Source organism: Caloenas nicobarica, chromosome 3, assembly GCF_036013445.1.
Source record: "Caloenas nicobarica isolate bCalNic1 chromosome 3, bCalNic1.hap1, whole genome shotgun sequence".
Lineage (NCBI taxonomy): Eukaryota > Metazoa > Chordata > Aves > Columbiformes > Columbidae > Caloenas > Caloenas nicobarica.
The window spans coordinates 90,613,421-90,685,509 of NC_088247.1; the positions used below are offsets into that span (position 1 = coordinate 90,613,421).

The 72,089-nt window shown below is 39.9% G+C and overlaps 1 protein-coding gene across 1 annotated transcript; it reads right to left on the bottom strand.

Annotated features, from left to right (window-relative positions):
• Positions 1-13,831: 13,831 nt before the first annotated feature.
• Positions 13,832-53,319, bottom strand: LRFN2 (leucine rich repeat and fibronectin type III domain containing 2). The gene is made up of 2 exons (XM_065632210.1): positions 51,947-53,319; positions 13,832-14,750 (listed from the first exon to the last, which is right to left on the bottom strand). Exons 1-2 carry the CDS (start codon positions 53,317-53,319, stop codon positions 13,832-13,834), a joined length of 2,292 nt encoding a protein of 763 aa, XP_065488282.1.
• Between the last annotated feature and the right edge of the window lie 18,770 nt (positions 53,320-72,089).

Sequence of the window (72,089 nt, forward strand, 5' to 3'; positions counted from 1 at the left end):
CATGCGCAGAGGCTCGCCAAGGGTCTTGAGGTCACCCAACAGACCAGTGAGAGACCCCTGAACCGAGGCAACGCAGGCGCAGACGGGCTCTGGCAAGCGAAGCGGGGACTTTTTGGGCCTGTGCAGTTAAGCCTGGATTGCGCAATAAAGGCAGAGATTGGCCTCAATCTACAGGAGTGAGGCGGGGTGAAGAAGCATAAAAGACAACTCCTGATGGGACATCATGGAGATCTCCCCACCGGAGGATCCTGAACCACAATGGAGGACCGGAAGGACTCTCATCACGGGGCCCGAGACCAGAGGGACGCCTTTGGAGCTCGTTCGGTGGTAAACCCAGCCTCATTTCTGCCTTTCCTTTTTACCTTTCCCTTTTCCTCTACTCTCTTTCTATCACGTGCTGCCTTACGGGCAAATTAATAAAGCAACACTGCTTGATTGAATTATAACCCCTTGGCATTTTGGTTGCCTTAATTTTGCGCCTTGAGATCAAGGTAAACGAATCATCACGAGTCCATCACCGAATGGACCGTGACACAGGTCCAGCTTTTCAGATAGATCTAAATGTACTGGATTCAGTACTATGGGACCACAAATACAATACAATAACTTGGTCATTAACCCAAGGGATTGGGGACTGTTCTCCAGGTAATTAGTGTTTTGTGATACTCTGGAAAAAGAAATCGTGATATTCTTGTGTGAATGGCTACAGTTGCATTAAATACAAGCTGTAAATGTCACTAGCATGCTGCAGTGCTGGTCATGAGCTATCAGAATGTGTTTGCTCTCTTTCCATAGTTAACGACTCTCATGATGTCATGGACTGAAGCAGGGAAACTGCATCTTCTGTTCCCTCTAGCAGGTTCCCTCCCTGTGGGTTACCCAAATGTCACAGTTTTCAACTGCTATCTCAGTAATGACAGAAGGAGTTTGTGCCTATGGGATTAACAAGAAAACACATTCAAATTCCTGGAGACTCAGCAAATTCACCTTTCTCTACTCTAGGAGTCAACCCCCACTGCTCCCCTGTGAGGTAATTTGCAAGAGATTGTGTTGACAAACCTACTCTGTTTCACTTGATTCGAAGTCGGGAGTTCAGTTCTTTGGTATTTAACACACAAAACCCTCCAGCCTCAGAGGCATCCAGTTAAAAGAATACATTGGCCAAATATATGTATAAGTATATATCAATTTAAGAGATTACGGTTCCCACACAGAAGATGGCATGAAGTGCAGAATACCATGTTAAAAGGTGTATCTGAGAAACAGGTAAACAGATAAACTCAGTAATTAAATATTCAAATTCCAGTGCAGCAGGTGGTGATGAACTTAGAGATCCGACACTGATGCAATGCCTTTACTGCTATTGAGTTTAATTTCACTCCTCTGCCCCACAGTATGTAAACCAACCATGATACACAAGCAGACCTTTACTCGTCCCTCTGTAAAACACTTTCTAAAGCTGAAAACAATGTAACCTGGACAGGTGCTTCATGGCAGCATAACAGGAGAGCTATTAGGGAGCAGCTGTATTAAAAGGCACCCTTCATTCTCAAGTCACTCTAGCTTAGTTGAACATGGCAGAATTCACCATTCCCTCCCTTCAGCATCTTGGATGAGCAGTACAGGGAGATGCAGTGAGGAACCTGTGAGAAGCACTGCCAACTGCAGGTGTGTGATGATATGTGGGAACAGGGATGTATGAGATGTGAAGATGCGGACACTTATGCAAAGTGCCACTGCTGCACTCACAAGTTGATAAGCTTGCCTCTCCTCCCCCACCTTGCTGTATTGTCATTTTCTGGTCTTGCAATAAAACTAGGGTCCTGAACCCTGAAGCTTTTTAGGTACCCAGTCACCACTGAAACCAAAAAGGAAAATATATTTAAAGTGCTGTTAGGGGCAGTGTCTGAAGTTCTTGTCTCTTCTAAAAAGAGGAATGCATTTGGTGGGAATGAAGCAGTGGTGAATGCAGTCCCTGATATTTAGTTAGGAAGGAACAGCACAATCAGCACTGGAGGGACAGAGCTGTTAGTGCAGTGTGTCTGCATTCAGTCTCTTGCATGTGAAGCTCTCCCCTTCTGTGACCTTGGCCATTTTACTTTTCTTTGGTGAAGAAAAGTGAAAATGCCATGGAAATACCTCAGCAGACTGGCATTGGAGTCAGACAGAGTTATTATATGCGTATGTGCACGTATGTATATGCATACATATGAATGCATGCATATTTTAATCAGGGTTGATTTTATTCCAGACATTTCCATATTGCCTGTTTATTTTCATAGGCATGGTGAAAGAAAGCAAAAAAATCTTCCACATTTGTATAGTTTCTTGTTTCACGCCAAACGTACATCCTGAAGGGAAAGGCGTGGTTTGAAATCTCCCTTGGAATTAATAGAACAGTTGCACTGTCAGTATGTGGATCAAGATAAGCCTGTCTGGTCTATATGAAAACTATAGAAGAAACATATTTTCATACAATTTAAAAATCTTGTGCCATGCAGCTGATTGCAAGAAAAACAAGGCCCCTTTTTGCCTGTCTCCTATCCCCTACACATCAATAAATTTCCATGTTTTTCCTGCTAAGCCCACTGCTGCCAGGCAATTGGCACCCTGCTATCATGGTGGCAGGGATCCCCAAGAAACTGGGATAAGTGTAAAAAATGCAGATTATCTCCCAGAAAGCTGGGTGATCTCCTACTTCCGTGGTCAGGGGGAAATCCTAACAAAATCTGTGCAGTTTGAACTCATTCAAAAGGCTCCCATTTAAGTCAGGCTTTTCTAAGTGTACTGGTTCTTAAACACTGTGACTAGACATCTCATGCAGCTTAAGAGAGGACAAAACATTGTGAATAGGAGACCAGGTCAATATACACCTAGTGATTTGGCTTTGTCTGCTTACTCAAGCAAAAGAGGTGTTCTCGGTCACCAGTTTTATTCATAGGCACTCTGGTCCAGATTATTCAGTTGGGATAAATTGGCAGAAATATTCTTGAGATTATACCCATATAGACAAACTGAGAAGTTACTTGATGCCTCTAGGATTCTTCGCTATGTTTTAAGAGAACTCTGCTTCTGAGGGAGATGACATCACAGCCAGAAAAAAAGTGAGAGTGAAGTAGAACTTGAATACAGACTAATTTGGGTGTTTTTATACAGTCTTGCAGACTTCTCTCCACAAACCATTAAGTCCTAATTACCACACTAACGTTATTTTATATCGTAAGTGCAGCTCCCAAGTCTTGATATTATGGCACCCAGTGGAAATAAAGCAGGCATTTAGCTTTACTACTGTCTCTGCTATAACCTTTCTAATCCATGATTATAATTCTGTCAACGCACGCTTATTCATTATTACTTAAAGGTGTCATCCCTTCCACCAGGACAACATGCTGCTGGGTGAATTAGAGCCATAACTAACCAGGTTAGGTGCTGAAGCAAGCACCTTTCTCCTGACAAGCCATGAATTAAGAGCTTCTTTCCTCCCAGTGGAAGAAGCCTCTCTCCTTTGTTCCTAATAAGGGCAATGCTGAGGTGGATTTAAAAGGTTCTTTTCTGTTAAAGGGGTTTGATCTGTGATAATCTCCTGTAATCTGGAGACTAGGAGCAAACTGAGCATTAGGCCTGGATTGCAAATCCACTCTCGGCCTTTTTTAAAAATTTATTTGTTTCAAAACTCTTTTAAATACAGTACTTTCCTTTTCCCTTCCGTTAGGGACATTAAGGAAATGCCTTTCAAATTAGGATTCAAATTTGATTAATTATTATTAGTTATTCCCAGCTGTGGTAATTGCATTCAGCCTTCAGGAATTTCACAGCCCTTTTAAAATCATACAGTGTTGCTTTGCAAACTGCATGCTCTAACTCTGTGTTAGCCTCACAGCTGATTTCCTTGCTTTGACTGTATATAGAGTAGATGCTGTGCAGTTCAGGAAACATCATCATTTCCATTTTAACTCACCATTAAAGCTCTTAGACTTGCATCTTCCAAACAAATCGTCTAATGAATTTGATTTGTTTTGTTCTTCTGTTTTCATTTATGAATTGCTTCTGACCTACCCTAATGTTAGCAAATCCTGGTCTCATTTGCACATAATTTTGGAGAAAGACATTTTATTCTAGGATTTGTGATTATATTGCTAATTTCAGCTTTTGCATTCCCTATATAGCTGTTTGTGATAGATCAAATGTTATTACTTCCAGTCTCTTGCCTGATAAGAATAACTTTTTCTATGGCCAAGTAATGAAGAAGACTGTGGTTTGTCCGTCTCAACCACGACATAAGACATGATGAACAGCAAATAATGAGTGGAGAATACTTGTACTCATGCAGGAGTACTGTATGCTAATACAGGCAGCAGTAGAAGGGCCATTCCCCATGTAGTCAGATGAATGAAAAATAACTGACATAAATATTGATGAGTTGAACATAACATGGGAGAGACAAGCCACACGAGAACCAAACGCATTTTGAGTCTGGCTAGGTTTTCACCCGCAGAGGTGGTAAAGAAAACCTCACTTCCTTATCAGCTGCTTTGTAGAAGGTAAAAAATTACAGGGAACAATATAGCCAAGGGAGACTCTTACCAGTTCAGAAAAAGACTATCCCCTATATGTTTTGGGAAGGGCTGCTAAAGAAATCCTGCTGCGTGTGCTGAGGATGACAGAAAAAGAGAAAAAAATTTAGACCTGTAGAATTGCTATAATTTATACAGGTCTCTAGTACTGGCTAGGTTATACTGGGGGTTATGAGACAGTTTAAGACCAGAAGAATGCAAATCCACCTCTGTTCAGCACATTTGGAGTTGAAGTTTTGTGCAGAAATCGTATGTGAATATTTCTGTAAAGAGTTATTTCACATTTAGCTCTCATCGTCCCACTCTAACTTGTGCTTGGGGTATAAATCCAAAATAAATCAATTCTTGAAAGACTGGAGATGTACCTGGTAGATTTTGGAGGAAATTTGGTCTAATGTACAGGATTTCACTCTGAGCAGCAGTATGTCCCATCTATATCCACCACAAGTATCACGGATAATAGGAATATGCCACACTGCACTCTTTATAGGGATTAAGTTATTGAGATATAGAAAATAAATATATGCAATAATTAGCTTATTAAACACAGCAGATTCTTAAAACTACCAGAGGAGGATGAGATCTCTGAAGGGTATGAGATCCTCTCCTCACTAAAATAAGATCCAGGTCACCTGTCCTAGAGATTAATACTGAAGCTCTTCACCAGGTGTAATCCATATTAATGCCAGACACAATTTAAACATAGTGGCGTTGACAGTAAATCTAAAATACCTGACATAGTAATACCTTTTAGCTATTTGAAAACTGTGTCACCAGTTTGACATTCCTAAAGTCTGTACTTTGCTGCTGGAACAATGACAAACCAGTGGTTCTTAGAGTATTTATGGTCAATTACTTCGTTTGTTTTGTGGTTGTTCTAAAGAAATAATCCTGAAGCAGCCATCCCTAAACTACTAATCAGGAGTGAAAATGTAGCAAGGTCGCCAATAGTGAACTGAGTTCATGCCACCCATTGGGATTACACTGAAGGATGACAGATATCTCTCAGAAAATGCAGGTCCTTAGTTTGTGAGTGATGAAGGACCTCAGTTCATCTGATTGTCTTGTTACACTGAATAATTTGGATAACTGTAATAGTAATCATCAGTCACAGTAGTCAACAGCAAAGTTGCAGCAGAGTAACTGAGTAAGGAGTATGACCAGAGAGCACATCAACCATATTCAGCCTGTGCATTCTCCTGTGGTATGTGGTTACTTCAGAGAACCAGCTGGGCTAAGATGTACGGTAGATTAAAAAAATAGCTGCTTGTCTGAAATCAAATGATAAATCAGTGAAGAAAGAGAACAGAGAAGGTATAAAACTTGGGGCAGGGGCAGCGGGGAGGTAGTGGGTCCTGGAAGGCCAGGGTAGAGATGTACAGTCCTTCTCTCTTAAATAAACTCAAGCTGTCAAAGACTGATCTAGATGGCAGAAGCAAAAGGCCTCCTTCTAGAGTGAGGTCCAGGAGGGATCTGTAACCTGCATTCCCCAAGTAGGAACAAGTTCCTCAACCTCGTTGAAGTTCGTGCTTGGTGGTCTTTGTGGAGGAAGGCCAACCCAGATGGCTCTGACCCTCAGACTCTGGGTGGCCAAGGCCAGCAGGAGCACAGTGATTTGGGCACCCATCAGCATGCAGATAACTGTAGCCCAGAAGCGGGAGCCAAAAGTGGATTGCTCTCATCTGTATTCATGGCTTCTAACTGATGCCATTTGCCAACACTCAGTGTATTACTGGCAGTTACATTTCAATCATTTCAGTCTGTGTAGTCATTTTGGATGTGTTTGCGTAGCAGCCCAATCATACAGCAAGATGAGGCTCTCTGGCAGCTGTTACAAGCATTTGTACTAATGGCCCCAGGACTGTTAGCATTTTAATGCACCTACCAGGTTTTGCACTGGCCTTGCAACCAGTCCAGGTCCACAATGCCACTGAAGTGTCTTGAATAGGAAGACATCATCTTATGGTTTGTATTAAACAGGAAGATGTATTACATCTTCTACTGACCTTAAGTCTACAGACATCAATTTCTTAGGATCAAATTTGTGCTATATTGTTTCCTGTCTCATCTCCAAATATTACTACACAACCTGGTACTGTGCAATGGTCTCTTGGGAGATGGTGTCTTTTTCTATACGATTTTTGTCTTATGGGCATATCCAGAGGTCTATTTGAATGGAGAAGAGAATATCTGGCCTTTTTTTTTTTTGTCAAAGCAATGAGAGAAAGGCATTTTTTGAGGTGATGGTGGTGTTTTGTTTTGTTTTGGTTTTTTGTTTGTTTGTTTGTTTGTTTGGTGGGGGTTTTTTTGCATTACAGCACAGAGTTTCGCATTTGGTAGTTTCTACTGGTTTTGATGTTGTTGCTGTTGCTGTACACATCGGTGTGTTTTTAGTGACAGTGAGGCACACAGGAGGGGTGCTCTGGCCTTCTTGCAAATGAGGAATGTTCTCATCATCTCCGTGAACCCTCACCTGTTCATTTCCAAGCTCCTTGGGCAACCCAGTCTCAGATGACAGGCTTGACAGGCTCAGAGGCAAAAACTCTAAAACAGGAGGAGTCATTCAGACTTCATCCTTGTCCCACTTTTAGCTCTAAGTTGTACTTCAACAGTTGGGGTGTGAATTTTGGAAGAAATTCTTTGCTTCCTTATGGAGAATAGGATAACGACTTCCAGTCCATCAGGCTTTGGGACAGAGCTCTCTAAAGTTTTCCTGAAGGTACTTTTTCTGAAGTAACTAGTATCAAACACTTGCAGGATACTAGGATAGAAACGAATTATTGGACTAACCAAGTCTAACATACTCCTACATCGCCATGCTTCCTGTCCGTGCTGTGACCTGTGCAGTGATCCCACTTCATCAGACCCAGCCCTTGTACATGGCACCAGTGACCAGCACACAATTCTGCTGCAATAACACTTGGATCCCGTAATTGCAATGCGTGCTATTTTTCTGTCTATGGTATACCAGATTTATGAGCCTAATTATTTGAAGTTTCACATTTCTGAGTCCTGTTCAAAGGAAGGAAAATTAACACATCCCCTCTCTGGATTTCTGTTTAAGCCTCATTACCACAGGGTAAAAAGTAGACACTTCACTGCACAGCCCTGCCTATGCCTTCTCTGATCATGTATTTCGTACCAATGTACCAATAAGACTGACAAAGAGGATAAACTTCTCTGAAAAAAACAGTCTCCTTTCTCCTGTGCAGACACCTGTCTTGTGATTTGACTCCTAAATGGTACAAGTGGTAATTAAATGCTCAGTCTTAAAATATTTCTGCATTGTTCACTGCAGGGAAGAGAATAGGCGTATTAATACTTTTAAAATAAACAAGTCCCACAGAAGGAATTTGAAAAGTGTCACAAAAAAACCCATTCTATTTCTCATTATATGACAAATATTATGGGCAAACATGGCTAAGCAATTTTAACAATAAGTTGATGCCCACCTCTGTAGCTGTACAGGTAACTAATGGAGCGTTCTCCTCTCCTATTTCCAAACTAAGATTTACTGATTTTAAAGTCAGGATTTACTTTCTCTTAGTACAGGCCATTGATTTTCAATGTTTCTGTTTCCTACCAGTTTCTCTAGCCCTGTGTCCAGGCTTCTCATATGGCTGAGTATAACATGTGCTACCATCCTCTCTGTAAACCCAAACCAATGAACAAACTAAAGCACAACTTTGTCAGCCTATTTAAGAGCACAAACAGGGGCAGTGAATGCAGAACAGTAGCTCCCTATGGCTGCTTGCCTCCCTGCAAGACATGAGTCCTCTTTGACAGGAGACTTATCTGTAGCATGTGATGGGAGAATCAGGTGAATAAATGCTCTGACGTAGGAGCTGAGCCTTTGCTGGGGTCATATGAAATGAATGAATCCTTTCACTTCCAGTTAATTTGAAGCACTGAACTGTCTCATCTGGGATGAGATGCAGATTATCAACTAATCTGCTGCCTAGAAAGAAAAGATTTATGTTCTCTCTCTTTTTCTCCCATTAGTATTTCATAAAAAAAATGTAAATGTCTTTTTATTACTAAACTAGGAAATCTGTACATCACAGGCAATACAGTTAAAAAGCACAACATGTACATGGGTTCACATGAACATGTATGCATGAATACAAATGTGTGCACTTGCTGGTATATCTATATCTGGATATATATTTATATCTCTGGCATTTGCCATCTGCTGAGAGTGTAATACCAGGAATAAGCATCTGGCACTGTTTTGTATAGTAGTGCCTTTTGTCAGATGATGCTAGGGAATGCTATACCTTTGAGGATTAAGGAGTAATTAATTAGGACAAGCAAAACATGCTGCAGAACATAAAATTCCTATATAGAAAGCAAGAGTTTCAAGGTACTCTTAGTTTTCATCTGGCTTACAGCCTAAGACTAAACTTAATTTAATGTTTTCAGAGGGATCTCCTTGTCATGTTTATAGGAATTAAAGGGTGAAACAAGATGTTAATAGTATCGCTTGTTAATTCCACATCCAGAATATTATTACACATCCAGAATTGCCCAAGTATTGAATTACAAACCCTGAATGCAGAGGGGAGATTCGCTGAGAAAAGGTTCCAGAGAAACAGGCTGCTAGGGGTGCAGGGGGGTGCTGGATGCACCATGTGGTGTGCTGTGGGTTACCCATGGGTTAATGGGTACAAAGAATTGCAAACAGATGTCACCTTCAAGCTATTCAAATACTAAAATGTTTTCTTGGTTATCAGGTGGAATTATTCATTGGCCTCCAGATTAGAAAGTGTTTAAATTGTTGCTGCATTTATTACACCCACATAGACACCTCCAAGGGCTCTTTTTGGTCACCTGTCTTTGCAGCCTTTTGATGGGTGAAGAGTGAGAATGAATCAAGTAGAGTCTTTTGGAATATTGTTTTCATCTGTTTCCAGAGCGAGTCAGTCCCATGGTGTGGGGTATAAACTGGCTTAGCAAAGGAAAAGCTACCATCTTTTCAGTCTTGCCCCATGTAGGGCAGAGGCACCTTTCATTGCTTGGTTGTTATGCATTGCTTTACGAGTGAATGAATCCAAATAGTAACCAACTTCTGGGTGTAGTTTGGAGACATATAAAATGTTATCTTCCTCTAAGGATGAGGGAAAAGCAAATTGGTTGCTGTTCTCTATATCTGGCAAGCTCAGAAAAGACATTTGAAACCAGAAATATATACTGATTCATGAAATCTGTAAGGAGGATAGAAATTGTAAGGAAACAGTATGGTCTGCTTTGCTATGCAGGCATACGAGCACTCACACATTTTTATTTTCATTTCATACAAACATTTGGTTCCAAGCAGACATAAAATGAAATCCACATCATCACTAATTTCAGAAATTTCTATTTTGTCATCCTGTTTAATAGTCTCCAGGATGATATTTTTGGGATTTGGGGTTGGTTGGTTGGGGATTTTTTTTGTTCATTTGTTTGTAGCAGGACAGGACAGAACAGAACTGTGTACAGAATTTCACAGTGGAACCATATCCTGTTCTTTCAAGTAAATGGCATATATTTTTAGAAAAAAAAGGTTATTCTGCTGTTATAAAACATGTCAAAAAATTAACTTACTGGGGTTGCATATGCATAGGCAGTTGTCTTTAATTACTCCCACTGGCTTCGTTTTAAATTCTGTAGCACCTTTAATTTCCCAGGCTCCTCTTTCAGAAGTCTTTTGTTGATCTCTGTTGTACTCCTTACTATCTGTTCTAGTTGACACTGGCATCTAAAGCACAGTTGGTGCAGCTGCATGCCACACGTTAATTTATGAGACAGCACTGGTACTTGCAGCCTGTATAAATTTATCAGTGTAGGGTTGTGAGACCAGGGGACCAAGCCATTGGAGCTAGCTCAGCTCCTCAATGATGTATGAAAGTATTTATTACACCCAGGTAAGTGGATATCTATATATCATTTCACCAGCCACTGATGTGCAGTTGTGCTCAGAAGTGGAGCGAGGAAGAATCCTTACCATGCAGCAGCACTACAGAAAAATAATCAAATCCAGAGATGCTGAGTGAGGTGCACACATGAAAATGAAGGAAAAACAAAGGCAAGGCAGAGTTTGGTCAGATTATTCATGGAGCAGCCTGAGGTCACACTTGCGCTTTAGCAAATAGGGCACGGATGTAACCTGAAAGACAGACCTGTCTTCGGCAGCTCTCAAAGTGGTAAAGCAGAAGCCACAGGGTAATTTCAGAGGTCTGCTTGGCCAGCTATGTAAGCAAGGCAGAGGCTGGTGGCATGTGAAGCATGATCACAATCCAGCAGGTGCTCAGGCATGGGCACCACCATGCTGGGCTGGCTCCATCCCTCTCTCAGGGCTGGTGACTTGCTGCTGCCCCATGGGGCTCCTGCCTCAGCTATGAGTCTGAGTCCTCTTCCTCTCAAATGTGGTGAGCACTACAGGGAATCACTGGCACTCATTTCAGTTTGCTCAGTATTTGCAAATCCGCTGATGTGGGTTGAGCTTCATTCATTAAAGCCTAATGAATTAAAATGATGATTAACATTAATAAATGCAGCTGTTAGATCATGGATTTTATTACCTGGATTCTTTGGCATCTAGCCATTATTTTAGAACACCTGTTGACTTATTTCCTCTAATGCTGAGAAAGTGAAAGAGATGCTTTCCATTTTCATAAAGAAAATAGCATAGGATATTGCTTTTGAAAATTCATGCCTGCATATCCTACTAATATTGATGATGAACTCAACCGTTAAATAAAAACAACCCAGTTGTCATGTTCAAAGCAAAGCAGCAGCTTAATAAAAAGTCCAACCGGACCACAGTGTAACAAGGAAAAGAATACAATTACATGAATGTATTCAAGAGTCTTCAGTACAACATAGATGTAAATGTCATTAATGGTTAATATGAAGGTGCCATCTGGACAGCTGGATGATGTAGATTCTGGAACTAGAGGTGTCATTCCTCTTGGAAAGCATGAGAAAACCAGAGACTTTGAAAGATGTTGCAAACAAAGTTTGACTGGATCTCTTTTGAATATATTAATGTTGGTGGTGAGCAATAATGTGAGGAAAAACCTACAAAGTCAGGTCCTCTGCATAAAAAAGGCTTCCTCTTATTTCTGCAGAGTTTCAATCAGGGTTTAAGAACACGAGTGACATAGAACAGTACAAACATAACCACAGAACAAGAGGTGAAATGCCTTTTTGACAAGATTTTTTCTCGTGCATTCCAAAAAAGCCTGTATTTCTTGATTCCTACTTTATACCTGAAATCCTGAAGTCAAAGATAGTTTGAGGGAAAGAGAAAGCAAACACCTAAATTTTCAAGATAATGTAAGAAATAATTACTGCTCCTTACTTAGGTGTCAAAGCAGACCACAGAGCACCAAATAAATGAAAATCAGGTACTTTTCTTTTCCCCAAGAATGTTTTTTACTGTACATTTTGTAGCAAAAAAAAAAAAAAAAAAGAAAAAAAAAGAAAATAAAGGAAAAGTATTCTGATCACAGGGATGTCATTTTCTAAAACTCCAAGTAGGAAACATGACAAATACAAGATCGAGTACACAGCCATGTCACAATATATCTCTGCACCTTTAAAAAAAATATACATAGAATTTTTTCATGTCTTATTTTCTCTGTGCCTTGCACCCCTTCTCCACGTATCTTCTACAAAATTATAGTAACAATGTGCAATTTCAGAATGGTTCCCAGCAGCTGATCATTGGGACCCAACAAATAAATAAACAAACAAATGAAAGGACAGTTGCAGTAGCCACCAGAATGCTGGAAATCACAGTAAAGTCATCAAGGACAATGAAGTCAGCTGGGTGAGCCATATGCATTTCCACAACCACAGCAATGCTCCCCAAAAACTAATTTGAGAATCAGTTTACAAGCCCCAAACAGCTCCTGTTCTTAGTTAGAAAGTACCTTAGTGAGGGTGTGAGATGGGGGAGCGGAGTACGCAGGGGACTGGGGAAGGGCTATCTGTAATGCAGGGCACACATGGGAGACCCCTGCTCTGAGACATCCAAATTTAATTTGATTTCTGTGGCTAATTGAGAACATACCAAATCCCCTGAAATACGCTAAAACTTACATTTCATGTGATGCTACTGATACAGTCAAGCTGCATCATGGTGACTGTACAAAGAGCTTTTGTCATAACAGAGTGGAAGTCTGTGTTTTCTTTGCCAGTTGAACGGAGTCACAGTGTGACCTTTGCCAGAAGCAACTGGTGTTCTTACTGTGGAGATTTCATGAGAGTAATTTTTGTTTCCTTTTCTTTATCCTTTAATAGGAATTCTTTATCGCTGTTTTTCCCATCTTTGATAGCAACATGCCTACAAGATATCGATAGCTGGTGCAATCTGCTTTCAGCATTAGCAAGCAGACTATGAAGAAGGTGGAAGAAAGATAATGGGTTTTTAAAAATTTATTAGCCCCTAGATTTAATTTTTCCTAGGATATAAATAGTTGGTATTGGAGGTGGGTTATACAGTACATCAGAAATTTGACCTTTGTACACATCATCCTTTCGTCTGGGGGATTTCATGAGACTGAAAACAAAAAATGTATGGAAACATACTTTCTGCTGTAGAAAGAAAAACAACTCAAAAGTAATAACAAGGCAAAACAGAACAAAAATCATTAAATTCCAACCAAAACTCCACTCAACGAGAAATATATTTTTTTCCAAATGCCACAGTTAACACCATGAAATTATGCTGAACAATTTGCTCTGATCTGTCCCTGTGGGTGCCCTGCCTGCACTTTTGAGAAAGTCACTTGCAATGACAACCAGATATATCCTAGCACCAGTCTTATATCCACAGAAGTGTATTTCTGTGGTTAAAAGAAAAGAAAGACGTCTCCTTCAAAAAAAAAAAAAAAAAAAGAGAGAAAAAACCTGTAAAACTCAATTTGTGCTGTTAAACCTCTTTTCACCCTCCTTTTTTAATCTTGCGTGACAGTCCACCAAGAGTCTGAATAACTTTTGGAAAGTAATGCTAAATACAACTAGCAAATTCCTTGAAACATTCACGCATGGTTTAGTTGGGGCCAGACAAGAATGGTGCCATACGTGCCTATTCACATTTCATGACCTTCTTTCTCTTTTAGTATTCCTGTTACTTACTTGCTTACCTATCTTTTTGGCCAGTACAGCTGAAAACTTTTCTTTCCCTCTCTTTCCAAATGCATGGCCCTGTAGCAAACCATGCTTTACAACACAGGAGGGGAGAAGAGGAGCAGGGGAGACACTGATATTTACACTGTGCTTTCCATTACCCATTCTGAACTCCCAAAAGTCCCTTTCGCCCCTCTTAAGTCATTGTCATCATACTGCAAAAGCATGCCATTCACCGAGAGGCTCCTCTTTGTCCAAATGTTTGTTATCTTTTTTGGGTAGGTGCAACACTGAGATGTGGCGAAGTCCCCCATGTCAAAAGAATGGCTACGTTTAGTTTTGCCCTCCAGAGGCAACGTGAGGAGGCTGCGAAACTTGGACTCCGGCTGGCCCAGCAATGGCTCTTTGTCCGAGTGGTGGGCCACTGTGGAAGTTCTGGAGTCTGTCATCTCCTCCTTTTTCTGACATTTCAGTTCCAGGGAGGCAAAAGCTCCCATTAGCCGGTCAATATTGTGTTTTGACCTGGAAGGGGGCCTCCACTTACTGGACAATGTGCCCTGTTCACTTTGGAGGCTATAGTCATCACAGTCACGGCTATTTGCAGAGCTGGAGGAAGAGGAGATGCTGCTCCGTGCAGACTGACAGTTAAACTCCATAAGTTCATTTCTCACCACCACTTTGGGGTTGACTTGGGGCAAGACACCGTTCTGAACTGGTTGTGCTCCATTTGTCTGTGAGTAGACATTGCTGACATTAGACATCTTCCCCTGGGAATTGTTGCAGACCTTATAGCGGACCATGAGTATTACAATGAATACCAACAGAGTTGCCACAATGATGCCTCCAATGATCAGAATCATGGTCCCACCCAGGAACTGACTGTGCATTGACTGGCACTGAGGGTAGTCCTCTTTGGTGAAGAATTGGGCGCAACCCACAATATTGGTGGCAGTGAGGGTCGTGGCCGTGTCATCCCACATTGCCAGGACACAGAGATCATAGCCTGTTCCAGAAACAAGGTTGTTTACAACAAAGGCTTTGTTTGTAGCTGGAATCATCCTTTAAAAAAAAAAGAAAAAAAAAGAGAGAGAAAAAAAATTAGTTACTCTTGACACTAAGGGAAAAGAGAGGAGAACAAACATAACACTGTGTGTTTACTGCACTGGCTGCTGGCAGAGAGGAGTCAGAGCCATAAAGGTCAAACAAGCATTCATGCTTCCCACCTTCTGTGAGTCCAACATGCCAGCATTCAGTAATGCACAAGTTTTGAGGGCCATCTCTCAAATATGCAATAAAGGGAATAAGAAAATCAAGCTAGCCTGTTTGTTTGGGTTTTTTTTTCCTCACTTGCGTCTGTCCTAATGTTAAATACATTCAAACTTGAACAAGTAACTCAGGATAAAAATATGTGCCTACAAAGAGAAGTCCTTTCTGGGTGTGCAAATGACCCTTCCACTTGCTGAGTCTGAACCTGGTCACATCACAGGTGCCTTAACATTTCTTCTGTAACTTCAGCAGGTTGCTTACCTTGTGGAGACAAGGGGCTAGATTTAGCTCTCTGATGCCCTGAGAATGTAAAGCAGGCAGCCACTCCCCTCTCTTTCTCCACTCCCTCACCTACTTTCTCCATCCTCCTACTCCCTACTGTGGAAAATATCTCCTAGAAATGCAACTATCATCTTCTTTGCCAGAAATTTCTTGCTGCACCACCCTCCTCTGTGTGAGTGAAAAAGAAATACTGGAATTTGAATTATGGGCCGTGGAAGTGTGAGGAGAGGTAGGATGGTGCAGGGATGGAAGCAAGGAGGTTTCTTTAAAACAAAAAATTCTACTCAAATACAAATCCATTTTCAAATACCAAAGAGTTAGGCCCAAGCTGTGCTCCAAGTTTGGTCATTTATGGATGTTATTCTTTGCTGCCACAAAACTTAAGCCGTCATTTGAACTCATGCAACGTTAGAGCATTTACAGCATTCAAAATTAGCAGATGGGAATGAACAAGGTCTATAACCACTACAAACTGTTGAAAATTGCAGCACATTAGTGGAATACAGTGGAGAATTCCAGATTCAGTGCCTAGTGGGCAGCCAAGAATAACACCAAAGAGACTTCACATACATATTTCTCTTTACTACCACATGACAGGCTTGAGTGAGAGAAAAAAGCTGAAATTAAAACCAACCCATTCTGACTCAGAGCTGCAGATCTTTAGCACCAGCAACAAGGGAGCCCTACAGGCACTTACACCACGCAGCGAGCTGGCGTGACTGTAATTGCGATGGTAAGGCCCGGCCAGAGGAAAAAGTCATACTGCTTTTGGGAGTGCCAGGCTTTCTTAGCCTCAAATTGTCATCACGGCTGACATAAATTGCAGCTCTGCAGAGGTTCTTCTGTGCAGTGGGGGGCAACTGGCCTGCACGGAGAAGCAGCAATATCAAGGCACTGCAAAGATGAGCTTGCAAGCATCTTTGCATTTATGCATTCACGCCGCTTACATAATACATCTCTTCAGTCAGGCCACAGGCAAGGATGTGGCTCCTTTTTAAAAAGCAAACACACAAAAATTTCTATAGGGAAAAGAAATATTTGTGAGAGACATCTAGAATCTAAACATCACTTGGCACATTTACTCAGTGTTCTATTTGAGACATTTGCCATCCTAATGGAGATGTTCTACACAGACATAGAAGAGCTATTCAGAATAGCAACCCTCCTGGATAACTGCAGATGCACTTGATAAAATGGTTTCTAATATTTTCTAATGGTTTGTAATAGTCAAAATGGTTGGTCGCAAGTTATTTCTAATTGTTCTCCTCTCCCTGTGGCTCTGAGATCATGCCATGGATCACAACAGCCCAGACAATGCCTGAACTCTGTTGAATATTTCAAGGAATTTCATATGCACACACCAAGCATGATATATGGAATAACAGAATAGTATCGATCTTCAAATATATGATCTTGAAACTCTCAGTTTCACCAATTGCTTCATATCTCCTTCTGTATCACCTAGTGCTATACTTCACTTTCCACCATCACTCCCAGCCATGTGCTTAAAAAATTCTGCAGTACGTAAGTCCTTCAGAAATCATTTCACTGTGAAACCTCATTACAAACAAGTAGCACTGTTAGCAGAAAGAATAGTCAGCCCTATAAACTGTGTCTTGGAGTTGGGTCATAACTATGAAAAACAGAGCTATAGCAGCATCAGTTAGAGTGGTTCCTTTTGCTCTGCACTGATGAAACACAGAGAGACCTCTATATTCTCTCCAAGTAAACAGCAAACAACTGGGTTTGCATAGTATATGGCTTTGGACACATCTTACACATATAGAAATACAGTCTTTCAGCCTAACACACTGTGCCAGTTTATATAGAGTTAACACTGATAACTTCAATCATTTACAACTTGTTTTCTTCAAATACAATTACACACAATCTTCCAAGGAAATGTAACTGCCTGGAATATTTCAAGGACTAGCAGGTAGTGATAATGGCATGAAATGTAAAGCTGTTCCATTTTTAAATGTACAGAAGTGAGGCCACAAACAGTCCTAAAGACAGGTTAACTATATTGAAACTTGCCATAAAATCTTATCTTAGCCTTTAGAAGAAACTGAGTCATTTCTAAACTCAATCAGCCCTGGAAGCTACAGCTGTGATAATATTGGGACTAATAATAGCTATATAAAAGATCACAGTTGCAATCCAAATTGTGGAAAAAGCAATCAACTCTCCATATACATCTAAAATGAAGAATTTCAGATGTTTCCATAAATAAACTTCAAATATTCTTGTAAAATATTCAAATTAATGTTACTGTAAAAGAACAGGTGAGCATAGCATAGGAATAAGCACCAAGTTCAGGAGTATTAGGAGTTAAATAAATAATCTCAGACTCAGGTTTCTAGCTTGCAGAGAAGACGATCTTGTTTTCATGAAGTTGCCAAATTGTAAGAGTATTTTGGCATTCCTCCATGCTTTAGCCCATCTTCCCCAAACATACTGCCAGTCAGCTATGATGGATGACCTCTCCTAACGTTCCCCACACCTGAAATTGATGCAGACACATTTTCACTATGGGATATTGATGACTCTTTGATTGTCCCCAACATAAATAGCTGCAAGATGCCACTTCAATCTTTGCTTTGCTGCCTAACAGGGGGAGTCTCTTCATGGCTGTTCTATACTTATAGCACCATTCGTCATGGACCACCGTGCCCTGCCATTGGAACTTAATAGCAAGGAGCTGCCACAAAACTCGAAGAGGTCATTAAAACTGTGTCTCAACACAGATCCTGCAAGGCTTTGTTCAACATCTCATCAGCTAAACGCAGAAAGCTGGTTTCAGGTAGCAAGAATCTATAGCCTGGTTCAGTGGCGATCAACAAAAGCTTTTGAAAGTTGTTGGCTTTTGAAACTTCGAAGATCCTAGCGCTTACTTGTCACCCCTCAGATAGCAAACATACTGAATTGCAGAAGCATCTTGAGGCAAGGAGCCTGATATTGTCCAGGGCAGTGTGATCTTGTAGAGATGCTTCTTAGCATAGAAAATGGACAAAGATTTAAATTCGATACTAACCTTTCCTTAGGAAAAACGAGTAACAGTTCACTAACTGCAAATGGAGATTGACTGTCAAAACATTTACTTAATTTTAAGATGATTATAGCTTGTGATAGTGTGTACAGTATAAGGACCCCAGCAGCAGTGAGGACTGGGAAAGCAAAAAAATACTCAAATATGTTAACAGTGCAAGTGTAAATGTAGTCCTAGTTAGGACAACAGGAAATTTGGAGATCTCCTTATAGAAGCCAGACACATACACCACAGTAATTTCTATCTTTCTCTTCTAGTTTATTTTCCTTGGGGTAAGGGGAGCAGACAGTCTCCTCCACACTGGTGCCAGGACTTTGTTACCTGATTCTTAAGGTAGTTTCTGAGTCCTATCTGAAGATCAAAATACCCCAAGGAAAACTATTCATCTAAGAACACGTTTTTGACCTCTCTGAAAATCTTGCCTCTAAGGAATGAAGTAAGCATGGGGATCTTACAAATGATCTTCCTAATTTACAAATAAGCTCTCTTCTCTCACCCTTTGGCACAATAGCATCACTTATTGGAAGAGGAGACCTATGGCCAGGATTGGGGCATGGCATAAGAGTCTGAAATAGAACCACAATAAACAATTGCTCCAATGAACATATGTTTATGTGTGATGAAGAGCTATGAGGCTGAGATTAAAGTTTGCAGGGCTTTTGCAAACAATACATTCCCTTCAGTCCATGAAGATTTACACCCCATTTTGTGAAAGCACCAAAATGAGACCATGAGAGTCTTTCTTTTAACAAAAGGAAGAACAGTGCTAGCACTTTTCTATGAATTCAACCTTATTTTCTACCACCACTGCTAAAAAGTCCTTGTTGTGTCCTTGTAGACACAACATAGGGAAATCAAGAAATTTTGTAATTACTCACTTCAGTGTGTGGTGATACTAAGAAAATTAGAAAATAAATTACTTGGAAATGCAGGAGAAAAAGGTTTGCTACAGACTTCACTCATAATCCCAGATGCAAGTGAGAACTGAAGCTTTCAGGGAGTGAACTGTGCTGAGAATTTAGGAGACTTGAGTTTTATTCTCTACTTTATCAGTTACACTGATATCAGACTCTACTTTATCAGCAACTCTCAGTTCCTGAGAAATCATTTTGCTCTACTGTAAGTCTCCTCATTTTTAAAATGTGGATAATGCCAACAATCTCCTTTCAAAAGAGGCCTGTAGTGTATGGAAGGAAATTAGCAGATGTTATGATTACACTGTAATATACAAATGGGTTTTTTTCTTCTTTGTAGCACTGGGGATTAGCAGGAGTGAACTGCTGTTTAATACTGTGGTTATGCAAAACAGACAAATTAGAGAGAAGGCAGATTAGGCTAATTGGCTAGGCAATTATTTTCCTTTTCTCCATCAAAAGAGGGGTACGATACCATCGAGTTTTAACCTGAAACTGCTTTAATCACAGAACTTGCAGAGAGCCATCAAGGCAGTTCCTTTGGGAAGGTACTTGCAACTCCCGAGACTCAGTTTTATAATGACTTGCTAGATTATGTTGCTTTTCTCATGGTCATTATTACTATTATTATTATTATTGTTGTTGTTGTTGTTGTTGTTGTTGTTACTATTATTATTGTTATTGTTATTGTTATCCAGGGCTATATACTATCTATATTGCAATACGATTTCTCTTTTGGAAGTCAATGCCAGGAGTTCGAAATGGAAAATCATGCTAATTTATTAAATACTTGTATCAGAAAAGAAAAAAAACCTACCAAAATCCTAATTGCTTGAGTGTGAATTTTCAGCACCTATGCTGTTCAACCCACACTCTTCCTTGGAGAGTCCATATCTACATGCTGTGTCCTAGGGCAGACACCTCACAAGAAATTGTCCATGTCTCTGCTGGTAAGTTCTCTTTTCCTTGACTTGAGAAACCTGTATATCAGAAATAGTCCTTGTAAAATTAACTGCTGAACTATGCTTGAAAAATCATGCCAAGACATTAGTAGTGTAGATGATGGGGTTCTGGTGCATTGGAACGTTTCTGGGCCCTCATTAATTTACCTGCAGAGCTGTGAGCACTGATTATGAGGAAACTGATAAACAGTAGTGTTAAATATTGTCACTAAGCAACATCAGTTTGTAATGAAGAGGGGAAAAAGAAGAGGAAGAGGGGTGACAGGCTGAAATAGCTGGGGTTCGGTAAAATTGTATTCCAGATAGTTAGTGCACTAATTTTCCTGTGTAGTGTGAAAATATCAATCTCACTGTACTTTCCTGTCCTTAAACTTCCTCTTACACAAAGCTGAACTAACATTAAGTAAAAAATATTAGCCTGATTGCTCTCAGAACTAGAAATTGATCCAGAAAAGATTCATGATGGAATTTGATAAATTCTATTTTTGCAGTGAAGATCTCAAGCCAAAAATGTTCGTTTATTTCATCAACAGGTTTGTCCCCTATTTTAAAATCTTTGGATTTTTTCTTCATTCCATCTTAAAAGTTAATTCTGAAAAAATAATGATTCCAGCTAATCCTCTTTTTAAATATTGTAGAGGGTCTGGTATAGTTTCTATTTTTCAGGTGGAGTGTCCACCTTCAGTCCCAGTGGTATTAAAGTAGGATGGTAGAGAAAGGGGAGAGGAAAAGTATCAGTGATGACATACTGGAGAAAGACTGGCTAAAGAGCACATAAAAAGAGTGGGTAACCAGCAGGAGTTCACTGCCTGAAGAAGGACCACATGAAGGAAACTTTAAAAGCTGGTGGATGCAGCCCAGTGGCACATAGACCTTGCTTCTTAGCAGACAGAGATAGTAATGAGGTGTTATTTCATTGAAGACAGGTAAGGAAAGAAGGAGGAAGAGAAGGTTGAAGTGAGGGAAGATTCAAGAAGAAAAGCAGATAATGAAAGTTGGTGTCTCTGGCAGTGTCTTGAGCAGCAGATGACAAACAGGCTCAAAGCAGCCATTGGCAGGGCACTAGCAGGCATGTGGCTGCCATCAAAATGATGGAAGAAGTCCACAACTGACCACTGGATGGGCAGCAAGGTCACAAAAACAACTCAATATATGTTGAGTGCAATCAAATGTAGGTGAAGATCTTTTAGCAAAGACAATTAGAAAGATAATAAAGCGAATCAGGGCAGTGGAAAGAATTCTGATGGTGGACAGATATTAAAAAGTCTGGAGAAAAGGGCAATAAAAGATCAGAGGAAAACTAGAAGGGTCTGAATTGCAGTCAAAATGTCACATGTGATGTATTGCCTAGGAGCAAGAACAAGTAATCGACAAATCTGGACTGCAGAGTTGGCATTCTTCTTTGCTGCCAACTTTAGTAATTTCCAATAAAGTTTTATGGTGCATACTGTTGTCATTTTTGCTATGTTTTCATTCCAGAAATCCCAATTTCTCAATCACGGAATGAAAAAAAGAATCTAAAATGTTATTAAAAATAAGTAACAATGAAGTAAAAATAACTAACAATGAAGATTAATTTCTGACCCTCCAAATTGCCAAGAAAACCCTCAAATATATATCTTCAGATCATCACAAAGGCTCAGGAATCAAAAAACAAATACAATGTACCGAGTATATTACTGTGCAAAATTTCAGAGTCTTTTGGCATCTAACTCAAGATTTTTTAATCTGAGAATGAGAAAGACAGAGGCCTACTGTGACCTGCATCTCAAAAAAATGACAGTTGCATTTCTGGTGTCCTGGGAAAAAGATAATTGTTAGTATTAGCAACATGGCTTAATTCCTCTGTCAGTCATGTCAACATAAAGAAATGCCAGATAATATCAAGAGGTAGTCAGACTTGTTCAGTAAACACTAACTCAACCCAGCATGAATAATTTTCTGTATTTTTTATTTTATTAGTTTTGGAGGGTTTTATGACATACAATCACAATTCTGCCTTCAGATGGAACATTTATTATTAAACACAAATCCCTTCCTGCTTTTCTGATTCTTGTCTTCTCATCACTCATGCATCCACCTGCCCTTCAGAGAATCTGTCTTGTCAAAGGAAACAGATAGAATATATCATTTCATTATTATTTCCTAATTTGCTTATATTCTCTTTTGCTCATTTGGAAAAGTGGTGTGGGAAGTGGGGAAGAGATGACAGAGCCAAAAGCAATTGATATGTCTGTCACAAGATGGTGAGCCAGGGAGATACTGATAATGAATATATACCCTATGCTGCAGGGGAAAAACAAAACAAAACAAACCACATTAAACTACTAGCTCAGAGAATAAAAGTTTCTGGTGCTATGTGATAAACTGCTAAATGGTGTCCCCTGGGGATGCACTGAAGACATTCAACAGGTGACAGAACAAAGTATAGGCTTCTAAGGCACATAATTGCACAAGGCTGAGAAAGGGGAACCGTGGCACAAGGTATTCTGCTCCCCATCATTAGCCATTGCTCTAAGTGAGAGGAAATGCCCCTCTCTCTATTATTCCCAACGAGAATCGTGCAAATAACAGGGAGCTGCAGGCAGGCAGAACTGGTGAGATACTTCTGGATGAATGAAAACCACCAGAACCATCCCATAATGCCCTGAATCAAAGAAATTGCTCAGTGTAGTTGTCCAGGTACAAGATACTGCACTGGGACTACCTCATTTTGGTTAATGATATGGCAACACAAAATTAGACTTTCAAGCTCCCTGACTAAGCTATCATTTCTTTCACATGGGCATGACAACAGCAGACATTTAGTGCCTCGATCACTAAATTTTACCTTTAAAGTAAATGCGGGTATAGCCTAGGAACATTTAACAGCACAGAAGATACATCCAGTCACACCCAAGCTATTAAGCTACACATGGAACACCTTTCACCTCAATATATCTGAGATACTAACTGCTTCACACAAAAAAAAAATTCTCACATTAATTCAAATCCAACTAAAACATATTTAAGCTCATTAGCAGAGTAATTGAAAGCCCACACAATATTTCTGTTAGTAAATATGAAATGGAAGTATTTATGGCAACTATGCATAGCCACACTAATAAATTCATTCTGTATCATGCTAATGTAGTGTTAGAAAGCTATCATAATTCACAGCAATGTTTCAAAAAGCCAGACAGTAAATTTGGGATTAATCAAAAAATATCTGAAGTCAAGAATTTATTCTATTGATAGTCACAACATGTTACGACTGCCCGATTTCTAAAGATAGGAAGAAATAAAAGTTTTCCATGAAAGGTGTGTTCAAGTCATCATGCAGAGTGTGGGACCTGAGACACTCTTTTCCCAGGTTTTTATAGACAAATGGTCCATCCGCTTGACTGAAGTATTGGACAGTTACACCAGAAAAGGTCATCCTTACCATACCAACAGAGGTTCTCATGAGAGAAGCAACATTAGAAGTAATGAGCACATTTAGAAGCTCAGAGGAAATTATTTTGCAAAAGGGATTCTGCCATTTTCCTGTCAGAACATGGCTGTGAGATTCAGCTATATGCTGTCCTTCCTTGAGAGTTGTAAGTGGGGCTTTCCACTTATTTCCAGGCAGTGAAATCTGTTCAAATTATGATAGGATCAAAGAGACCTGACTGGGATCCTATAGTGGTTAACAGTTGCCTGTATCATTTTTCTGTAAGAGCTCATTTGAGCTGAGGTGAAGAGGAGGATCTTCAGTGACTTACTAGCAATTTCGTTCATGCTTACCATGCAGAGCACTTATGCAAAGTTGCAACTTATATGTCCTGCAGAAACTCTATGTCCTATCACACAGGCTAATTTTATCTCCAGAAGGTCATACTGGAATGACAAAAACTCCAGGCACTGCTTGAAGTGACGTTTGTGTTTTGTAATTGACTGGTCAAAGCAAACTCCAGCCTGCTGTTTCAGGCTCTTCTGTCACAAAATCTTTGTGCACTGTTGGGAGAAGCGTGGTGCCAGCTAACAGCTGACAGGACTACTCAAGCTGTTCCAACCAAAAGAGTCTTATCTAGTGAATTAAAGGTCTCACTACCCATAGATTGTGTATACCTTGATATATCAGTCTGCATTAAAAAAGTGTTTTGACACAATTTATGCATTTATAAAAAGTTTAATCACATATCATGTAAGTTTTCCCCCACCTCAGTGACTGAACTTGTGGATAGTCTCAAGAAATTGGAAATGGTTATCTACCAGAATCTTGACCATGTCTTTCATCATGAAGTTGAAAAAGTGAGTTTAAATCCCAGTTGAAAGGAAGGGAGAGCTGCATTTGCCAATTTTCCAAAAACAAACTAAAGAAATATAAGCTTACCAAAGATACATCCAGAGTATAACTATATTCAGAGAAGAACACAGCCACAGTTTAGAAACATGAAAATGTGTTTGGAGAGATTTTTACCATCACAGGCAATTTGAAAAGCAAGCAGGAAAACTGTAAAATGGAGGATCCAACCCTCTAGCCTTTCAGCAAACATTGGAAATACCATTTACTACCTAAAATGGATACAGTAGAATTGCTTGCTTCTGTTCAATTAAGAAAACCTTTTGAAAAACAATAAGCAAAAGTTTGAATAACAAACTTTTAGTATCGACCATCAAGATTTTAGTTTTTGTGTTATAAGAGGGAGAAAATATTTTGCAACAAAAATCTCTATGAAACATGCACAGCAATGCACAAGGTAGAGACCCAGAATGATTCAGGCTGACTTTTTCAATAACATTGGGGATTTTTTTTTTTTTTCAATCGCAGAATGAGAACACAGGGTGCAAAAATCACTAATGGTCAAAAGCATTGTCTCCTAGGGAAAAAAACAAACCAAACAAAACAAAACAAAAAAACCCCCACTACCAGCGTATATTTGTAATAAAGGCATTTCCTAAAGCAGAGATTTGACATTTTGCCACTTTTTGGGTATTGCACATAAAGCAAAGGAAAAGGAAGGCTAGGAGGATCAAATAGGCTAGAAAGACATAGAAATGTTGAATTTCGGAATGCTTTACAAAAGGCCAGAATACAGTTACGTGCTTTCAGTTTGTGATACCAAAATTAGCTAAAAGCATTTCTCAGCAACCAGAGATACCCTGCTTCTTTCAAAGCTGAGCCTGGACTGAAATCATGCTGTGTGAAGAGTGACAAATACGCTATTGAAAAGGAAAGTAAAATCCATCCAGTAAGAAAACAGGTTTTAAATTATAATGACTCCAGGAAGAAGAAAAGCAGAAGTCAGTGATAGATTCCAATGGTAACATATTATCACCTAGAAATATGTTTTCTGCTAAAGGATCTTACGCAAGTGCCACAGATTTCTAGTACTTGAACAAAGAACACCAAAAAGTAAACTACTAGTTCCTTACATGTTAAAAATGAGACCCAGAGAACTAAAGGAAGCTGACACAGGAGTTGTCTGATAGGCTAATGACATGACCTCAAATCTGAATGTAAGCAGCCCAGAATCCCGGGCTCTGCATCCCAGTAGTGAACCCAGTGCAAAGAAGAAAGCACGAACAATATTTATTGTATTTTCTTCTTCCAGGTATTAGCCATATACTTTGCAAATACTTATTTGGCCCTCCTCATGTTACTTCTCAGTCACAGAAAGTACACAGAAGATTTGGAAGTACTTGGGCACAATTAAATCCTACTTTAAAGCAAGGTTACCTATTAAATGAGTTTACAAATACAACACTGCTCAAATTTGGTGTCTCCTTTTTATTTCAGAGAGCCACAACTGGTCTGTTTAGGGTTGACAGTGGAACATTGAGAATAAACTAGAATTTCTTCTGATGTTTCAACTTCTCCAACTGATTAAAGTTTTACCTGGCTCCTGAGATTTACCCACTTACAACTTAAGTTATGCAGTTATGCTGAATATGCTCTCAGGATCAAAAAGGGTCAGAGAATGAGTAGCTGATCATCAAGTTAATAAGCTTTCACATGAAAACCAGCTACAACAAATGTTAGGTAGGCCATCAGTCTGTTACAGCTACGTGCAGATCTGCCAGGTTTATTACTTCTTTACCAATCATCTTCTTTACCAATTGTTACTTCTTTACTTCATCATCATACCTGAAGGCTGTTGCAGTCATTGATTTTTCATTGTCCACCAGTAGAACAAAAGCTTCTACATGGTATAGGCATCCATATAAGGTCATTACAGATAACAGAAAACAGCTTGTGAACAGTTTCATTGAAAAGATCTATAAATACTGTGGAGTCATATGTGTAAGAGTGCCCTGTACTGTTGAAAGTGAAATGAAAGAATGTTTTTTTTTCTTTATCTTTCCTTGAAAAGCTTTCAAAGCAGTGAGTAATGAAGGAAGAGACTGGCAGATTGCTCTGGTCTGCAGAGTTTCAAGTTTTAAGCCTGCAAAACTCTCTTCTTCACTCTGTAAAATCTTTGAGCTCTCCTGCTGTAACTCCGATAACGTAAGTGAGTAGGACATGCAAAATTGACCCTGAGAGCTAAAAAAGGAGAGCATGGAACAAAATGCAAATCAAATACACAATGATACTAAACCCACAGTTTTAGCCCACTTGGAGAATACAGAATAATTTGTCAGCTCTACTATCAGATAAGGGAATGCTGTCCTCATCCTGTCAAAATGATCAGTAGTAGAAATTTACCAAAAGCTCATTGATCTTTAGGAGCAAGAAGATGATCTGAGCATTGATTCATAACATTAAGCAGCATCAAAACCTCAGCGTGGACCCTCTGAAAAGACTAAGGAGGAAAAAGTCAAACTCTATAACTCCTTGAAAGGAGGCTAAAAAAAATAATGACATGGAAACGTAAAATTCCAGGCTTCTTGGAGAGCACAGCCAGCACTGCATTCTAGGGTACAGTAGTTCTATGACACTATTTTCCCATACATATATTTATCATGAGTATTATCAATAAGGGCATTTGACTCAACATTTCTAATAGTCAATATAGCCCTCAGAGGAAACTTAAGCATGCCCCTCCTTAACCACTACATGGGCTGGGAGAGCTCCTTACATCTGCAGTCAAGAAAGAACAAAAGCATTTTTCCTTCTTTTCTCAATAAATGATCACCGCAGAAGTACTGGAGTGCAGCTCAGGGTATATGAGTGAGGGAATGAACTAGACAAGAATTTTATTTCCTTATGAAGTCCTGCAAAGCTGTGGTCCACTAGACAAACTGCTGATTTTGGCTTCTCTGCAGTGGGCTGGGTTGGGAGGCATCCTAAACTTGCCTCTGCACCCCTTGATACACAGCTGCTGGGCTCCAAGTTCCCTTCTCTAAATGATTGAGTTCCCTTTCTAGGTCATGCCAAGACAGCGCTGTCCACACGACATGTGGAATTTGAGTAGGCATTACCATCAGTCTGTGGCAGGACTTCAACAAGGCACAGCATCTGTCTTTTTTGCTTCAGAAGAGAATGAGAGCTAGACTTGAGCATCTTGGCTGATGAGATGGCCATTCTTTCTTTCTGGAAAAGTCAGCCAGTTTTGGAGAGAGGTGATTTATTTATATATATATATATTTTAAACTCTTATTTCCTTCCTTATTTCTCTGCCTCACCAAAATGACAGAAGGAGGGAGATTCACCAGCAGAAGTAGTGAAGCTGCAAAGCTGTTGAACAGCAACTCTGACTAAACAAGAGGGGAGGATGTGGCCTGTACCCAGGTGTCTGAAAGAGGAATGTCCACATTTTCCCCAAAAAATAATTCAAAGGAAGCAAAATGGGAACAGTCTAACAAGAGTTGTCTTTTGCCCTTAAAGTCTGCTTGGAAGCTGCCTTTTTTTCCACAGTCTCTGGAGACATCTCAAGCAGAACACATCCCTATTTCGTTTCTTATGCCTTTACCAATAGATCACAAAGGTGGGAAAAATCCTGTGTCAAAGAACCTCAAGACCTTTTTATCCACTGTAGGATTCAGGATTACTTTCAGAAGAGACATTTAGGGTATAGTCCTTTCCTGGCCATGTGCACACTGTCTTTGCAGATGTGTATTTGTACAAACCCCTCACATTCAGTGCGAAACATTTTCTTAGACCTGAGCTGGGAAATATTTGTCCTACTGTCACAATGTCACAAATCATTATTTGGTGCTTGGAAAGTGCTGCATTTGGGGATGAAGTGAAGATAGCTGTGGCACTGCAGGAAACTTATGAGCCTTTTACATAACTGGGAGAAGTTAGTATCTAATGTGCCTTGTAGGCAGATTATAATTAACTTATCTCAGCCAACAGAAACTACAGACAGAGCCAAATGATTCCCCACAATGCATGTGTTTCTCTCTTCCACATTAGGCTGACTAAAGACACAAGTCAAAGATGAGTCTGGTCCTAAATTCATGTGGCTATGCACCTAATGAAGGTAAAACTCTGACTCATGGTGATTAAATTTCAGTGAAATATTGACGAATGCTTAATTGGTTTTAACACCTCAGCAGTGGAAAAGACTGTCATGACTAAACTTTATAACTATGTTTCAGAATATTAGTTGTTTTTTAATGACCTTGATAGTAACTTTTTGCAGTCCTATAGAAAAGATGGATGGAGAGAAGTATATTTGCAACCACCAGTGCAATTTCTCACTCCATATTGCGAATACAGAGTAGTCTGCCACAGGTTTTACCTAGGTCTTTTTTTCTCACTTGCACTCTGGGTTTATCTGCAGATACTGGCCTCTTTATTCTCTAAAGTGTCCCAGAACTTTCATAGACGCATTTCTGAATCCACTTCTATGTGGATTTTATTTTTGTTTTACCTTGCTGTGGAATGAATCACTCCACATTCCCTCCATGACGATGACAAATATGATTGCTGCTCCTGAACATATGGTACAGCCTAAAAAAAGGCTTATCTTGTAGGAGTGTGTCTGTATGGATCACTTATCACATAGTCCCCGACAGAGGATTTAGGAAATAGCATTGCTTTTTCTTTCTCAAACTGCTCATGTTCAGCATTATTTGCCCACTGCTTCCCAATGTGCTCGTGATTCCTCAAAAGAGGAAACTCCACTCCCATTACAACTGGCCTTTTACATATTCCTCACCAAACTTGGATTCATTCTACTGCCAAAGGATAGTTGTATAAGATGCAAAAGCAAAGATACAAAAGTTATCCCCCCTTCTCTGTTCATCATCCTAGATTTGCCTAGATTCATTCCCTGTAACAAAGAAACTCAGATTCTGAAATACTTGGTAGCATGCCACAATTTTTTGTCTCTGAAAAGAGCAACCTGTAAACACATAAAAAGATACATTTACAGAGTTACAAATTTCTATGCTGTTCTCAGTTTGAGAGAGAAGATGTTAGCATAATATTTTATCCTGAAGTTTGCAAGATTTGTCTCCCTCAAGAACCTATAAGCACCTTTAGAGAGACCCATATGATGAAAGCAAAGGGTCAATATTTCACGTGAATTCACTAGAGGCAAATATTTTAAGGTCTTCAGAATGATTTAACCAATATCCAAAAATATCTAACTAGAATAGCCTCTAACGGAAATCCTTTATAAAACTCAAGAGACAGCTACCCTGAGTTGAAGGGATATCTGGCACGTCGCTCTATTCTTGGTTATAAGACAAGCCTATACAGTTGGAGCTGGCTCCTCCAATGTTCCTATGCATTGGCTAAAATAGGTTTAAGGCTTGGTAGAGCAATGCCTGCTGCAGTTGCCCACACAAAAGTTTACTAAAGCATGACAAAAGTGGACATAGCTAGGAAACTTGACTGAAACACAAATCTCTTACCTAAGCAGAAATTGCAAGTTTAATGATGGCTGGTGTCAGGAGTGTACACCTTTTAGGATGGGAGGAAGAGAAGTTTACTGTGGATGCAAGATGACTCAGATAAAGGTGAATTGGAAGTGTATGAGTCAATATGGCCATAAAAGATGATGCAGCAAAAATGCCAATGCATCAGCTGGTTTCATCTTGGTTTAAATCAGAGTAGAGTCACAGAGATGAACACAATGGTCCTAGGGAACCTTTTGGTAATGAGACTGTTCACCTAGCCACTGGCACGCTATGCCTTAACACTTCATCCAGTGAGTATTTTCAGTGTTTTAAGGCTGTGTTTGTGCTGACTAAACCTGGCCAAATTGGCACCACTACATTGAGTTTGTGATTATTTTATGAGACATGATACTGCCATCTCTTAACTGCAGCCCTGCTGGCACTGAGTTACCTGACACCTTGACACAGGCATGTCAACAACACCAGCAGAAGTAACAAAGAGGAAGGCACTGATTAATTACTCCAGTGACACTAACCATCCCAGACAACGATACACCCCAAAAGACAGATCTAGACCAAACCTATTCCACAATGACTAACAGCACAGAAGGCAGGCTGAAAGGCAGAAAGATGTGTCTGGAGTGCTTAAAAGATCCTTGAATGTCCAACAGACCGGCTAGCAAAGAGCATCCCTACAGTCAAGCAAGAAAGAAGCATACTTTTTCATATTTTTCCCTCTCAGCTGTATCTCAGTTCAAAGTGCCTTCTCGGTTTACTTATAAGTACAAATGTTTCTTGCAAGCTGGATCTTGCTGAGATAAAATCCATTGACAAGATTCCAGAGGAACAGGTTAGGACAGACTTAATGGATTTTAGCTTAATAGCTTATCCAGGGAATAAACAGTGATAGAGACTTTGATCCTGACATGTACTTTCTGTACCTGTGGACATTGTTTAGGTTTTGGTAGGATGTTTCCTACCAGAGCTCTAGACCAGGAGTCTCTGAAATTATCAGTATCCTTGGTTTCCATCAGCTTTGCTTTCAGGACTGTAAGGTAAGAGTTGGTACTTGGAGACAAGCACTGACTGAAAGCTTGACAGTCTTCTACCATATGAGTTAAAAAGGCTCTTCTTAGTTCTCAGTGAAGCTGAGGCCATGTAATACCCATTTTTGATAAAGCCTAAGAAGTTCCATTCAGCATATGACTGCTATGACGTGACTGCCAGTTAAAGTAATGAATATTCATATTCACGAAAGTTAAGGCAATTGAAATCTTAATGCACACAATTGTAGCATTAGTGTATGCAGAAATGTTCAGCTTTATGGAACCTGCTGAATTTACCAGAAGACTTGGATTGACAGTTTGCCTGCTTTTACATTCTTGCCTTTCTAGGTGGCTAGTTCCTAAATGTTAAGAGGAGTACAAGTAGTCATGCATGTCTAGTATGACCTTCTGGACAGTAGATTCCAGCACAGGTTGTGGAGTTTATCAGGGGATGCTTTCACTGAGCCCCAGCACAGAGATTTACTGGACATATGTTCTTGAGGATTTCCCAGGGACGAGGAGTTGGTGACTCCACCTCCTCCTACTGGTTCATACCACAAGGTTAAATGTCACGTTTTTTTTTCAATTTGAATGTATAAGTCTTCACTTCAGCCTGAGAAATTTGAAGAGTGGTTTGTACATTTGCATATAAAGCCAAACTGATAAGCAAGTAATAGACTTTGAGGCAGGATGGAGAAAAAGTCAGCCTATTTAAAGCTGTTGTGAATCATTAAAGTTGTGAATTTTGCTTTTGGAAGAGTCAAAGGATCATATGATCTTCTATATTTGGCAGAGGAGGGCAAGGGTTGCTGAGATTTCGAATATAAAGAATAATGTCAGGGGTGATGGATGGTCTGTTATTGGCCAAGATGACTGGCTAAATTGTCAATGGCTTCTCATAAAATGGTTGAGAGTCAGGCTTGAGAAAGCCCAGGTGGCCACAGGCAATCTGCTCAAGGCCATGATAAACTTGAATACAAGTATCCAAAGTTTATTTATGTGAAAAGACCTAGGACAACTTGTTGAAATTGAAGGGGATGCAAAGCCACCATGGAAAAAGGGAGACCTGATATTTCATGTGTAAAAGGAAAAAGAAGGTAGTCCTAGATATTTAAATCCAGTTCTAGAATGTTCAGAGATAGGTCACTTGTTTTATAAGCAGCCACTTCCACTTGAAAAGTGCCTGTGACAGTGAGATACTTCTATGTGTTATTAACACTATTAAGAGACATAGAAAAAAACCTCAAACATTTAGAAGCTTTCTCTGAAGGTTACAGGACCACATAAACACAGAAGAATGTAAACTCAGTGTCTTTTCAGCTTAGCATGTTCATTACAGTTTCTACAGTACTAGTCAGTTCTAAGGTGCCTCTGCTATCACTTTAATAATCAGAAAGTGTGTGGGGGAAGCCGGCATCATTCAGCCCAAGGGTTTCGTGCAGCAGATCTTTCATGCTTTCATGACAAGCTATTTTCAAAACTTCCGTTATGTAGATGAAATAAAGATGACCTTTATCTTTCACTTTTCTCCATTCAAGGTCAACAGCAGTTCTGTGATCTATTGACAATGGCACATGATGCCCATGGAGGATTTCCCATTGGTGCCAATGATTAATGGTTGTATTTCACCCTCCTCAAGGCCATAACTCACTCAAAGCTTCAGCATTTGAGAATGATGGAATATCTCTGGAATAGATAAATCCATAAATCCTTCCAAGTCAACAAAAAATAGCCAGCTCTCTAGGGGTTTCTTCACAAGTCAGGCTGTAGTTTTCAGAGTTATGTGCACATATAACACAAGATGGGGGAAACCAGATCACAGATAGGAAAAATCAGAGAAGTAATTTAAGACTGGTTATAGTCACTTTCTGTACTCTATTCACTGTTGTTCACTTTGCAGGAAGAAAATGTCAGGCAGGCAGACATCACTTATTGTCCACAGTATCTGCATCTGCGACAGTCATTTCGTTTGCAGTTGTGCTGGGAAGCACATTCTGAAGCACACGACTTATCCCAAAAGCGGCTGTATAACAACATCACGAACCAGCCTTCAAAATGCCTGTCTGTGGGAGTAGTGTATCAGTCACGTCATTTGAAGATATATCTGCTGATTTTAACTATCGAAAGTTTTCATTTCTGATAGCTCTGCAGAACAAATTCGTGTATCAGAGAGACCTGGACTATGTTTAGGCTAGTGTATCATCTACAAGCGGCTCAGCCACTAAAAGCTTCAGCTTCCTGGCTGGCCAGAGCTCAAGATCTGTCACTACAGAGAGACAGTCTTGCCCCCAAGCTGGCAACACGAAGGGCCAGCCGTGTTGCCTGGGACTGTGGTGAGTCCAGCTCACAGGTCCACCTGAGACATGAGCCCCAGAGAAAGGGAGAGTGGCTGTCACTCCTCTCTGTGTGCTGGAACTGGTAGGAGAAGGAAGGGCAGCCCTCCTTGACCTGCCTCTGCAATCACCTCCTGAACTAGATGCTGGAGCTCTGTGGTGCAGAAACCTCTCCTGGGGACCCAGGCAGTCTCTTTGTGTAGGTTGTCAACTACACTCAACTTTTTTGGTAAACAAAACAGAAGGCATGTGAGATTGCCATGTAGGAGCTCTCAGCTACACACCATAAAGTTGTGTTTTGAAGTTTAACAGAGCTTTTTTTGACTCTTAACAGAAAAGTCTCCCACAGTTCTAAGAAGCTGTGGTTTATTTTAAAAAAATATTAAAATGAAGTAATTTTATTTGCATCTTTTGTTTTTAATAAGAGTGTTCACAGGTTCAAGAAAAAAATATTTGCCTTTTCAGCTATCCCTTTTCAAAAGCAGAGCTTAGGAATCTTTTTCCTCTTGCTTCTTTTTCAGTGAAAACCTTTAAAATTTTAATGGAATAGAATATTATTTCCTACATTTTTTTGTTACATGCGGCATAATTTCACTTTGGGGTGAAAAAGATTTGCAGTTGATTGAGTTGTTCTACCTATAGATATTTAGAATTACAAATGGCCTGATTAAGAAAAGCTTGAATATTTCTTTGAATAGTCATTCTCTGCAAAGTTTTGGTGCTTATCCAAATCTGACTGAACAGCAAAGAATGGATTTCCATAGCTTCTGAGGATGCAAAATAGGAGTGGAACCCACAGAAAAGGCTGTTCTTCTGTTTGCATTCCTGGTCTGCTCTACAGCAAAAGAACACACCTAATGTTACCTCTGTGGTGGAGCAGACAAAATACTGAGTTTTTAGAGAACTGTGTTAACCCATCATTGGAAGCAATATTGCATTTCTTATCTCTGAGTCCTCATGGCAGGTTGCTTCCAGCTCTGATTATCTCAAGTGTAGCTGCCATTATGCATATGATAGATACATGGATCAGGAATATCTCATGTTAACTGAAAAAACCATGTCCTAAGTGTATGTTCATCTACCTATGCTCAGTAAAATAATGGTTATCATAAAAGGTATCTCAAAATAGTGGGGTGAGAAGAGAGAGCATAAGGATAAGCAGGCAGGTTGTAAAACACAGTCCCAAATGATTTATCTAACACAAACATTCAAACAAAAAAATCTCTGCACATCAAAGTCAGAAGTCATAGCTCTCATAATTACACTATTTAACAACAAGTCTCACAAAATCTCCAGCTTGGTAATTCTGAATAGAAAATAAAGCTAAAGAAATCTCAGTTTGATCATGCATTAAATCACAAGTGGAAAAAGAGGATCCAGTCCTGACAAGTAGTCTATTAAGACTTACTAGCTTAGCTCTAGTCAGATCTTGATTTTTAACAAAATCCATAGGGGAACGAAATCAAAAGAAGCAGGGATTGCATTAAGCAAAGTTACATTTAATTCACATTTGGGAAGGGGCAGGGGGAGGAAAAGTAAATATTTTTTTTCCCCAAATTGATCCCTCTGCCTTCATGTACCTTCTTATGTGTTCACATGTCACGCTTTTCATATTGTATCTTCCATCTTCATTCCTCTGCCTTTTGATAAATGTTGTGCAGCTCTCTGCCTTTTTGAGCTGTCATTAAAACGACATGTAAGGGACAGCACTGCAGATAAACAGCAATGCCTGTCACCTGGTCGGTTATGCTGTCACCGAGAAGGAAAAAGACAAAACATTGTGCACTCAAAATTGAGCAAAACATCAGAAAATCTAAGAGGCTTATTGTTTCACTGAACTGCAAGCCTTAGTAGGGAGGGTGCAGCTGGAATGGGACAAGTGACAGAGAACAACTGAAAAATATGATGGCTCCCAGGACACAAATTGCAGCTGGAGGTTTTTGGCTCCTGCAGCTGCGGCTACATAAGGCAGAGACTTTCGGTTTCTGTCCATTAGAGGGATTCATTTCTCAGCCAAATCATCTCCCTCCTGAAGGAGCTTGTGTAGCCTGCACAAGTATTTTGCATTAGTTGCATGTCTTGTGTTCAAAGCTCCTACAGGCACTAATACTACATGCATCTAGCAAAACCTTGGTATTCTGACAGAAAAGCTGGTCACATACCTCAAATGAAACAAGTTTGTAGTGTTAAAATAGGGCTTTCTGCTAGATTGTGAGGGGTGTTCTGCTTCTAGCCCTCACTCTGCTACCCCACCACACCCTCTGTTCCTTTCCTGCAGACATCTGCTCCTTCTCCTTGTACACCCCGACTATCCCTGTCCTGGTTTTGTTTAAAACAAGACCAGTTCTCTTTCAGTGAATTTTCCTTTCAGCTAAGTTCTTGTAAGTAACTGCACTTTTCTGAATTTGGCTGCACATTTTTTCGGACACTGTTCGCTCTGGAGCTGATAACAGTAGCAATGGTATACAGAAGAGCACCAGGTTTAGACTCATTGCTATGGCAGCCAAGGTTACTGATAAATCTTGCACATCCCGTAAGTGAGAGGGGCGTGTTTGCAAGGAGGGGTGGACAGAACAGGTGATCAAAATTGACCAACTAAGTATTCCATCCCATACACGTCAGGCACCATATAAAAGTGGGAGATCAAGAGGGTCTCGCTCTCTTTGACTGTGGCCGGCATCTGAAGAGCACCCTGCTGGTTCTGCTTGTGATCCTAGGCCTAGTTCCAGACCCTGCAACCCTGAATTCAGTTCTGGTTTACTGTGGAGTCCAGCCCAGGACTATTGGGTACCTGACCTGCAGCCACTGGAGCAACGCCAGCTCCGTCACGGCCCAGGAAATTCAAGATTGGTTTTGTGTATTTTGTATTATTTTCTATACTTATTAGTAGCATTAATAAAGCATTTTTAACTTTTCAATTTTGTCTCTCTCCCTTTTCCTTCTATTACCTTTCCTTAGTGGGGAGGGTGGGGGTTTAGCAGAGAGCATCTGCCATGGTTTATTGTCACCCTGCATTAAACAGTGACAGTCCCTTAGCCCTGCAGGGGCTGAAAGTGGGGACAATATACAGGGAAGGAAGACTTCTGTGGTGAGAGGAGAGAAGGCAGAGTGAATGTGATGAATTTAGGCAGCTTTGCTTCCAGAAGAAGAATAAATCCCCAAGGGACATGATGTATGGTGGGGATGGGGCTGTCACTCCCAAAACTGTAATACCACAAAGAGATTGATAGCAATGTTTCCACATTTCCAAATCAAATACTTTAAAAGTTTTCTTTCCATATGCAAACAAAGCAACTGTTATGGCGAATTTTCAGCCTGATTCTTGACAGAAACAGATGTTGCAATATTGGAATTTCCCATGAGACAGATATTCCAGGGTCTTCACCATTTTAAACAGGGCTAGAAAACAAACCTGAGTTGATATACAGTTTTCTTCATAGCCATTGCAGAGGCAGGTGGTTGGAGGGTGTGCTAGACAGATGTTGCACACGACTGCAATGACTGTGAGACCAACTAGTGCGGATTTTTTTTTTTTTTCTTCTTAAATTAGTTTTCAAATCTGTTTCTTGTTCCAAGTAAGGAGCTATCAATCACTTTGTGGTTCTGTCCCATTATACAGCAGGTTAAGGTTTGCTTTGGGTGAACTGAGGCACAAGCATCAAAATTTCCCCAAGATAATATCTCATGTTTGGGAGCTAGTAAATGTGACCTGATTTGAAAAGGAGCTTGCAGTTCTTTTGAGTAAATGCTCCCTTGTCCTCAACAAGCTTAACCAGAGTCAAGTAGAACAGAGGAAAATGGCAGAAGCCAGCAAAACACTTGCAGATCATGTCCTCAGGGACTTCCGTGAATTAGGAAGAAGTACTCTGCTTCAACGACTTCTCCTGGACTCAGTTTGCTACCCTAAACATGTGGAAAGCTTCTGGACTGAAATCACATAAAGAGGGGTAGAAAACAGGTTTTAACCCAGTGCAGACATATCCAGTTTCACTAACTGAGGGACATGAATCTTGGCAAGCATGTTAATCCAGTCTTGTCTGGGGAAGCATGGGGACCAGCAAGCTGTCAGGAGGTGGGTCCCCTAGCAAAGCTGGAAACTTCTCAGCACCAAGCAGCTCTGAGGTCACAACATGTCCACCTTGAAACAGAGCACGATCCTGACTGAATTCATAGTAAATGCAGGTTCCTAAATGTTTCATCAAATCCCTGGTCTTTTTACTGTGACTAGCCACATCTAAGGCATGCCAAGAAAGAAGAAAATTTTCTACAGCAAAATCCCACATACACACTGAAAACAGTGAGCACAAATTCTTACTGAGACTGCCCAATACCGTCTTTGACAGCTGAACAACGTCTAGTGATGCTAAACTGACAGCTATGAAATAGTAAGGAATGGAGAAGTGTGATAGGCCATTGCCACTACACATTTACATGGATTTGTATAGGACATTGTAGGCCTTTGCTGGGGTTAGGCACCGCTGGAAAAAACACACGTTACAATTCCACATTGCAACAACATAAATCTTGCCACTGTGTGTTAATCAGGGAAAGGAGCAGCTCTCCTTGCCCTCCTCTCTGTGCTACTCCTTGTCTTCTTTGGGTTTTTCAAGTAAGACCAGATATCTAAACATAACTTTGGTTCCATTCACCTGTAACCTCTAGTTCAGCACCTCAGTGAGCACCTAAATCTTGCTGACAGTACAGCCAGCAACAGGAGAAGGATTTTTATACTGACAAATTAACCCTGCTAAGGAAAAGGGAATATTTCGTTTGGAGATGCAAAGGCCAAATTCAAAAAGCCTTACACTTACTAGATAAAATGTGTCCTTTAAAGATGTTAATATGAAGGTTAAATTTTTTTTTTTTAAATAAAACTATATTATTGTTGTTGTGTTCTACACAAAAGGCAAAATATCAACTAAACTTTGCAGGATTTTTTTTCTGTCAATATGCTGTTCCCAGGAGTATGCCACCTCTTTAGAGTGTTATTCCTTTCACTTTACTTGGAAAATCAGCATATTCATATACCTCAATGAAACCAGTCATAAACACTTGTGTTGTCACACAATTAAATACCAACAAAGAAAAAGAAAGAAAGCCTGAATGGGGAAAACAAAGAGACAAGGTGAAACAAACAACAGTACTATGTTTTAGTGGGGAAAAAAAAAAAAAAAAAAAAAGAAAAAGAAAAAGAAAAAGAAAAAGAAAAACGAAAAGAAAAAGAAAAAGAAAAATGAAAAGAAGAAGAAAAAGAAAAAGAAAAAGAAAAACGAAAAGAAAAAGAAAAACAAAAAGAAAAAGAAAAAGAAAAAGAAAAATGAAAAGAAAAAGAAAAAGAAAAACGAAAAAAAAAGAAAAAGAAAAACGAAAAGAAAAAGAAAAAGAAAAACGAAAAGAAGAAGAAAAAGAAAAAGAAAAAGAAAAAGAAAAACGAAAAGAAAAAGAAAAAGAAAAACAAAAAGAAAAAGAAAAAGAAAAAGAAAAACAAAAAGAAAGAAGAAAAAAGAAAAAACAAACATCAAACTGCAGATTCTTCCATTAAGAAGAGTTTGTATAGCACAAGGTCTCACCACCTCCTCCTCCTGCTCCAGCCTGGTGTTGTACAAAAATGCCATACTGACCCCTGAAATGGGGCTGTTACTGTCCTTCAGGCTTTTTTTAACACTCTTCACAGGCATGAATCCTGCTCCTAGTGTTTATTTCACCCTTTCCCTTGCAAATGATCCATTACCTCGTAACGCATTAGTGTGCTTGGAGAAAGAAAATAGAGTTTAAACTCCTAGCCATACATACAGCCTTGTGTCCTCAATGTGGCTCACATCCCCAAGCAAATCATACAAGTCCCAAGTGTCTGTCAGAGGTACTTCTGCACTGTTATTCCAGCAGACAAATTGCAGCTTCACTAGTGCCCCTGAGGGTGCAGGAGGTTTGTCTGACCCTACCCAGAAAAGATGGGGCTGTCACTGCCCTCTGCTCAGCCAGCAGCCTGTGACAGCAGCCACAGGGACCTGGATGGGAGCAGCCAGGATCTGAAGGTGACTCCTTCCATGGTGGCTATTCCTTCTGCCTGCTCAGAGAGCAAGGCACAGTCGTGTCATTGCCTGAAACAGCAACCAGAGGAAGCTGCAGGGACCAAGGGGTGGAGGAGAGAAGCAGAGGTCCTCTTGGCTCTATTGCCTGCTCAGCTTACATGAACATCTGTCTCCCTCTTAGGGATGAAAGGGAAAAGACACAGAGAGACAGGATAGTTTCAAGGCAATTGTCTTCATTCCTTCTCCCCTCTCCCATTGCCCAACCTTGGTAGTGCCGTCAAATTCCTCCTTATGGCACTCCCAGGCCATGAACCTCTGTATGTAAGCAGAGAGAAGAACGGGCACCAGAATAGTGACCCATCCTTGTCCCAGAGTAACCAAGCTGAAATTCTGGCTCTCCATACTCAAATTAGCAAGACTTAAGTTCACTTGGACATTGCCATCCCAACTCTGCAGTCCAACATGTGGGGATGCTCAGGAATCACTGCCATGAACCTCCCTAATTCTGCAGCAGCTTTCTGGAGAAGAGGCACAGGCATCCTCCTCCATCCCAGCAGCAGCAGAAGGACTGACTGATCTAGCCTGACTCTCTGAGGCAATCTGCCAGACGACAGAGTTGCCTGGTGGGGTGCTATGATGCTGTCAGATGCCCATATGTCTATTGGGCAGCTACTACCTGTGCAATCCCCACTCTGAGAATAATTCAGAACATAATTTGGGATACCTACATAAGAACTGATTGCACAATACAAGCTGATAAAATAAACAGATAATAATAATAATAATAATAATAATAATAATAAAGGGTTAGGCAAACAGCTCTTTTATTTGTTTTCTTGTCAAAATGAAAAAAATATGAGGTAATAAATATATTACAAAATTTAAACCTGGACAAATTCAAAATTATTCAAGGAGAAGGAGAGGGAGAACAGATGGGGAAATTCAGCACAAATTCACACCTAGTACTGGCTGTCTCAAACTGTTCATCTCTGCAAATAAACTAATCCATAAACCAGAAGCAGCTGAACAGAAGGGGGTTATGATATATCCTTACCTTGCTGTCTACAGGGATTTTTCGGCCACTCTAAAGCAGACCTATAGTCCCAAGTGGATTAAGCCCTTTCCCATGTGAGGATACCAAGACTGGTATCTCTCTTGCCCAGCACGACTGCAGCCCACTATTGCTGTGGCACACAGCTGGTTTTGCTTCCACTCTGCAATGCCCTCTGACAAAGGCTGAAGCCAATTCCCATTCCCTTTCCAAGCAGCGTCACTTTGTGAGATTCTTGTCAAATGCTCTGGGACCTGATATCATCACACTATGTCTTTAAGACATCAGCAGGGCTGCAGCAATAGGACAGATCAGCCTGCTGGGTGGGCTGCTTTTTGTCTGCTGTGAATAGCAGAGTAGTTCTTTTTAAGCATAGAAATTCCTCAGTTGGTTATATTTTCAAGGTTTCTTTAGTTTGCAGGAGCCTGTTATCCTCAGCTAGGACTGGATTACCTTTGTGCTTGGTTTACATATTATTATGGATTACAGGGTACACATCTGTACTACCCTCATATCAGACTGTAAAACAAGACACATATGGGGGAAAAGGGGAACGTGACAATGAAATAACCCATATCATATTTTTGAAGACATCGATTACCTCACATTTTCTTTCTTTACCATTGAAAATTCGAACTATATTTCTCTTGTGCCCTTTTAAGAACAACAAAAAAAGATAAATTGCTTTCTTGTAGTACAAGCTGTCATTAAAAACCTGTAAGTACAACACTCAAAAAATTACAGAGTCTGAATCTGATTTCTGCCTCAAGTTTTAAGTTCCTCAGCCTGAAATCCTCCTCTTTCATCCTTCCCTTCATAGAACATTAACACAAATACTACTCACCATCAACATTTCAATTAAAGCCTCAAAATAGATTTTAACGAGAAACAAATGTTGCATTCACCTTGAATATGATAATCTGAAAAGAATTATTTTTCCTCACTTTGAGTGCGTATATTTTGCTCAGAAAATTTGGCTATTACAGGCAAGTCCAAAAATATCCAGACTTGTAAAAGCTAAAGCTAATGAAGATTTGCTACATAACGTATTTAGTCTTGTGTATTCTTTTTTATTTTTTGCAGTGCAGTGTCTTTTTCAGTTCTATATTTTTCAAAAGATGAGTCTTAAGTCGCTTCTTTAAGGAAACAAGCTGGATCATTGTTTTCATATGTTAGGGTTAACCAGTGCAACCACTGTTCAAAAAAAGTAGTTTTTCTGAAAACAACCTGATCATACAAGCAGAAAGCCTGGTATGAGAGAGAGAGGGTATAATAGGAAATTCAGAACAAGCAATTAGATAGGCGAGTCCGCGGCTACGACAGTGAAATAAGGCACTGGATTTTGACGTGTTTGTAACTGTGAGTTATTCTGCCCCTGCCAACATCCTTGTCCTGTCTCATGGATTTGATAGGCAAAATAGTCCTAAAAAAAAATTAAACATAATTTCTTGCATGAACCCTTAAACAGTGCATGCAGTCAGAACTCAACTGGTCAGCACTGGAGAGACAAGGAGTATCAGGAACCTGCTGCAGGAAGAGCAGGTGCCCTCCTCCAAGTCCCTCTTACCAAAAGTCTAAAACAAAAGACAGCTTTGAAATGGGTAAAAAGGCTTCCTGTGGCTTCCGAGGGGAGCGGTATGGGGTAGGGTGTCAGATAGTTGGGGAGGCAGGAGCTGTCAAAGTGCCCTGTATCACCTACGCATGGCCTACGGCCTGCAGCCTGCATGTGAGCAAGAGGGAGTTAAGTTAAGCAGAATGATCTCAAACCGACAAGGCAGATTTTAGGAACTCAATATGTTTTAGGAATTCAATATGCTTTTAAGTTTTTCTTTTGTATTTATAACCCTCCTGCAGAACACCTGTGGATAAAAATAAATCACCCTCTTCTTCAAGCAGGTAGTTTTCAGCCATTATTTTTACTATAGGGTCACAACTCTTCAATGAGGTTTCTTAGTAGTCTGGAGACCACCTAGATTGCTGGTGTCCCAGTTAAAATGAAGGATGAAGTGACAGGAGGGAGGAAGTTCTCAGATACAGATTTAGAAAGGCTAGGAGTAGTTGTCATGCTCTGTGGTCACTGATACTTTCTCCATGTCTCCTAAAAGGACCCAGATGTCAGCAGCTGTGATCCAAAATGAGGAAGGGATTCAAGTGGATCTCTGATGCCTCCTTGAACTCAATGAATCAGCACTGGAGAGACAAGGAGTATTCGGAACCTGCTGCAGGTACCACCTGAAGAAGTGAAAACTCGGACATCAAATGGAGCATCTTGGGTGCTTAAATGTACATTAATTATACAAAGTATAGAGGAAATCAAGCCCCATTGTTTTCACTACTGCTTTAAGCAGAAGACACACCTCTGTTGTGTAGGCACATGCTTACAGTGAAGCCCTGATCCAAGCTTGACACTGTTGAAGATGCCTTTCCCAAGACAAATGGGTTTATAATCTATATTTAACAACAGTAACAACACCAAGAATGCTATATTTTCTCCAAAAATCATGACATTATGAGGGGAAATTATGAGATTTGAAATGTGAGGAAGGACTTTATTAGGAGTACATTGAAACGTAAATCAAGACTAGTCCCAGCTGTGATTCTATAGGCATGTTGTTTTTTCCACTGCCTTAACAAATTACCTTGAGCAAACTATTTAACATTCTTCTTCCTTCATACACCTCTCTAGAAAATAGTGGTAATCCCTAAAATGCAAGATTTTCAGTCTGAACCAAAACCCATCAGAGTCAGTTGTGGCTACTCAGTTCTGAGGGCTTTGAGTCAAGCCTTCAGTCAAGCATTTGATCAGTTAACATTTGTAACTACTAGTGCTACCTATTACTGCATGACCACAAATGACATGGGAGGTTGTTACTGTTCAGCAGTGAGCATGTGGCAGCAGAATTTTTTTTGCACAGAGAAGAACATGAGCTACTCTAAGTCTGCCCTAGAATTAAAATAGGAAAGATAGTGGTAACTGTGCAGCTATTTGCTGGCTTCTGAATATTTAGGAATGGTATGAATTTGAATTTGTTAAAACTTCTCATTTAGAAATCAAATTGTTGAGTCACCTAAAGCTTAATAGAAATCTTTTTTCAATAGACTATTTTAGCATCAGATGTGTAGCTGGTTATTCCAATGATGGGTAGGGACAGCTCCTGGCACTGGGGTTCAGAGCAGCAAAGAGAGGGGATAAGGCAGATGTTACAGGCAAGCATTAGCTCATCCCAAATTCCCCTCAAGTAAAAATGCTGAGCCTTTGATGAGCTATATAAATAATTAGCAGCAGAGATAAAATGGGTGTACTGCTGTCTTATGCTGAAAACCTATTCTGATTTCCTTTCCACCCCATGCAGCACGCCTGGCTGTGGTAGGATTACTTCCCAGCAGTGCAACAGGGGCTGAGATGAGAATCAGTCTCTTTGTATTCAGCTCCTGAGGCAGAGCTTGGGGGCAGAGTTTCAGCATACAAACTCTCCACATTTCTCACTAAATGTTATTTGACTTTGAAGGAAATGGGAATGCCTCCAAGCCAGTGAAAGGTGCTGTCCTGCCCTTCTCTGCTCTGCTGGCACACTGCAGGGTGGGCAGCAGTAAGGCAAGTGCCCTCTCACATGCCCTAACGTACATCTCACATACTCATGTAAAGAGGTGTATCTCCTGGAGGGATAAGTGGCCATTTAATATTTTGCCTTTCTGTGGCAGTCATCAAGCAAGAAAATACAGGTTTGGGTAGCATCTGCATGGTCTTCCTCTGCTCACCATGAACCAGACTGGCTCTGACCAATAGATTTCCCATTAGTTCCCGTACAAGCATGAGGCGAGTGATAGTTTGTTACAACAATCTAGGATGACTGTAGTGACAATACTGAGATTTACATCTACTTTAATTCTTGCTTATTTTCATATTTGTATTATATTCATGTTTATTTCATATTATATTTCTATTTTCCACTTCATTATCTAGCAATACATGTAACTTTTCTCATTTTCACTACATTTTCTTTCTTATTCAAAGTTTTCTCATATTGCAAGGGGAGGAAGAAAAAAAACAAAGTTGAAAAACAAACAAACAATCAAATAAAAACAACACTTAAAACCCCTTGTCCATGTACTTCCCCCCAGCAAGAGATATAAAATAAAAAGGCTAGATGAAATATTTTTCAGCAGATGCAATTAAAACCCAACAATCACAGAATACATACTTCTGTGAAGTATCTTCTTCATTACGTCTGACACCTTTCAGCAAGCCTGCACTTGCTGAGGGTCCTCTAGATGTCAATGCACACCACAGCTGCAAACCACTCTCAAATGACCCGAAGCACCAAATGTCTATGTCAAACTTTCCTCTGCTCTGCTTGTATAAATTTTACTTTCCTTTAGAACTGTGACTTGACGTTTTTATTTTTGAACAGTTGCTGTCTCAACCTGTCAAACACAAATGATCAATACACCATGATTCATGTGATGTCCTTCCTCTCAATGGCTGTTTTATTCAGTGTTTAAATATATAAATGCTTTGACCAAATCAAGGTTTGTATCCTGGATATGATGCAACTGGAATAGCTCAGCTCACGTGTCAAGGTTGAGGAAGAGTTTTTGCACCAGTTGTGGGCCATGGAGGAAGGTCAGTGCCAGCAAGGTTGGAGACAGGTGAAACAGAAGAAGGTGTAGAAGAGTGGCAGGCATTTACCTGTAAGTCTTCATTTGTATGAACCCACTATCCAAACCACAAGTAAGGGTAGACATTTTGACCTTTCAGAATAAATTTACCCTTTGTCTTTTCTAAAATTACTGCAACTATGTATTTCTTTCGTCAGAGAGAAAATGACATAACCACACTTTATTATAGCATCAGGCTGTTAAGATTATTTGCCCTAACAGCAACAGGGCAGGGCTTCCTCTGTTAAGTGGAAATGCTGAAATTATTTTTTGTTCATAAAAGGGAGTTGCATTATCACCTGACTGCAAAACTGCAGCTAATATTTAACTGAGAAGTGACAGGATAGCAGTGGTTTGTGGAGTGATCTCCATTCAGCCAGTCTGCAAAACACTTGCAGTAAAAGGAGCTATGTAAATGTAAATCATTACTATATTGTTTAAGTAATCAAATCCATGGCACCATTGTTTAAATAGACTGGAGACATGGAGCCATTTATTCATATTTTAATGCTTAGCTTGCCTGCTACATAAAATATATACGGAAAAAGTAAGCTTTCAGAAATATATAAAATAATTTTTTTTTCAAGTGCTGAATTTACAAGCTAGAGAGACTATAGTGCTACAGTAATTCTTAATTTGTATGGTTGTTTTTATCACTCTTAGTATGAAATACCACAAAATAAACCAAACCTAAATCTCTCATAAATCTAATGGCAGTGTCACATTTCAGATGCACATTTTTAAGTGGCTGCATCATTGCTTTAATTCAAAACACAGCCAGCAGGCTCAGTGTGACCTGGGAAGTTTTACAAAACACTTGCAGATTTATTCATCTTTTGAAATAGTGGTGAATTTATATATTACACCAATGCCTGATGGGCAAAACTGAGATTTTTTCCCACATCAGGTAAGGTGCTCTACACAGAAAAAAAGACACAATCTCTGTCCCCAGGTGCCTTACTTGAATTCAGGTGTTGCAGTTATAATGCTCCATCTTAATCATTCACAACTTTCTGTGTTGCTGCAGACCACACAATGACTTCAAAGTAACAGTCTCTCTATTAATTCATGTGGGCTCCCGCTTCCACAGTATATTCTAATGTGTTTATGCTTATGAGGCAAGGTAGTGTTATCACCTCAGGTTACAGGTTGGAAACGGAGGCCCAAAGATACTATTTTCCAAAATTTATATTTCAGTTCAATCCCTTTTTCAAAATGAATTAACTATGTGAGTTCCAAAGTTGCACTGACTATAAGTCTGATGCTCTTAAATGTACAAAACACATCTGAAAGGAGAATCTAGACCAAGAAAAATATACTCTTAATTTTCCCCGGATAGGTAAAATTTCTATGATAGAGCAGGTCTCTTAATGTTTATTTCTTTAACCCTGAGTCTAAGGACAGACATTGCTTTGCAGACCTCTAGCACTGGGCACCACTGAAAAAAAGCCTGACTCTGTCTTTTTACTCCCTCCTTTCAGGTATTTGTACACATTGATGAGTTCCCCCATGAACTTTCTCTTCTCCAGGCTGAACAGTCACAGCTCTCTCAGCCTTTCCTCATATGTGGGGTCCTCCAGTTCCTTAATCATCTAAGTGGCTCTTTGCTGGAGTCTCTCCAGTATGCTCATGTCTCTCTTGTACTGAGGAGCCAGAACTGGACTCAGTACTTCAGGTGTGGCCTCACCAGTGCTGAGTAGAGGAGAAGGATCACCTTCCTTGACCTTCTGGTGACACCCCTTCTAATGCAGCCCAGGATACAATTAGTCTTCTCTGTGGCAAGAACACATTGTTGCCTCATGTTCAATCTCAGGTCCACCAGGACCTCCAGGTCCTTTTCTGCAAAGCTTCTTTCTAGCCAGGTGGCCCCAGCATTTCTGGTGCATGGGGTTACTCCTCCTCAGGGGCTGGATTTTGGGTTTCTTTTGTTCAATGTCATTGGGCTCCTCTCAGCCCATTTCTCCAGCCTGTGGGTGACAGCATTACACTGGTCTATCAACCACTCCTCACAGTTTTTTTTCATCACCAAAATTGTTGAGGGTACACTCTGCACCATCAAACAGGTTGTTAATGAAGATATTAAATAGGATTGGATGTTAAATAGGTTGTGGCCCAGTATTAACTCTTGATGCATACTGCTGGTTACTGGTCTCCAACTAGACTTTACACCACTGATCACAATGCTCCTGGCTCAGCCCTTTGGCTAGTTTTAAATCCACCTCACTGCTCATTCAGCCCATACTTCATCAGCTTCTCTACGAGAATCTTATGAGACAACGTCAAAAGCCCTAGTGAAGTCAACATAGACACCTACTGCTCTTGCCTTGTCTACCAGCCTAGTTATTTCTTTGTAGAAGGTTGTCAGGTCTGTCAAGCATGACTTTGTGAATCCATGCTGATGACTCCAAATCATCTTCTTGTCCATCATGTTCCTGGAAATAGTTCCCAGGATTAGTTTCTCTACCACCTTCCCAGGGACTGAGGTGAGGCTGACTGACCTGTAGTTCCCCGGGTCCTCCTTCTTGCTCGTTTTGAAGATAGGAGTGATATTTGGTTTCCTCAAGTATCTTTCCGAAATGCCATGATTATTCAAAGTTAATGGCCTTGCACTGACATCAAGTCAGATCCCTCAGCACTCATGAGTGCATCCCATCAATGCCCATGTATATCCAGTTTGCTGGATTGGAGCAGCATGCATCAAGGCTACATACTTCAGCCAAGGGACCTTATTATGTGACAGTAGTTTAAAAAAAAAATCACTTGAAGTTCTCTGAGAAATTATAAGCTTCCCCTTTAAAAGGGGCTGCTCTTATACCCTGTGTATATGAACAGAATATATAAATAGCAATCTATTATCGTCTCTCTGTGGCTGGCCATGATGTGGTTTCATAATGTTACCAACAATTTATATTTTCTCCATCCAGGGTACCATGGGTCTGAATGGCACAAAGATGAATAGGACAGTTAAAGAGAATGAAGACAAAGAAAAATTAGATTGAATAAGTGGCATAAATCACAAGAGGAAAAAAATACAAATACACACATACACACACAGAAAGGCAAACAACATGAAAAAAAAAAAAAGAAAAAAAAGAAATAGGCAAAACAAGCTTTCCTCTCACGCTACCTAGAAAGAGAGGAATCCTGGTTCTGTTCCAGGTGAAACAATATCATTACCTTGACGGCAGTATTACTAAAAAGAGCACATGAACAAGTCAGAGTGAAAGAAAGAGCACACATAGATGAGTAAAGCAATGATATTCGCCTGTGTGTTACACACTACCCCAGCACAGGCCCCTGTAGCGGGATCTTTTTCAATATGAGCACAGATCAAGGCTCAAAAAGGAAGCCCTGAGGTACAACTAGGAGTTAAGTGCATGCTCCATTAAAGAGGGAACATTTTCTTCTACTAATGATGTGGAAAAGACAATATAGTGTGTCACCTCTGAGCAGCCTCGAGTTATTGATTTGGTGCCAGTGTTAGGGGTAGTCATTGTCTTTGCAAGTTTATATTGACCAAGCTGCCTCTTTGAGACGTTTGCACAGGCTATCACTCCATTCTCTCCAGCTTCTCCTTCTCACTCTGGGAAGCTGTGTGGAGCCGAGTGCTGATCCAGGACCAAGCTCATTAGATCAGTATCAGAAACATGCATCCTGAATCCACTAAAAGAGATAAAAACCTGCTGCTAGCTTCAGCAATGGCCCTGAGATGGCAAATACAAGGAAAGGTCAGATGGGGAAAGCAGACAAACAGCACTCCTCCCGCTAATCCTCATTATGATGACACCGGTGTATCCAGAGCCAAACTTCTGATACCATTTCACCTCAGTGAAATCAGGAGGCCCAACAGACAAAACTTGCCAATATCTCCGACACCTTTGAATTTTCATGGGGCCATTGCACCATATTACGGTCCCCTTTGCACCATCTGCAGCTCTTGCAAATGGAAGACCGCAGCTGGAATGGAAGTGAGAATGGGACTGGTGCTCTGGGTAATGATCAGGAGAGATGTTAATACTAATGGGGATGGAAGAAATTCTGCTTTCACTCTTTTACTATGAGTACAATGTTCATGAAAAATTCTTAACAGAGAAAACAGCAATTTTTTGTCTTTTGTGCATACAACATTTCTTACTAGTGAGGCAGGATTCCTTCAAGCTGAGCACAGCCAGTGTGCCTCAGTCCTGGCCTACCAATGTATCTTTACATATATTAAGTGACCATAATTTTAGCAGCTAGGCAGTATCACATCTCATTTAACACATACACAGCATTTTATAGAGCAGAGCATTGTAGAAATCCTTTTCCCTTAGGTTTTTCTACATGCTCATTGCAGTGACGTGCATCTGACCAATTAAAGCAAAACAGCTTTGGTTAATTAACTCTAAAGGACTGAGTGGTTCCCTGGCTGAAAGTCATAAGAGCTGGTTTTGATATTATGAATGTCACTGATTAACTGTCAGATGCTGGACAATTCAGTTCATCTTCCTATGCTTCATTTTTCCCAGGTGCAAAATGTAGAGAAATAAAATTTGTTTTCTTTGGTGAAGTGTTTTTGGGAGCTGTGAATGAAAAGAGCTATGCATCATCAATGAATTCTCAAAAAGTCCCAATGGGAGATTTAGGAAATAGCACTGTCCTACTGTGCTTCTGGAAAACTGAGTAAAGCAACAAAGGGCCAGAACCTCATTGAGTGTCAGAAGTGGTGACAGGATAAGAATTTAGGGTGCCTTACACCTTGACAGCCACTTGTTCCTCCAGGCCAGGCTGGCAAGATGGCATATTTCTCTCAGTTCTGCCCACGTCAACCAGTTCTCATCTCTGCAGCTACTAGATTGCATGTCTTCATTCTGCATTGTTTATTTTATCTACCCTGGCCATCCTCCTCCTCAGCAAATTGCCACATTCAATCACTCCCAATACCTGACAACATCCACTAACTATCTTCCTGATTGCAAAGACATTCCTGTTCACTGGGCCAAATTCACTATATGGTGTCGTGTGACTATACACATCCTTCAGACTATTTTTTCAGGCTTCCACTGGACTCAAGATCTTAAATACTATTGAGTTTTTTGCCTCAGGAAAAACCGACACTAGCATATTTTCTTTCATTCTATTATTACGCTATCATTACTTAGTTTTATCTTATCCTTTCATTCTACTTAACTCCACATAGTTGCAAGTTCCAAAGCTAACGCAGCTTTTCCACAGTACATTAGCTAGAGCAAGGTAAATAATTTGCAGCTGTTAGCTGATTTGATTATTTCAACTTTTTTTTTTTTTTTTATTTTTTTATAATTGAGGAATAGAAGTGAACAGAACTGAATTTCTGCAGAGCTTTTCAGTATCTGAATAAATAACTTTTGGAAAGAAAATGTTCTTTGGACTTCTTTGTCAATATTTCTTTTTTTTGGCAAAGAGTGGTTAAGTTTGGGGAAGTTAAACAAATCACTTTATTATTTCTGTTCTACAACTAATTGAGATAAAAGTATTTATGACATAAAATTTTGTTCATGTCAACTAAACATGAAGTTCTGAAAACAACTTTGAAATTAGACCTCATCGAAAAACATCACATGAGTATTTACTACCTCTTGTTTTGACTTTCTCAGGTTAAAGAAAACTATGCTATGGTAAAGAAAAAACCAGCAAGATCTGTTCTGGGATCCAGAGACTGAGGTACTCTGACTTGACTGCTGCCGCAGCTCTCACTACAGGCAGTAGGAGAAGAACGGAGTAGTTTGCAAGCCAGCAGATAATAACCCCAAGCCTTTCAAGGAAATCAATGGCTTTGACTATATTTTAGCCAGAGATATCTCTCAAATTATAGTCAAAACCCAAATCTCATTATTCCTCTACCAGATCAAATTTTTCTTCACTGGCTTCAGGAAGCTTGTAAAGCTATAGGAGTTTACGTGTTTGGTTCTACTTTACCCTGAGATTCTAAATTTACTGGTAGCTCACATATATCCAGACTTCAGCTCAATGCAACTGATACCACTGCCTCTGCGATAAAAAGGCAGGAAAGGATGGTTTCTAGAGATTCATCATTAGCATGAACATACTACATCAATCATTCTTCCAAGATAGAGGGAAAAAACAGTAATACTGTTTTCCTGTTCTGTTAAGCAGTTTCCTATCCATTTTTAATCCCTAAAATGTATTGCTTCTTTCTTTTTCATGGATAGGATCACTGCAAGAGTGACTCTTTTTTTACATCATTAAAAGCTGGAGGAGTCGTGGAATTGTGGGAAAATAATAAGCATTCAGGGCTTGCTTTTGAAATTATCTCTATCTCTTCTTGCATTTAATATGGCATAAAGCATTAAATGCTCCAAAGTTGTCAGCCGTTACAGTTGTGTAAAACTGATGTTAGTGAAGTAAGAAACAAGCTCTTTTATATAGGTGAAAAATCTCTTGCTAACAACCCTGAATCTTGAATCACAGAATAATTAAAGCCTGTGTTATGGGTAGACAGCACAAACTTCCTCCCACGTTGCTTCCTCTCTCTGTAGTATCTTTCAGTCCCACCTACAGGAGGTGGAAAAGGAAACTTCTGACTTCTAGCCTGTCAAGTTTTTCTTTCTTTGTTAAGCCTAGTAAGGAGGCTACCAGCTGTGGTACTATTTTTTTCTTAAATTTGAAATTTTACTGAAAACAGCTGTTGTTAGATAATGAATACTATAGAGATTAGTAATGTATGACTTAGACAGGAAGGCGATGAACAGACCCACAGATAAACTGACAGAAACAATGCAAATTTATCAGACACCACTAATGCTACTGGTGAGAGTGGCAGTGCTACCTCAGTTAAAAGTCAGATCAGTGACCTAAAAATAAAAGACTTCATACCCTGCTTTCCTCCCTCTGCCAGTATCAGAAGACAAAACAGCAATTGCATTTACCTGTAGATCAGGACTTCATCATCCGAGCAATTATACTGTAGCTGATACATTTTTACCCGAGGGGCCGACTTGCTCACTGTCCATTTGACCAGAGCTGAGGTAGTGGTCACATCTGATACCAAGACGGCCCTTTCAGGTGGGCCTTTTGCTTCCCCTCGGTTAGATTTGCTGGAGCTGGTGATGTCCGAGAGCCTGGATTTTGGTGGGGCTGCTCGGCCTGTACCATTGCTGAGATGGGGGAGCTGAACAATTGAGAGCTCAATCGTTGCAGTGGACTCTCCGGCAGCATTGGCTGCTATGCATGTGAAAGTCCCGTAATCCTTGGAGGTGGTAATAAGGATATCTAAGGTGCCATTGTCATAGACTGCTGTCCTCGAAGAGTTCCCGATGAGACGGTCATCAGGGGCCACCCAGTGAATGATGGGTGTGGGATCCCCAATGGCTTTACATTTCAGAGTGGCAGTTTGCCCTTCTAAAACCAGCAACTTATGAGTATGTTGTGTAATAAGAGGAGGCTCACAAACAAATTCTTCCTCCCGCACATACCAGAAGTACCTTCCCTTCAGACCTGGAGGAGAAGCACAAGTTTCCATATCATCATCTCTGTCAAGCCGCCTTAACCAGAGTAGCTCGCAGTTGCAATGCAGTGGGTTGCCCCCAAAGCTCAGAGACAAAGGTGGAGAAAATGGAGTGACAGCTAATGGAATTACTTGAGATCTCGCAAATATAGGGTCAGGAGGGAGCTTCTGAAGTCTATTGGATGTTAGATCCAATCTGGCCAATTTCTGAAGATCTGCAAATGTCCCCTCTGTAATATAATCTATCAGGTTATGATCCAAACTGAGCTGGTGCAAGTTTATCATCTTCCTTATAGATTCCCAGGGAATGCTTCGGAGGTTGTTGTAGGAAAGGTCTAAGTCTTCCAGTGTCAGCAAAAAATCCTCAAAGGCTTCATCAGAGATGCTGCTTAGCTGGTTGTTGTTTAAAATCAAATGCTGAAGGTTAATTAAGCCTCTCAAAATATCCTCTCCAATGTCAGGCAGCCTGTTGCTGTCCAGATGTAAAGACCGAAGGCTCTCCAAGTCAGTGAAGGAATAAGGCTGTATGTAACTGATGGTGTTTCTGGACAAAGTAAGGTCAACAAGTCCAGACATATTAGCAAAATCCTGTCGGCTGATATTAATAATAAAGTTGCCCCCAAGTCGGAGTTCAACAGTCCTTCGATCTATGTCTAGTGGTACAAAAAGGAGACCCTTGGAAGGACACAAAGTCCCCAGTGACTCAGACAGGTTCTGACAGACACAGTATTTGGGACAAGCGTTGACCGTGACAGCCATTCCAAAGACCAGGATGCTGCAGAGCAATTTTTCCATGGTAAATCACGCAACAGTACCTGCAAGAAATGAAGAGTGTTACAAGGAACATCAGCAGCTATGACACAGTTATGTTTCCTCTTATGTTTTAGGTACCATCTACCTCCAGAGAGACTTTGCAGTGCTTCCTTTCAGGAATCACACCTAAAGCAACCAGCATTCTGGGATGGGAATGTTAAGTGCTATTGCAACATTTTTCCCCACATAATGCATTATTTTCTTAAAAAAGATTGTGGTTTTCATTCCAAATATGAATGGGATAGGAATTCTTAGTGCTTATGCCTTGTAACAGGATCTTGTGACTGACTACCTGTTTTCTCATTACAGTTTTATAATTTTTGTTAGGTAGCTGGTAGAGGACAAATCTTGCCATCAGGTGGCATGGCTTACTTAAAACCTTGAAAGATTTCATTTGGAACAGTGCCTGCTTCTTTGAGGGTAGAAGCTGTCCTATAGTAATTACATACTGCTGCATAATAATGTGGAATTAGTCTTAGGGTTGAAAGAGCTAATTTTATGGATAAAAATAACTGCATATTTACGCTTCAGTAATGTGGTTAGTAATGACCATGTAATTATCTGGCCAGTCCTGTGGCAAGTCAGTTCACTTGCCCACTCATAACAAAATATGTGATAAGCAGCATAGGAAGCAGAAATCACTTGCATAATTGTCACCTGGATTCACCCTGTGTTCAGCCAACCTGTGGGAAGGACAACATCATCTAGCTCCAAAGAAAAGACATGCAAATGAAACCTATGCTACCTTGGGCTCCTGGCAAGCTTTCTGATGTCCCCATGCTCATACACTGCCATTCTTTCTGTTGTAGTGATAGCAGTGTTCTCCCATGCATCCATGGTCCTCCCATGCATCCTGCCTCTTTCTCTTGACGCCATTATTTCTCTCTCTCTCCTTTTTTTTTTTTTTTTTTTTTTTTCAGCTATCACATGTTTTTCCAGCTTCAGCTGTAAGGTGTGTGTCTTTGAAGAATAAAAAAAATGTTTTACAGGCTGACTTGGAGTGCTGCTTCAGGTTTAAGAATATCTTACATACATTCACTGACCTTCTTCCCACACGTGTAGGATGTAGGTAAAATTGTTTTCTTTCTGTTTCTTCCCTGCCTAGGCCCTGTCATCAATGAGACCCAAGGAATGGGCAGTTCATTCACTTCTAACCCTCATTCACCCTTTGAGCAAAAGTGCATGTTGAGCTATATTTTTGTGAAGGGTCTCCCAGGCTTTCTGGCCAAGATGGTGTGCCCTAGGCTCCAAGTTCCTCACTTGCAACAGTAGCTACAGGCACAATTCAAGCTATGACTTCCCATGGACAAATTTTCCCTCACTTTAACCTACATCACCCCCACCATGTAACTTTGCATCACTGTCCTCAGTCCTTGGCATACACCATATGCCCTCTGCTCATCCGCCTAGTAGTTTTTGGCCCCTGTGTTTCAAGAGACGTCATGGCACAGTAAGACATGAAAAACCCTCATGTTTTATCAATTGCCCCCTTAGTGCCTACACAGTAGATGGCAGACAGTCACCAGTGCCGAAGCTGGCTCCTTACTGGTGTGCACATCATGGGATAAGACCTAGTATCTCTTAATGACTCCAGTAAATAGCACCATGAGGTCACTCAAACTTTAGCAAACATATGACACAAGAAACGTATTTCACAAAAAAGTCACATTGCAATTATTTACACTTCATCACACAGCTGAAATGACAGTTACATAGATGTTTTACAATAATTGAAAGAAATCATAAATGTTAGTTATTAACCTCCCAGTAACACATACCAAACACAACCCAAAATCTATCACTTCAGTAATTTTTTTAAACTCTTTAAATGCGTCTTGATCCACCTCCCTGTGAAAGGAACAACAACAAGTGCCTTATGTTCAGGGCTCTGCCCAAAGCTGACTGGTTCACCTCCCGAAACTTGGTTTGGTTTCCCCTCTATAGAATATGTATGATGACTCAGAAAGAAGGAGTTGTAGAAATACAAAATGTTATGAGTGCTGACCTATGCATAATATGTTCTTTATGGCAAGGTTTTCTGCATGGTGAGATGTTAATAATTATATGCTGTTATTGCTATTTCATAGGAGAGGAAAGGATTGACGCATCTGTGTTTGCTGAACTCTGCAAACAAGATAAAAGCTAGATACTTTTAGAAAGGGTGGCTTGAGACGAGTAATTTTACCTTCAATAGTAAATAAAAGGCTACTGAATAAAATGTTTGGAGATAGCAAATATGTTATTGATGCAAATCTGCAGCATACTTAGCAAAGAGCTATAAATATCCCTTACATTATTATCAATTGGTAGTTTACTAACAGGCAATTGGCTTTTTGAATCTTAATTATAATTGTGTTCTGCAGCTTTAATTTAGTGTATTACCCTACCAGCTGAAATGATAAACAAAAAGCAGTTTAAAAGGGGAGAAATAGATACAGTTAATTAGTAATAAGCCCTTTCATAGCTTCTCGCTCATCTACATTCCCACCCTCTGAATATCTATTCAAAAATGTGAATGCACACTTACGAGAGCAGTGTCTCCTTTAAGTGTCCCAATTCTCTAACCACATTTTTTCCGGATGCTGTTAAATATCACAGTGCTTTGGGGAGATGGTTGACGCTAAGCATCAGAGTGAAAAGCGTTTGTGAAAAAAAATGGGGGAGGAACAGAAGTTAATTACAGAAAATAGGGACTGCAACACTGAGAGGAGGCTGTGAAACAGGAGATCTAAATGGCAAAGTAAACCCTGATGGGGAAACCATCTGTGGATGGCTTGAAAGTGCATCATCTGCCTGTGTGTGCTTGCATGTATACATGAAAAAGACATAGTGAGTGCAATTTGTGATTTTAACAGCAGGAGGACAAATCAGTAAAACCATACTAGGATGGAAATATGATGGCTGCTCTCATTCCAGTTACTAATGCATTTGAAAGTATTAATGTAAATATTCATTGTCTGCAGAGGAAATTTCTAGCCTTTGTGATTTTTGCCAGCATTGGTATTTCAAGCTTCTGAGCCTTGGGTTTCTCTACATGGTGGTCCTGAAGTGACCAGTTCATGACAGAGCAAATACGGTACAAACCCAAAGGGCTCCTTATAGAACATTGGAGAGAACAGAGGTGGGCAGAGCTCCTTAACGTCTGGGGTTTTCATAGGTCAGCTGGTTTTCCTTTTCCTCTCCAGACAAACAAGGCACCTGTGCCACTGATGAGGTTAGAATTTATGAGTCTGCACAATTATAATAGTATCTTCTAAAATCTAGATTCTCCTACAAAGTCATGGTAATTGCTAGGTGTCAAGAGGATGATGTAAAATAAAAACTATTTTGATTTCAGTTCTCACAGCTTTCTTATAAGACAGAAAATAAAATGTCAAGTTTAGGGTCTATTTTTGCTGACCATTTTGCTCACCTTGTTCCCAAAATCTCTTGTGACCTGCAACACCATGCATTTTATGGGCTACTAATGGTAGTCTTGCGATAAACTCACCATTCTGATTTACATTTTAAAGGTATCTATCAGTCAGATAAAGTAGATTTCACATAGCAAGTCAGTAAATCTGGCAGAGATCCTGTCTCAGCCCAAGATGAAAAATTGCCCCTTTAGTCCTCTTATAACATGGATCGGCATGAATTAATACGTGCAAGAGCCATAAACTTTGGTGTTTTGTATTCAAATTTTCCTCATAAAAATACAACTTCTGAGATTTGGCATCTCATTTCAGGAATGTCTCTGAGGCATTTTTTAATTATATATTCATTGAGCTTTGCATATAAATTCCAATAATCTTTGTGTACTACAGCACCAAGTACAAGGTAACTGCCAGACAAATAAACTATAGCTGCAGCATACAGGCTGGGGAAAAAAAGAATAAGAATAATAATAATTTAAAAAATTCTACTGTCTTCAAGTGCCCTGGGACTCACCTTCCAGAGACTGTATGGGTGACTTCATATACTTTTCTTCAGCTTTGTAGGTGCTGTGGAGGAATTGTTTTTTCTTTTCTGGGAGCTACCCTTTTCATTTTTCTTTACCTTCTCTTACCTCTGTGTTCAGTAAACCTCTGTGACTAGGAAGTCTACTCCCCAGCTACCAGGCTTGAAGGGCTGCAGTAATGGGTGAAGTTGCATGCATATTCTCTGAAGCAGTCTAATCTACAATAAGCAAAAGGGGACGGGACCCTGTCAGGATGAAAACTACTCCTTAATCCCTTGCATTGATGAAAATCATGTGGGAAAGATTAGTCTCAGGTACTCCCTGGTCCACACCCCTGGTCCATATTTATGCCTAACTCAGCAAGGGATGGCTATAGCAGTAAGAAATATAAATGTCTCTGCACCTGACTCTGTCCTCAGGACTACATACATTGAAGCAGGGGTTCAGTGTTAAGCCACTGCTAGCTTTGTGAGCAGCCAGGAGACCATTCAGATGTTTAAAGTCAGTTATGCACCTCTGGGCTCCCAGGCTCAAACTCGGGATAACTATCACTACTTTTGTTTAGCTTTTGTCTTTTGTGTTTGCCCTAGTTGCTGCGGGTAAAGTGTCTTATCATCAGGTGTGCATATGTACAGTGCAACTTAGATTTTGGCTAGACCCTCTTAGGAGCTAGTTTTATTGAAAAGAATTAATAGCTTTAACATGTGAATTGCTTGCTTTCTGCAGCCACCTTTCAAATTATAAATCACAGAGGGAGAATATTTACAAGCACACACTTCTCCAGGTGTTTGTGGCTTCCTTTTTAAATTCCACCCGCATTAATTTGACTGATAATGCCTCCAGAGTAACAGGAAAAAAAAGGATGAACTATAACATATTTATTGCCCTTTGTACAACTTTGTCTTGAATACTGTGGCCATAGCAATGTTACAACCAAAAGTATTTTACTACCCTAGCACCACCATCAGGTTCATTTATGCAGTTTGCTGTGAGTGCTGTTCCCTTGTTTTCACCTTTCCAGGCATAGTGGGGGTCCATCCTACCTGCTCTGTGCTCCCCAGCCCTGGAGGCAGTCCTGGTTTGGTAGTGTTTAGGAAGAGCTCTGCTGAAGAGGTATGTGACTACAAATGAAGCCTACTCATAGGAAAGTCTTAAATGTCAGAACAATTCTGTTATGCTTACAGTCTTTTAAGAACTGATTATAACTGGATCCACAGCAGAGGTAAGGATAACCCATAAAATGCAATTTTCAAGAGGGTTCATTCTGTGAAGGCTGATTTAATCCATCCAACAGATCCCCAAGGAAATAACCCAATATTTTCTTAGGCAGGGCTATCACACACAGGAAGATATTGCTCTCTTTCAGTCTTTCATTGGCAAAAACTTCTGTCTAGTTGTGTACATTTTTGGGAACTTTTCTCTATTTTTCATCATTCTTTCCTGATCTTTCCCTGATGCTTTTTTAAAGTACTTTGGGTTTTTTTAAGTACTAACTTTACCCAATTTCTTTGTCATTCCCAAGACTGAAGTGATGCCTTTACCAAAATCCCAAATTGCCAATGTAGCTGCTCAGATGCAGAGCCAGGTCAGATGTAATTCACTTACAACCTGAACATCTTCACGTCAGCAGGCTATAAGTGTGGTGGAACATACATCACTTTATGCACCACAAACCTCTGTTCACCGTGAGATTTGTGTAGGGGAAGCTCTGACCTCACAGCAGCTTTTCTGCTGAAGTACAGGGCTATAACACTGATGGTGTCTGGCGCAGGAGCCTCACAGCTATAATGGAGATATATGTTTTCATCCTTTCATGTCTCCTAGTTTACTAAGGCATCTCATTTTTTCCGTTAAAAGCAGGACTTTTCATACACTCTAAAAGAACAAATCCATATGCTAATGTTCCAGCAGAGTTACCCCCTGTGATTAGTCACATTTGACGTTACTTAGGCTGAAGAAAAGAACCTTGAACACTTCTATGAAGGTTTAAAATCTGTAATACTTGGAAGACAATCGTAAGCCCAAATCTCACCAGACAAATTTCCAAGTCAGTCAAAAATATCAGCACCTTGTTTCTGTTTGACATAGTTAAACTACTAGCAAGTGCTGCTTAATCGAGCTCTTGAAATACATGGTATAAATTCCCTTCCTAGACTCACTTCCTTGTACTATATAGATATCACCTGGAAAAGGCATTTTGAGCACTAATGGAAAAATGTGTGTGCTCACATATGTGTGTACATGAGGATTTTCATTTTTCACAGTGGTTTTGATCTGCTTGTATCTTCTCTGCCAAAGATATGCTGGGCAGTATGTGTGTCTAATAGCCTTAGTGACCATAAAGCACTTACATTCTAGGATGTACTTACATCCCAGTTCCTAGGAAAAGAAACAAGAGATCTTAAGTCAAGAGGAAACCAGGTGTATGTTTGTTATTATAGATCCCACCTCACTTTTACTAGTGCTTTGCTGTAATGAAGACATCATTATAAGCCACTGGGTTTTAAGAAATGTGCAAAATTAGTCAAGCTTTTGAGATTCATTTTGTGAGAAAATAAAACTTAGTGAACACATTCTGTGTACTTCTGAGCATCTGCTTGTCTGGCACTTCCCCACAAGACATTTGGGACATTTTCATAATTTCAGATAAAATCTGAAATGCAGAAGCCTCAGAAATATTTACTACTCACACATTTCAAGAATATAGGGTAAATTTCATCAAAGCAAAGCAGAGAGACTTCATTAGCTTTATTAGATTTCTGCAGAGGAAATAATGCATCCTGAGTTCACCTCTTGTTTGGTATCAGAGAATCCACATGGAAGAGTGACATAACTTATATCCTGGCTGCTGAAAAGGCTTTAACCTGGGTTCAGCATTTTTAGACAAGAGGCAGTCTGCTCTGCTTCTAATATGGTCTGAGCTATACAAGTTCTCTGGTGTCTGATAAGCAATAAGCTCACTCTGTGGTCCTAATATAATTCAGGAGTAGGTCAATCAGGGACACACATCCTTTGGAAGCCAGACTTTCTACTAGTTTTGACAGAAAAGTGCATTCCTTAAAGCTCAGGGATGTAAATGCTGATAAGGATGCAGACGTGCAAAATTATTCAGGGAACCTGGATGCCCATTCCAGTTCACTTCAGTGGGCCTTGATGTCCATGTTCCTGGGATGTTTTTTAAAGAACTGGCACTAGACAGTAACATCGTTCTGTGAAAACAGCTACACTGTTGTTACAGTGGGGGCTGCTGTTTCTGCAAACACACCATGCAAATGTGAGTATTATTTAGTGATCTAGTTAACAAAATAAGAGATTTTCCACCCAAATGGTACAGGTGTGACTACTTCATTATAACTAATCTGTAGACCCTGTCTGATCTGGCATGTGGTTTCAAGCTTAAAATTCCACTTAGCAATTACCCTAAATCTCTTCTGCTGCAAAAGATGGAAATTTTTACTCTACAAAGATATTTACCTTCAATGCTAAGGTCAGTATCATTTGTATTATGGTTCAGTTTTTAATTCCTGCATGATGATTGTGATAACTAAATTAATTCAGTCCTCTAGCATGAATCCAATAGGCACGTTTGATTTATTTATTCAATAAAAATCATACTACTTTAGGCAAACCACATCATTTCAAAATGAAAACATTACACCTCAGAAACACTAGAAATAAGTATTTCGAATGCTTCATTTAATACTTTTCCGAAAGTGGTCTCATGAAACCTGAATAATCTCATGAATAGGTTTTGTCAACATGAAATGATACATATGAGTGAGTAAAACTTCTGGCCAAATAGAAGAAAATTAACTCTAGCCAGAACTTGCGAGTGGCACATTATAACCTTAATAATCATAGCCAGATTTTGTTGACGAGTGTGATTTTTACCTGAGAAAATAGCTGCACTTTCATTATTCTACCTTCGCTGACTGGAAAACACAGGCATTAACTGCCTCATCTTTTGGGAAAAAAGACTGCTTAGCTACCTGCATGATTTTTGAATATGCACAAAATTTAAACATGCAGTTACTTGTAAGTATACGGAAACAAAATAAACAGAAATGCCATTTAGAAAATCCAAGTGTAGATGTTTTGTAAACAGAGAAACTTAGGTAATGCCACTTGATATGTGCATGTGCATCTGTATCTACTTCAGTTGCATGCAATTTTTTTTTTCAGGAGCAAGACACTGCCTTGAATTGCCTGAACCAATAGATGACAAGCTGCAGGTGAGGGGTAAGAGAAGCCCTGAAGCAGCTGTGCAGTTACCTGGTGGCTCCTGCCCATGGGAAGAAATAAACTGTTCTCCATGCGTGGGGATGTGTTGTATCTGTGGAGCATGGTGATTTCCCAATGAAAGGGTCAGAGGAAATGCAGAACATTTTCAACAGCACAAATTAGAAATGACTTGGTTTGTGGTTTGTGTGTGTTTAGTTGTTGTTGGTGGTGGTTTGTTATGTTTGTTTGCTTAGGGGTTTTTAGTTTGTGGGGGTTTTTTCTGTTAGTTTTGTTTTTTCCTTCACTATTTGCGGGTCCTTTTTTTAAAATTTTTTTTAAATTTAATGCCTCCCAACATTTACCTTTGCCTCCTATTTTAATGCTGTGTGCCAGTCTCCATCAGATTTCATCTACAAACACGAGTCAGCTAAGCTGAGCCCTTTTGCTATTTTTAGCCATCCAGTTCACTTATTTATCTGGTTCTTTACAACAATCCTGCATTTTGCTTTATCAGCATAACAGAGAAGCTACCAGTTATTTCATCTTACTCATTTTGAACACACAGGGAAGCTGCACAGGTATTAAGGAACAGCTCTCTCAGAGATATTGCCTATGGTGTGAAACACAAATGTCCATCAACAGACCCTATTGCTTTTTGCAAATACAATTGAAGGCCTGTTATCACCATCTGAATCCAAATTCCTCTGAGCTCTGAGCCATAACAACAACTCCTCAGGTAGCTCTTTATCCCTAGCTTACCCTAATTCTTATAAAAGCCTTCATATATTCTTATTTCCTTCCACATCAAAGGAAAAGGGGGATAATTAAAATTGGGATTCTCTTCTTTGTCTGGGCTTGTTACCTAATTTTTTTATAGACCCTTCTTTGAGCCCTAGATACAAACTCTGTCCAATATCCCTTAGGAAGTATTCTCTATTAGCAATATGTACTGCAGTTTTCCTTTCATATACAACCTACACACAAAGAGGCACTGATATGAAAAATAAGGCATACATGCAGAAAGACCTTTTTCTGGTGTTTCTCATGAATTTAATTTAGCACGGAAAGTTTTGGAGATGCTACCAAACATGGGCAAGGCAAATTGAAGTAAAAAGAAAAAAAAGCTGGATGTTGCAGATTAGGATTCATAAGCATTCTAACATTGGCATTCGGTTGCAGAGGTCCACTGCTACAGGAAATATGACCCCATTGGTTTGTCATTGGTTTATGGTTTGGTAAGAAAACAGCAGAAGTCTGAGAAGGCAATGTGTGATCCCTGCTACAACGCAGCCTCCACAGGCTCTGGCTTTTTCTTGAGCCTGGTAAATATTTTACTGTAATTTCTTGTTTTTCACTTAGTTTGGACAGAAATAGATTTGTCAGTTAAATTTTCTCTTTCTAGTCACTCTCAATTTCCAATTCTCATGCAGGAGGATAATTCATTGTTCTCTGGAGGACTTAACACTCCCATTATTTCTACTATATGAATATTGAGTTTTTAAAGTTGTAGACGATGTCACATCTGGTTATAGAGTTGTATATTTCCAAACTGCTGTGTCACTGGACAGAAAAGAGAAAGGAGGTATGAGCTTTTGGTGGTAATAGTTGTTGTTTCATATGAGGTTCTTAATACACTTTACAGAGGGGACTGCTACTACTACCTTGTTTTTACAGGTGAGTATGAAGAGGCACAATCTGGCTCAAATATCTTGCCCAAGGTTACTCACCAAGTCCCTTCTGGAAAACCCAGCTCTCCTGACCCTCATACCTTCTTTCTGCACTGTGATGTTTACATGCATAAGACTTGTCACTATACAATTTGTTAATACAAACTTAGGGTTGTGGATAGTGTTTGAGTAATTACATTGAAAGGAAAGACCATGAGTCTGCGTTCCAGGGGAAGAAATCTGTCCTTAATGCTAACTCCTAGATTACTCTACCATTGCCTTGATATATTACAGTTTCACTTAACTTTTCTTTCTCCCCTGTAAGATAAAGTTAAATACACCTATTGACTTCTACTAATCAGTTGTTTGCAAGGTACCTGGAGACTCTGTGTGTGTGTAAAGACAGTTTATGGGGAAGGCTGTTGGCACAGGGAGGGAGATTGCAGATAAGAGACAGCTTTTCAGCCCTTTCTCCAGCTCAGTCACTGGTTCATTATCATTCCATGGCTGACGGTCAGCACAAGCCAGAGGTGGTGGATGTCTGTACAGAGCTGAAGTGACTCCAGTCCCAGATGCCCTGTCTGCTGCCCCAAGTACCTGCATCACAGAAGCCCCAGAAAGCAGCTTTTCCCACTTTCCTGACATCTCACGTTCTTCTACTTCAATGACTTAACCATAGCTCAGAGTCTCAGCCTTTGCAAGCAGCAAGTTCATATATGGTGGAGTATGTTTTTAACTCTCCTGGCTGGGGACAAAACTTGACTAGTGCAAATAAGTACACAGGGAAACTCACCGTGAAAGCAAATGGAAGGTAAACAAAAAGCACCTCCAATCTATTACTTTATAAATAACAACAGTACAATAGTATCATGACATTTCAGTCATGTGGATGAAGCTGAAAGGTTTGAATGTGAAACCACACAAGGTACTGCCATCTTTCTGTCAAACACTGACTGATCTGCAGAGACCTTGTCCCAGGAAAGATGGCAAGTCTTCCAGGTGAAGCTAGAGGAAGGTGAGTGGAAGGCAAGATGAGCATAGCTGCTTTTCTGCTACACTTGCTATGTTTATTTATGAGGAAACAGAAGCTTCCAATCCCCAGGGTTCTCTATAAAACACCTTTCATTGGCACTAAGTCAGCAAAAAAGAACAAGTCTCTTAAAATTAAAATGAAGGGGAAACATGCGATAAAATAAAACATATAAGCTGCAAATATTTCAAATATATATTCTGCTTTACTTCGCAGTTTCTGCTCACCAACTACTCACAAAATGACAGTCTTATCAGATAAGAATGGCCAGCTGCTATATGCTGCATTTAAATTTATATTGCAAACAAAAGGCTCTATTATCCAAGGATTTTCTCATTGCATTCCTAATATTGTCTTTCTGCATGCTTTATTGTTCCTCATTTCCTTACATGCTCTTTGCTTTCTAGTATGTACCAACACATCCTGATATTTGTTTCAAACATTTCGGGTTTTTTTTACTTAATCTGCCTTTGACTAAATTTCCCTTTTTATGCCTTTAAACACTCCCTGCTTCTCAAACACCATCTCTAAAGCTGCTGTCTCATACACTCTTTGCTGTTTCCTTTTCTCTTTCTGCTTCCCCCCCTCTTCCTTCATTCCCTAATCATTTGATCACTGCAGTTCTTTGATGTGTGAGTCTTCCAGTTCAGGCCCAATTTAATTATGTTTTTCAGAAGCCTGACCTCTGTGGTCCCAATTTGTTCAAGACATTTCCTTCATTGATCCGGGGCCAGATCCCTGTACTGCCTGTTCTAAACTAGATTCCTGATATTAGAAGCGGCCATGTATTAGCTCTCAAGGTCAGTTTGCATATATCAGCAGTTAATTGCACTGACTTGTTTGCAGTGGATACAATACACTCTTCCATGCCCTTAGGTCTAGATGCATCAACACAAAATCAAGGGGAAACAATTAGAGGTATTCTCATACTACAATAGATGCGCTTGCTTCACTATTCATAAGCATCCTTAAAGAACAGATGACATTTTTCTGTAAACCGCAACAGATCCCAAAGGTCTCTATATTTAATTTCTGTTGGGCTATTATGAAAACAACATCCAACACTCTTGAACTTTCCTTTCTTAAATTCTCCTTTTGACATCCACCATTCAGGAAATAATCATAAAGATGTTTCAGGCTTTGAGGTGAGAAGGCAAATATGTGGTTTCAAGAAACAACAAGAGTACTGTAGAACATTTACAAAGTAAAACACACCATCTTGGTGGCACATGGAGTTGGTAGAAGCTAGCTCTGTTTATAAAATACCAGTCTGATACACATGAAAACACTCCCCTGTACAAGCAAACAAACAGCTGCATTCTTCGGTTGAGAAGCATGAGCTTCCTATCCGTAGTACGAAAATGTATGGAAAACTGAAGTGCAATTTTTTATCTCAGGGAGAGAAAACTGCAATATTCCAGCCAAGAAAAGGGGAGAAAATGTCCATGGTGATTGCTGCTATTCATTGTTTCCACAGGGTCTGCAGTCAGTGGAGATCAAGAAAGACACAGAACTCAGTGACAACTGCACAGTAATGGCACTGTGCCACTCGGCTGTCTGTGGTCAGTGAGCACGAGGGGTGGCAAAGGTCTCTCTGAATTAGACTGAGCTAATTAAATACGGCTCTGTGCTTGACGGGATCTACAGATGCTTCAATCCACTTTGTCCAGTTCTACTCAAGGATGATGTCAAATCCAAGCAGACCAGCATGAACGCACTATCCTTTTCTGCTGCCAAAAGCTGACAGCCTGAATAAGATCAGCACAACCGTTATGCTTGACCCTGACTGAAAAGTGTCAAGGAAACTGAGCCTCTGGATAAAAGCAGAGCTCCTTCAGGCCTGCAACGTCCATTCCCCGAAGCAGAAGGCTAAAACTGGGATGACATATCTGCTACCATGAAAAAAGAAGTGCTGGCGTCCTGGTCTTTAATATGATGTGCTGAAATTCAGAGAAGTCTTGGAAGTCCCTCCTTTCTCGCCATGAGCATCACAAGATGTTGCCTCTCATGTTGATGGAAGATTTTTTGAGTTGAACTTTTGATTTTAAATATGGGAGAAAAGTACTCTCAGCTCCTTTATGCTACCTATATACCTACCTATAACCATGTGGTGTGAGAAATCACAGAAATTCTTCCCAGGAGATGGATGTTCGTATAAAAGAAGAGATTAAAACAATCATATAATCATAATTCAGAAATAAATAAAAAATAACCCTTGGATTATTTATCCTACTATCTCACAGTTTCCCCTGATTTTCCCACATATGTTTAAATGAGGCACCCAGGAGGCACATCTCTTACCTCATAACATAACATCTTTCAGTTTCAGAAGTATTTTATGACACTCCAGCCCAACCCAGTGTCCTGATGAAACTTATCTGCCAGCACACATCCAGCTCTTTCTGCTGCTTCTAAATTCACTCACAGCAAGGTCTACAAACACACCAGAATCCTTGTAACAAGTACTCAAAATGGGAAGGGAGAGGGAAGTGTCCATGCTGCAGGGATCGGTTCCTGCTTGATATTTTCCCACTCATGAAAGATGTTCTCTCTGTCTGAATTCTGGAGACTGATCTGTGCCGTCCTATTCCTGGAGTCTCCATTCTCAAAATCTATGGGAGGTTTGTCCAAGTAAAATATGAGTAAAGATTTCAAGACATGGACTTCTGAGCCACAGATTCCTTGAAAACGGCACTGCCAACAAAACCTGTCCTATGTATGTCATTGTGCTGATTGGGAGCTGTGTTATTAGGCTGCCTCAGCTTTCCCAGTACAGAGGAACTCAGTGGTGCCTGCTGACAATAATAATAGGGATGGTGAGTAGAGCACTTGAGGCAGGCCCTTTGCAGGCTGTCAAAACGTGACTGGACACAGTCCTTGCCAGCCTGTCCTACTTGACTGTTTTGAGCTGGCAGGTGGACTAAATGATCTCCGGAGGTGCCCTACAAACTCAGCTATTCTGTGATTCTGTGGTGTAAACTGGTTGCATATTTTTATGCTATTTATCTAAAGGGCATTCCTGATCTCAGTGCAGAACCAGAACAGCTTCTGCCCTTGTGCTCTCTGCAGCATTACCGGTCTCATATATAACTTTGGACATAATGGAGATTAGTACCAACACTAGTGATTTCTACAATAATGAGCCCTATTAATAAGGAAATTAATTTATAGTGAAGATGATTCTGTCAAACAGGTTCTTAATATAGCAAATACTTCTCTCCAGAACACAAGCTAACAATTCCCTCTATCCATCACACTTTGTAGTCGTGGCTCAGGTACCAAGCAGAGCCGAGAAGAGTCAGCTTTCGTGGATCAATATTCCAGACACAAAGAGGGGATCAGATTGTGCTGGTTGATACATAATGGTAAAGCTATTGCTAGAAATCAATCCTTTGTTAAAATGACTGAGAATGATTGCAAACAAATCATTGTCAGGGAAGCAAGGGTCCTTGACTTCTTCTTTCAAGATTATTGCCCGCTTCGGAAATCAACTTTAATAGATTTTATTTTTTTTTCCAGTTTAGGTAAATTGTGACAGCAAATGAAGCCACCATGTCACTTTTTCCTAAGCCTATCATAGGAGTGGGAATGCAATGGGTGGGGAAGAGAAGGTGAATTGTGATCATCGCTCTAAGGAGGGAAAGTGAGAACAGTCGTAACACAGTCTTTGTTATGGTAAATGAAAGGCAGGCAGTTCGGTCTCTCTGCCTTCTCCCAGCTTCCCAGCTTTCCTGGCCTGATGATTCAGTGCATGTGGTTCATTGCAGCACTGTCCTGTGCCTGAACATGCAAATTTTCTCCGACGAAAGGTAAACAGTAAAGAATATTTGGGATTAATATCTTTCCAGAAAAAGTGCTGAATATAAAATGCCTGTGAATACTATCTAAGGAATTCCAACATTCAAAGAAAAGCTTCATCTCCAGAGATACAGATGCATGTCTAACACAATGTGAAGAGCCACAGAATACAGGAATGACACAAACATGTTTAGAAAACAGATTGAACCTAATCAAATATATGGAAATATTTCCCTCAAGTATAATATCTTCGATTTGACAACAGTTTATGCTGAATAACATGGTCAGACACTGCAATGAAAAATGATAGAGGAGAGCCATGGGGGAAAGCTGAAAACAGAAAGACACACCCTAAATCAGTGATGGAGCTTGTCAGAATACCTGTGAATTGTTTTACTGCTCTCCAGTACGTCATGAGGCCCTGAAAACAAAACAAATTTTGTTGTTACCTCTGGAACAGGGTACACGATTGCTGCAGTGACATACAAGCCCAAAATATTTACTGCATGTTTCATCTCAAATACAGAAAGCTTACATCTCTGTGTCGAAGCCATCTTCCAGACAAAATGACTCCTCTGTCGAACTGTTCATAATGTGATAACCCCCGCTGGTTTTTTTTAAAGCACGAAAGAAATCTGACTTCTCTTAATAAAGTGTTTATTGCTTAGGAAGCCTCAGTTTCTAGGAATTTACCATCCTTAAAATCCAGTAAAAGTGTGAGCTACTTATTTATCAATATGAGTCAGGAAGCACCTGGAAACTGCTTCCCATATGATGCAATATATTGAAATAATACAAGCATTTCAAGGTTCACATACACTCACAGTGCAGCTGCTAATAGAAATGCAAGTAAATGATTAATCAAAGCACAAAGAGCTAGAAGAAAATGCAAAAGTCCCATATAATTTCAGGTATCTAATTCACTGTTTTCCAGTATTTCCAGACTACTACGTTTGTATTGGTTCCTTGTAAGAAGTTGTGATTTCTGCAAGAGATTGCTGGTATGGGGAGGATATTCTTTAATAACAGGGCTGATTTTACCAAGCTGCCTTCCACTCCCTTTGTACAACAATGAGTTCAATAAGTGGTTTAACAGAGCAAACGTGGAGAAAAAAATGCAAAGACCTGGGGACTCCTTGACTCTAGTTATACCTCAACTGCAGGTGTGCTGTAACTGGAATCAGTTAAAGTCTTCAGCATTAGACCTCTTCTTCGTCGTACTACATTTAAAATAATCAGTAAAAAAAAATGTGTACTAGTTCCACCAGTTTAACAATGTTTGATCATTGGAATTAAGGTCAGATGAGACTCTGCATCTGAGTCTCTGAATGATATGTAAAGTTTTAAACAGTTTTTCCTTCCCATAGTGCAGGTGAAAGTTAACTATGAGGCTTTAAGAGGGTGATTTAAAGTGGTCACAAATTAATAGAACATAGAAGAATTATACAAGACTAGTTATTTTTCCTGATTTTTTCACCGTCTCATAATAGTAATTGTTTAAAATTGTACTACTACAAGAATTGATTTATTTCAGGAGATTCCTGATACCTGATACTAGGTAACCTGGAGTGATGAGGTATGCATTTGACCTTTTGTAGCCTTGCTTTTGTGAAATTTTCATGGAAATTTCCATGGCTGGATATTGGAAGAAATGTGGGAGGCTGGAGACTACTGCTAGTGACACAGCTGTATTCCCAGAGTTTCACCTTGCGATCATATCCCACCCTGGCCACTGAAAACTGCAGACACAGCACCTTTCACTAAGGATACAGCACATCATTGGTACGTAGTCTTTAAACGTTTTAAGGAGTATAATTCCAGAGATAGATCCAGGGATGTTTTAACAGAACTCTCTAATTTTTTTGAGGGAGACAGATTGGAATTAAAAAAAAACCAAAGCAAAAATGACTAACTGCCTACAAATAGATGAAACATCAGACTGTTAAAGATGAAAAAGAAAAGTTTAACACATTGCAAAGGTATATAAATCATCAGAATTTAGTGTGTATAAAACAACTGAAGACAAAAAGGAAAGATGACCTTTTCATCCATAGGGACTTAATTTCACTGCTTAGTCACAGACAACTAGTATTTGTCCTTTGGAAAGTTTCTTAGTATTCTTCTAGGTGAGTTCTCTATCCTTACAATGAAAGCAAAGACTTTCATTCCATTGTTTTTCTGTCCTGCCAACACACTTGAAAGCATCTTGGGCTGAAATTGTTTCTTTCTATGCATTCACATAGTATGTGCAGGTTATAAAACCAACTGCTTTGGGGACCCCTCAGCACTGCCCTAATTAAAAATAATTATACTAGTACAAAGAGTGCCTTACTAATGTTAAATATAATATTCTACCTATTCTAGCTATTTTATGTACCTAGTGCCATAATACATAACAAATTACTGCTTTCAAAAAATAATCTAATTTGAATTATCAGCAACATCATTAATGGCAAAAACTACAATTTCAAAGAATCTTAGTGGTTTAGGTACTGCAGAAGTATTTCCAAAAGTGACTAAGGCAACTACAGGCTCTCAGTATTGAGAACCTTTGAGAATCCCACTTTTGGAGAACTAAGTAATTTATCAGTTTTTTATCTAGGTATGAAAGACAGCTAAGGACTTCTGAAATTTTCATCCCAGAAGTCTTGACTGTGAAATAGTCTCCCAGGAAAGCAATGGGATTCGCATTGATAAAAGGTATATTTAAATAGTCTGGACAAAGCACTCAAAACTTGTTGCAAGGAAATTCCTAGAGTAATGAACAGAGACCCCATGCTAGGAGAAGGACAGACCAGTATGAGCCAACAGGTTTTCTTTTGATTTCTCTCTTCAGTAAGTCTTTTGTGGAGCATTTCTTTTTTTCCTAATGGCAAAAATAATAGAAGAAACCTTTCTTCAGTACAGCCTTACACTCGCTCTGTTAATTCGCCATAGAATATAGTTCCCTTATTAATATACTCTACACTCTCACAGACATATCAAATAATATGTCAAAAAGATAAGAAAGGAAAGGAAAGAACTTGGGTGACATTTGTTGACATTTCCAACAGAGAGGAAACAAACAAGTTACAGCATTGTTGAATGTTAAAAAGGCCGTGGAGAGTGAATTTCTCCTCATCAGTATGGCCCTCAGGGCATTTTTAACACAGTCTGATATTGTGTTCCCTAGCAGGAGGTATTCCTGCAACACTAGGAGACAGGGATAGCTCCTCTCAGCTCTTTGGAGACCTCAATAAAAAGGTCACCAAACCTTTTATTTTAATTTACATTTTAAAAAGATCAAGGTCACTTTTTAAAAAGAATAATCAAGTTGTTCAGTCTGCATCTTAACAAAATATCAGCTCCAAACAGAACTCAAAATCAAAATACAAGCAGTTTCATTTTTATTTAAAATTTAAAAAGAGATTGAAGGTTCTTTATTTTTCTTCTTTCCTTTTCTGAAATCATGTTAATATCCCTTTAGCAGCTGCTACCGAAAAACATCAAAAAACTTAATGTGGCCTGAGGGTGGCTCACTACAAAGCCATGTGCTAATAATACCTTACATTTATAGCTCTTTTCATCCAGAAGAACCAGATCCCCAGGCAGTGAAGATATCGTGTATGCTGGAATAATAACTTTGAGACCCCTTACTGACATGTGGCTGTTCCTACATGCGTTCAACACCCAAAATGCCCCATATCTTTAGAGCTGGGGGAGCACTCTGTGTTGCGGAAACTACATAGAGAAATTCAGTAGAGCAAAAAGCAAACACATGAGCTGCAATTATGTAAAAAATGGAAACTGTGAGCCCTACCCTTCCAGAAGGTGTCTTTGGCTCACCAGAGGAACAGCCGTACTACTGCAGAAGGTGTCCTAGAGCCTTTCGGGGGCTCTGGCTCAGCCCTGGTGCGTATGGGTGTTCCCACCTGCCATCCTGGCAGCACCCCTCCTGGCACAGCAACCGTCTGCCTGAAAGGCTTCCTGGATGAGGAGGAGCAACTCTCTGACCAGGTCTGATCGATGATCTTGAAACCACAGCACAAGCCACATCATTCACATAGAAAATCAAAACTGCTTTTTCATGTAACAAAGACGAATCTTATGCTTCCGTTAT

Excerpts from the sequence above, each read along its gene's own strand:
- LRFN2 (XM_065632210.1), bottom strand. The coding sequence starts at position 53,319 with ATGGAAAAATTGCTCTGCAGCATCCTGGTCTTTGGAATGGCTGTCACG. Across the intron at positions 14,751-51,946 it reads GATGAAGTCCTGATCTACAG|GATGATTCCAGCTACAAACA; the intron begins GTAAATGCAATT and ends TTTTTTTTAAAG.